We start from the raw sequence: 72,089 nt of genomic DNA, 5'->3' as shown, positions 1-72,089 counted from the left end.
CTTCACTTCTTAATGTCTAATCCCCTGTTACAAGTTAAACATTCTTTTTTGTTTTGTTTTGTTTCTTGTTTTTTCAAGACAGAGTCGGTGCTCTGTCGCCCAGGCTGGAGGGCACTGGTACAATCTTGGCTCACTGCAACCTCTGCCTCCCGGGTTCAAGCATTCTCCTGCTTCAGCCTCCTGAGTAGCTGGGACTACGGGCACCCGCCACCACGTCTGGCCAATTTTTGTATTTTTAGTAGAGACAGGGTTTCACCATGTTGGCCAGGCTGGTCTTGAACTCCTGACCTCAGGTGATCCGTCCGCCTCGGCCTCCCAAAGTGCTGGGATTACAGGCGTGAGCCACCATGCCCGGCCTAAGTTAAACATTCTTTATATTAAATTTTCTTTGTTCAAATTTCTGGTGTGGTTTCTGTCTTTTGATTGGACCCAAACTGATAGATTCTAGAGGATGAGAAGTGATTTATGCAGATGGTGAGTTTGGGGAGGAACTGGTCTTGCATGGTCCTGCTCTTTCCCTTCTGCTTTCTCCTGGAAGTTAGCCTGCCTGCTTGATTGCTGTTAGCATAGTTAAGCTCAGGGGCAAAGGCTCTGCTCCCGAGTGAGGTACCTATGGTGGTCCAGCCCAGTCCCAAGACTGGCCAGATAAGTCTATCTCCAACTCTGCCTTTCAGTCTGAGAAAGCCCACTCCCAGCAGATGAAAGCTACATCCTCCAACATCAGTTCTATCCATAATAAAGGTGTTATTTTGGACCTATCTGCTGACTGTGTTCATTGTGTTCAGAATCCAGGTAGGGAGAAGTCCTGCTTTTTATTGCCACTCCACTTTCCCCAACAATTTTCATATAAAATAACTATTTTAAAATAACTTGCCACCAGAAAAAGTGATTGATACACACGGCATGCTTAACCTTCGGCTTTAACTATACCCTGGCCCTCCACCATATCACTGGTTTTTATGCCACCACACATATAAAGCTTTTTTTTTTCTCTTAAAATGTTGATCTCATTGAGGAGTTATTCTACATCTCTCATTAGACACACTGTAATGATCACCTTCAAAGAACACACTTCCAAAGAATCCAGGTAAACAGTCCAGAATGTGATGATGGGAAAGCGTTTAGACAACATGATCTATTTGAAACACATCTCTTTAAAATTATGATTTTTTTAAAAAAATTATGCGTTTACAAATGTGTGTGAAAAGGAACAGGCTTGTGGTTTCCACTGTATGTGTGAAGGACCACCTAGGAAAAGGATCGTTAGCCAGCCCTGGGGCAAGCTCTACTTCTCTGACACATTGGACATTATCAGTTGGAACTGATGATATTGTCGAGTTCTTATTGAAGGAGGAAATTAAAGAACAGGTGTCAGTAAAGACCACATTGGCTCAGACAGCGAGCCACACACCCACTCGTCCCCTCCATCATCTCTAATGACATGGCACCTTCTATTGTCCTTGACTTTCTCCTGCACTCTTCACGCATGGCTGAATTGCTTATGTGTCCTGTGTGTTTGCATAAGGAGAGTACAGTAGAAGGAAAGGTACCCCAATGTGCTTTAGAGATAAAGAGAAAATGTGATTCATGCGTTTTGTGAACATTTAAGTTTTGAGGTAGTGGTCAAGGATTAATAGAGCTTAGTGACACCCCCCAACCTCTGCAAGTCATTACCACAGGCCTGGGGTAATAATACTTGACATGGGAAACATGTAATCTTCATATTCTGAGATGACCTTTGAAGCAGATTGGTGCTGGTATGTAGTAACTTTACATGTTAGGATGTATAGCCTAACATTGCAAATGGCATTATTTAAGGTATAGGACCAAACAGGTCATTAGGAATCAGAATCAAAAGAATCAACAAGGCCGGGTGTAGTGGTTCACGCCTGTAATTCCGGCACTGTGGGAGGCTGAGGAAGGCAGATCACAAGGTCAGGAGATCGAGACCATCCCGGCCAACATGGTAAAACCCCATCTCTACTAAAAATACAAAAATTAGCTGGATGTGGTGGCACATGCCTGTATTCCCAGCTACTCAGGAGGCTGAGGCAGGAGAATCGCTTGAACGCAGGAGGCGGAGATTGAAGTGAGCCGAGATCATGCCACTGCACTCCAGCCTGGGTGACAGAGCAAGACTCCTTCTCAACAAAAACAAAGAAGAATCAACAAGCTTGAAATTTAACTACAAGTCTTTGCTTTTCTCCTTACTACCTTTGGTAATTTCTTTAGTTACTGTAAAGTATCATTGTTACTAATCATAGATGCTTCCTTTCTTAGACAGTGGTGATCTAAGGCTGAGATGTGATTTAGGAGAATTTTGTCTTTGCTTTCTTCCAGGCATTTTCCCATCTAATGTTCTTCTTATACACCTCTTCTTCTCTTCCTTTTCCCTACTTTAAGGGATTGACCTGATTGGGAGGTGTCTTTGTGATGGATTTAGCACTTAGCATGGATAGGATATCTTTTCCAACCTGGACAAATCTTTCATGTTTAATGAGAGTATAATATGTAGCGTTGTGATACTGATTTCTGTTTCATTTAATATCATCTATTTTCTAATTATAAATGTCTCCAGCTATTTCTGTAATTTTTTCAAATGTTTTCTCTAGTGGAATTACTAGCATATGTATATATACTATAATACATATATAAAAACATGCATTTATATATGTACATATAAATACATATATATAACATAATATTATATACAATTACATTATATTTAATACATATATAGATATGTGTATTATAGTATATATACATATGCTAGTAATTCCACTAGAGATTATGTATTGTATGTATTACATATATATACTATAATACATATATATAATATATATATTTTTTCAAATATTTTCTCTAGTGGAATTACTAGCATATGTGTATATATATATATAAAATGTATAAATATATATATTTGAAAGACAGTCTCACTTTGTCACCCAGGCTGGAGTACAGTGGCTCCATCTTGGCTCACTGCAGCCTCAATCTCCCAGGTTCAGACGATCCTCCTGCCTCAGCCTCCCAAGTAGCTGATACTACAGGCACCTGCCACCATGCCTGGCTAAGTTTTGTATTTTTAGTAGAGACAGGGTTTCGTTGTGTTGCCCAGGCTGGTTTTGAACTCCTGAACTCAAGTGATCTGCCCGCCTCAGCCTCTCAAAGTGCTAGGATTACAGGCATGAGCCACCACATTGGCCACATATGTATATTTTGAATATATCTTCGTCTGTGTCACACATGCTGGGGTTATTACCTAGGGATACCCACTACTGGAACAAGGTAGCAGATTCTTGCAAGTGGAACCCAGCAATAGGGTTTGAAGTTTGTAGCTGCTGGAATCCATCAACTCAAGGTCACTATTTACAGTGTGTTCTATGGCATTCCAGTGTGTTCTATGGAGCACTATTAATAATCCTGTGGGATCATTTGCTGATTGCTTCTTCCTTGGCTGTAGCTCTGTTGCCCCCACTGCTGTGAAATTGCTCATTGAGCCACCCCCAGAAGATGCAGCAGTATATTCTCTCTTTGCATTTAATTTCTTGGAAGGATACTAAGTGTTCACTTGTCAGTGCTTTTGCCACCTAAGAAATATTTTAAAAGTTTGAAATCCCATATGACATGTGGCATATGTAAGCCATTTCAGCCTTCTTTCTAATAGTAACAAAAATAGAAACAACCTAAATGTTCACCAATACATGAATGGCTAAATATAGTTACCCATTTTGTGGAATGCCATTTAGGTATGAAAGTGATATGGATGAACTTTAATGGAAAAAATAAGTACCAGGATATTTATATGGTGTATAATCCCATTTCTATGCTTTCAACTATATTATAAAAATTAATTATAAAAATTAAGGCCAGGAGCAGTGGCTCATGCCTGTAATCCCAGCACTTTGGGAGGCCAAGACAGATCACCTGAGGTTAGGAGTTCAAGACCAGCCTGGCCAACATGGTGAAACGCTGTCTCTACAAAAATACAAAAATTAGCTGGGCATGATGGCAGGTGTCTATAATCCCAGCTACTTGGGAGGCTGAGATGGGAGAATCACTTGAACCTGAGAGGTAGAGGTTGCAGTGAGCCAAGATCACTCCATTGCACTCCAGCCTGGGCAAGTCAACAAGACTCTGTCTCAAAAAAAAAAAAATTAATATATCACCCAATTTATATTGTAACATATACTTACAGCACAGCACATATATATACAGCACATATAAATAAATATATAAAATATTTATAGCAGATACTACAAATGCATGTAATAAAAGGTCTAAAAGAATACAACCCATACTGATAATGGGGAGGAGACTTGTATTAGGAGTTATAATGAGGAGGAATTTTGCTTTTTATTCTCTACATTCCAGTATTGGGGATTTTTTTTTTTTTTTTTTTTTTTTTTGATGTAGTTTCACTCTCTCGCCAGGCTGGAGTAGAGTGGCGCCATCTTGGCTCACGGCAACCTCCACCTCCCAGGTTCCAGCGATTCTTCTGCCTCAGCCTCCCGAGTAGATGGGATTACAGGCTCAGGCCACCACACCTGGCTAATTTTTGTATTTTTCTTTTTTTTTTTTTTTTTTTTTTTTTAGTATGGATGGGGTTTCACTATGTTGGCCAGGCTGGTCTCGAACTCCTGACCTCAAGTGATCTGCCTGCCTTGGCCTCCCAAAGTACTGGGATTACAGGGGTGAGCCCCCGTACCTGGCCAGGGAATGTTTTTTACACTGAGATGAATCACGTATTACAATTAAATGTAAACTTTTTTAAATAATTGATTTTGAACAGGTAAGATGTGACTTAGGGAGAAAAGCAACTTTAGGAACAGTTGGGGCAAGATACTGAGAGAGACACTGAAAGAGACACAGACACATGACTATTCAACTTTATTAATGAAGTCTACCAATTGTAATCAGAATGGCAGCTCTGTTGCTGTAGTTAATACTATCAGGACAGTTAATTACACTCAAATGTCTTGCTTTTTTGCTTTTATGAGTAAGTAAATAGAATGTCTTTTTAAGACATTCCTAAGTGTTTAACTGGATGTTAACAATTGTTTCTTATTTATTATGCTTCCTTCTTTCTATCTTCCTCTGTTATTCCCCTTCTCCTCCAACACCCTCCTCCCCTAGTCAGCTGATTTATGTCCCCTCTGTGAACAGAGGTCCTGCTTTAAAATTCACAACTTTCAGGAAGCCTTTCTTAATTAACTCTGCCTCACTGAGAAATTTTTTACTCAGCGTCTCCTTGGTGAGTGTACTTTAATGTTTGAGGGCTTCATTTTGCACCTTCTTGAGGCATTGCTTGCTAATTGGTTTTCTGTCTTTTTTTTTTTTTTTTTTGCATATATGTTCTCTTAATTCATCTTCCAAACTAATGGACTCTTCATGAGATAAAATATGGGAAAGAGTGGGGCATATGGGCATTGGAGACAGAAATACCTGAATTTAAAACCTGGTTCTTCCAATTTTTGCTGAATGTTCTTGAGAAAATTTCTTCTTTTAACTTGCATTTTCTTCACTTGTGAAACTAGAAGAATTCCTATTGATAGGGTTGTTGCAACGTTTAGTTGACTTACATGTGAGGCACTTGACATGAAGCTTTGTAGTAGTAAGCACTCAACATATGATGGCTATTGGTGTTCATCTCCTTCTGTCTCTGACCCACTATGTATGTGTGTATAATGGTCGTGACATCAGCTATTGTCTACAGTGGGGTTTAAATTATGATTTTTTGCTCATTTTAGTTATATATATTCAGAGACCTGGAGACATTTGGGCTTCAAAAGCAGAGGAATGAGGCTTATATTGTCAAATCCAAATCAAGTTAATATTCCTTTATTCTTCAAATCTGCTTGCTGTGAATAATTTAGTTGGAATTTGCTCATATCCGAAAGAGCTGTTCCGTATTTGTCTAATTTTATGCTACTTTGAAGACCAAGTCATATTTTGTCTTATCACCATTTCTTGGCCTACATACAACATGTGTATGTTTGTATGCATTCATTCAAAACATTTACTGAGTAGTTCTGTGCTGGGCACTACAGATACACAAGAAACATGAGTAGGAGCTTGCCAGGTGGACAAATTAGGGAGAGCATTCTAAACTGGAGGTACATCATGTGCAGTCCCTGAGGCATGAAAGAATAGGACCTGTTTTGGAGCCACAAGTACTGTGCAGCACGGTGCTCGGCATCTGGCGAGCAAGTGGTTTAAGATGAAATCAAGTAGACAGGTAGGTGATAGGAAAGACCATTTGTATATATCATGCAAAGGGGTTGACATTTTATCATTCTGGCAGTGTGCATCTGCTGAAGAATTTTGAGCAAGGAAAAAACGAGGTCACATTTGTATGTTATAAAGAAATTCTAGCTACCAAGTACAAGATGGATAGAGGGGTGTGAGGTAGAGGGAAGGAGAAAAACAAGGAGTCTACTGGAGTAGTATGGGTATGAAATGATGAGTGACTGGACTAGGATGTGAAAGAGGGGACAGGTTATGAGTAAGGGATTTAGGAAGTAGAACTGAGAAGACTTGATATTTGATTGGTATGCTAGTTTTCTATTACTATCATAGCAAATCACCACAAACTTAGAGGCTGAAAACAACACAAATTTATTATCTTATGGTTCTTCAAGTTAGAAGTCTGCCGTAGGTCCCAGTGGGCTAACATCAAGGTGTCAGTAGGGCTGTACTTCTTTCTTAAGCATTAGGGGAAATTTATTTTCTGGCTCATTAAGGTTATTAGCAGAGTTCATTTCCTTGCTTCTATAGAATTGAGGTTCTCATTTCTTTGCTAGGTATCAGCTGAGGCCCATTTCCATCTTCCAGATGCTGCCTGCATTTCTTGGCTCATGGCCACTTCCTCCATTTTCAAAGGCAGCAATGATGGGTTAAGTCCCTTTCATACGTTGAATCTCTCCTGAGTCTTCTTTTTTCTTTCTGCCTCCCTCTTCCACTTTAAAAGACTCATGTGATTAAGTTGGGCCCATTCAGGTAATTCAAGACAACCTCCCCATCTCCAGGACCTTTACCTTAATTACATAAATAAAGTCTCTTTGCCATATAAAGTAGAATATTAATAGGTTCTGAGGATTAGAATGTGGACATCCTTGAGGAAGCCATTATTCTGCATGCTCTAATTGGATATGGGAGAATATAGAATCCAGGTTTCTGACTTCAACAACCAGGTGGAATGCAGCCTTAAGAAAGGAAGATGTTGTGGCCGGGCAGTGTCTCATGCCTATAATCCCAGCACTTTGGGAGGCCGAGGTGAGTGGATCACCTGAGGTCAGGAGGTTCGAGAGCAGCCTGACCAACATGGAGAAATCCTGTCTCTACTAAAAATACACATTAGCCAGGCATGGTGGCACATGCCTATAATCCCAGCTACTAGGGAGGCTGAGGCAGGAGAATCGCTTGAACCTGGGAGGCGGAGGTTGTGGTGGGCTGAGATCATGCCATTGCACTCCAGGCTGGGCAACAAGAGTGAAACTCCGTCTCAAAAAAAAAAAAAAAAAAAAAGGAAGATGTTTGATTTTGAACATGTTGACCTTAAGATGTCTCTGGGAAATTGGAAATTAAAATGCAACCATCTAGTAAGTAGTCAGATGCACCAGCTAAAAGGCAGACAAGAAATCAAGGCATGTTAGGAAGCTGTCAACATACAGTAAGCCCTCAGTGAATGTATGGAATGGGAAGAGAATAGGGAGAAGAACAGGATTCTGGGATCGATAATGTTCTTTTTTTTTTTTTTTTTTTTTTTTTTTTTTGAGACGGAGTCTCGCTCTGTCGCCTAGGCTGGAGTGCAGTGGCCGGATCTCAGCTCACTGCAAGCTCCGCCTCCCGGGTTTACGCCATTCTCCTGCCTCAGCCTCCCAAGTAGCTGGGACTACAGGCGCCCGCCAACACGCCCGGCTAGTTTTTTTTTTTTTTTTTGTATTTTTTAGTAGAGACGGGGTTTCACCGTGTTAGCCAGGATGGTCTCGATCTCCTGACCTCGTGATCCACCTGTCTCGGCCTCCCAAAGTGCTGGGATTACAGGCTTGAGCCACTGCGCCCGCCTGGGATCGATAATGTTCTAACTGCAAAAGAGGGAGAAACACTCACAAATGAAACAAGAATAACCTACATGGTTTCCCTTCACTGGTGTTCTTTCTGGGTTGTGAGAGAATTAGAATTTATATTGCCAGTCCAAACAAAGTACTGCAAAGTCTTCAAATTCATTTGGTTTTCATTATGTACAGATAATAATCTTTCACAAGATCTTGCTTTACTGAACCAAAGCAGGATGAATTCCAGGAAAGGCAGGACATTTACAGGATCAGATGAGGTTCTCTTAACCAACTTTCTATGATGCTGGGCTCCAAAGAAGATGTTTCCTTGTGTGATGGTTATGTGAAGCCATAGAGGGTTGGTGGTGACCTGGGTGAGTGGTGGTTGGCTGCCATTCTCCTCAGGCCAATAACTAAACAATACCCCCTGTGCATATTTCCTGTGGAGAAAGAGACTGAAAACAGGAAGGTACATTATTCTCTATATTAAAGTGGATATCCACCATCTATTTCTCATTGAACGCTTGCCAGGTCACTCTCTGCTTATGGAAGAGAGATGCCCCTTCCCTGCTGGGCTGGCCAGTGTTGAGCTTACTAGTGTCATTTCAGTCAAATCTGTTCAATCTGTCTACAAATGACTTAGTCACGGCGAACTGCTTTGGAGGTGAGTTAAGTCTATTAGACAGTAGATTGCTTAAGCAGCACTTCTCTGTGGGACTGACCTCAGTGAGAACAGAAGGATCAGGAAACCTGAGAAGATCAAGGGAAGTACAAATCCTGGAAAGTGCTGTAGAGATGATCTAGGATAACTGACTCACTGAAATATATAGCACCAAAGCTGCCCACAGAGGTGAGCTGGCAGGGCATGTGGATGTAAAACCTCAGATAGCCACAGGCAGTAAGAACTGCTGAGCCAAACTAGGATTGAAGCTGAAGTTATGTGATGGTACTAGGGAAAGATGAAGGCATATGTTGTTGAATGGAGTGAATGAGATAAAGAGGCAGCCTCCTCCTTTGTCTCTGATCCAGGAGAAGGGGGGAAAAAAATTAACTGCTATTCTTTCTGGGTCATACACAGATAATTTACTGGTTTTTGAATTATAAGATGTGAAGGGTAACTAAATTCATATGCAGAACAGATAAATTATCTCCTTCCTCTAATCATTCTTCCTCCTCACTTTATCCTTCCCTGCTGCTCTCTCTTCAGATCCAAAAGATCATATATAGTCTAGCCTCAAAGTTACTTTTTTTGGACTTACTATGCTTTTTTATGTCCCTATGTCTTGGCACATGTTGTTTTCTGAGCCTAAAATAGCTTCACTCTCCTTCTTTATGTTGAAAAATCCACTCTAATTTTCAGGAGCCAGCTCAAGTTTATCTTCTTTATAAAGTCTTTTGGGACTCCCTAGATGGAGTAAGCAGCACCTTAACTATTCTACCCACACACCATGCTTGTGCTTCTGGTATGTCACTTATCATATTATGTTCTCATCATATGGTAGGAAAATACTTGGAAAGGTTATCTCACTGAGGATTAGACTCAGCTGCATGTACTAGTGGCTTGAAGAAAACAGAAGACTATTTCTCTCTTTTAAAGGAAGATTAGGGGGAAGCAGAGTAGAGCTGGTATGGCAGCTTTGCAGTGTCATCATGAATCCAGTTTTCTATCTGTTTGCTTTGTCATACTCAGCTCATAGTTTTCATTTTCAAGTTCATCTGATGTCCTCAATGGCTGCTCAAGCTCCAGCCATCATACCCATGCTCTAAAAAGAAAGAAGGGGGAAGGGGAAGAATGTCATGTCTCCCCTCTTTTAAGGAGACTTTCTGGAAATACCATATAATAATTCTGTTTATAAATCATTGACTAGAACTCGGTCACAGAACCACATCTAGCCATAAGGAACTCAAGAAATTGTGATCTTTATTATGGCAGCAGTATGCTGAATTAAAAGTTGCGCCATAAGAAATGAGAAGATGATGTCGAGGGACAGCTGTGGTCACATTATCTGATATATATTTATTTCTGGTAATTCCTGCTGCTTTCCATTCCTCTGCCTATTGCATCTGAGCAATCCATGGCTTTAGGAAGCAGTTGGAATCCAGGTAAAAACAAGGATCACATGTGATTGCTTTAAAATTTACAGCCATAATTCAGGTGTGCAGAACTGTCACTTTCTTCATTTTCTGAACTTGAGTTGCCCACAAGCCCCTATTTCCATGTATTGCTAAAAAAAGTCTCATCAATTAAAGGTAATGTAGTCACTTCTGTTTTAAAATCAGATCTCTTTAGGGTATTCAATCAAATTCAGGGCTCTTCCCCCATCCCCCACCCCCCCCCTTTTTTTTGCCCTCTCACCAGGAGGTGGTCTGGTTATCTAACGTTCTTTTTGCCATTCTCTCATTCTCTTGGACCTCCAATTATTAGGTATGGTATATGTCTGTCTCCTTCTCTACCCAGGAACTTCACAGAGTCTGGGGCATTGTTTTGACTGTTTGACTTTCTCCAGTGCTTGTTGCAGAAGTTGATACATAGGAAATAGTTAAAAATGTGACTATGAATTTATGAGTATACTTTAAATGCATCACATAATTAATTCAAATGGTACCATAATGATCTGAAAATCCTGTACAATTAAAAGCCTATTTCACTAAAGCCTCTGGCACTATGTTTATAGCTTTCTTATAGCACTAATAATCCTCAGTTCTGTTATAGTAGTTTGTGCGCTTGCCTCACCCCTCATTAGTGTGTCTGCTTCTGGAAGAATGTTCCTGATCTTTGTAACTTTCACAGGTCCTGACAAGGCCAGGGACGTAGTAGGTCTTCAGTCAATGAAAATGAATGACTACAGGAATAGGGGTTGGCACTTTATAATCCACCACTAAAAAATGACTCTTATATGAGAACAAACAGATTTTATTAGAGCTATTTAGAATGATATCAATAAAAACAAGTTGATATTTTGCCTTTAATGAAACTCTTCTTTTTTAAGAAAAAATTGCTGTTGTTTTTTCAGAAATCCTCCACCGACTTTACTTCATCCAGAAAAATGGTGTGAAGAATTCAACCACTTTATTTCACAGTGAGTATTTCTTCCACTAAAAATTGCGTATCTAGCAAGGCCTTGATCAGTGATTGGAGAAATCCAGGCTGTGGAATTTACTTGGCACTAGAGGTTGTTATGCCTGTTAGCACATTATGACTCAGGGTTTGTTTTAGTAAATGATAGAATATCCCTTTGCAAGATGTGAAAGGTAAGGCATTCCATTTGACTCTCAGTTATAATAAGTCCTTCTTATCATATGGATCACATTTATCTGAGAACCTACTTTGTCCTAGGGCAAATATTGACAACTTGTCATGTTTAATGGGAAGAGATGAAACATCTAAAAATCCGATGCCCACACTGGGACTAAAGAGAAGGCAGAAGGTAGCAGCCTCCAACAGAGTTTTTGCAGTATGAAAGCTGGGCTTGCTCTAGGATCTGTGGCCTGGGAACAAGGGTCCAGTTTCCAAGATGACTGAGGGGCAAAGTAAAATCTCAGGCCTGGGGTACCAAGGTAAGGTATCCCAGCCAAGGCTGTGAAGGTATGAGGAACAAAATGAAGGCCAAGCTGATGGTGTGACATACCTGGTAGGAGCTATGTCACTAGGCAAGAATTACTGGGACTCAGACAGGAGTAGAATCAACAGTGAAACCAACAGTGGCTCAGTGTTGGGGTCATGAGCTTTTGGACCACACCAGTCCTAAATCTGAGAAAGATACTCAGACTACTGGAGGGGGTTACAAGACCCCAAGCTAGGGGTCTGGTGAATTGTGGGGACAGGAATCTAGACCAGGCATTACCAACCGTACCAAGGCACAGGAGCTTGGAAGAAGTACTGTGGGATCTAGCATATCAAACAAGGTGTTCAGAGGTCATGGGAGGAGAAAAGAAGTGACCAAAATGGCTGATAAACAAGAAGCGGGGAAGGGTCAACACAAATTTTTCTAATTTATGCCTCTGTGCAAACTTAGCTTTCACAAAGAAGCCAGGCAATAAAGCAAAGTGGGTCTTTTGATCATCTTCCTTAATAAATCACAATACAGATCAACAATCACTTATCCATAATTCCAAAATCCAAAGAGCTCCAAAAGATAAAAGTTATTTTGTAGTCGAGTCATTTAACAGCAAAACCTAACCTTACGTGAACTGATTTGGTTAACTGTGAGGCTATTTATAGTTGTTGTTTATCTTACTTAATGTGAATATTCATGTGTTTGGCGGCAGATATATTTGTTTGATTGTAGTGTGCTGCCCCAGATCCTGCTGGGGCTGTTACATAATATACAGTAAATGTACCAGTTTACCTTTCTAAAATTCGATAGAATTCTGAATTCCAAAATACATTTGACTCCATGGGGTTTGTGCAAACAGCTATGAACCTGTATTTCATTTTCATTTTTATTTTCATTTCAAATACAGTACAGTTGAGGGTCCCTGAATTCGTTTGCTTGTCCCACCCCTCCTGAACTTTTGTTCCTCAGGAAAGGGGAGTGGAAAAGAACTCAAAGAACCTTACTAAGAAAGACTGTGTTGGAACATGACCATGAAGTTGAAGGCCAGGGGTGGAGGGTATCTTGTTGCCCCTTCAGCCCCACATTGACATTTTTGCCCTGGCTGCAGAATGCACTAGGAGCAGCCACAAGTCAAAGGTGATGGTGTCAGGACCTGTTGAGAGGAAAAACAGATACTTGTAGGAGGAATGATGCTCACATAAGAGCAGTGGAAGAGCCACTTCCAGAGGTTTGGGACCTAAAAGACTAGGCAGAGAAAACTAAAGAGCTGAAGACACGCTGGTAGCTTGGGACCACATTTTGGACCACTCCAAGGAAAGAAATCTGGGAGCTAAGGTTCCAATGATTTTGCTGATAAAGGCTGGATCCAAAGATTTTTCCTTTTCATTTCATTGCTGCACAGAGATACTCTTGACTGACCTTGTCTAAGCTGTTGTCCTAGAAAAATCCATTACATATTCACTAATACAGCTTCCCATACCAAACTCTCCTGATGCCTCTAAAAATGTGATTAGACACAAAACTTTGGCTTATGTATTCTTTTTCAAGAGTATGTTTGTAATCCTAAACTAAGCACAGTATTCCTTGGATGGATTTGAGAATAGAGGTACATAATTGATGACAGGGATTGGACTACACACAATGCAGTTGACTCTTAAACAATGCAGGGGTTAGGGGTGCTGACTACCCCCCACCTTGTGAAGTCAAACATTGCCTATAACTTTTGACTCTCCAAAATCTTAACTACTGATAGCTTACTGTTGACTGGAAGCCGTGCTGATAACGTAAACTGTTGATTAATACATATTTTATATGTTATATGTTTTATATACTATATTCTTACAATAAAGTAAGCTAGAGAAAAGAAAATGTTATTAGGAAAGTCGTAAGGAAGAGAAATGCGTTTACTGTTCATTACTTGGAAGTGGATCATCATAAAGGTCTTCGTCCTCATCTTTTTCACATTGAATAGGCTGAGGAGGAGGAAGAAGAGGAGGGGTTGGTTCCACTGTCTCAGCGTTAGCAGAGGTGGAAGAAAATCCACGTGTAAGTGCATCCGTGCAGTTCAAATCCATGTTGTTCAAGGGTCAACTATGCAGAAATTCCTCCCTAACACTGATGGCTCCTTATGGCAAATCCTATTATACGCCAATTCAGATCTGCTATGTTTTTCCCAATTCTGAGAATTTCAGATGCACTCATTCTGAGTTGCAAAAGGTCCTGAGTACTAGAATGGAGGGCTAAACACAGAAAACAATGCCTTTGAATGTGCAAACTATCAGGAGCAAAGCAAAAAGTATCCTGTTGAAATTGCAGGGGAGGGAGAGTCTGGAAAGTTTATAATGAATCAGGAAGGCAATTAGAAATTAAGTGATTATGTGGTTTATTCCTAGTTTAAGATGGAAATATGTCATCAGTCTTCTTTTTGTTTAATGAGTTGTCTTTACAGTTTTTTATTACTGAAAAATTTTATATAGTAGGTGTTCATAGATTCCTTATTCACCTCAGCCCTCCAATCCTGCTTTCCCATAACATCTTAGGTTCTTCAACCATAAATTCTTCTGCAATATTTTTGGGAATATTTCTCAAAATTGGGGACTGATTATTATATTACATATCTTTAAATAGAAGCCTGCTCACCATTCCCAAATAATATACTTTCTTTTTTCTTTTTTTGAGACAGTCTCACTGTGTTGCTCAGGCTGGAGTGCAGTGGCATGATCTTGGCTCACTGCAACCTTGGCCTCCTGGGATCAAGTGATTCTTATGCCTCAGCTACCCATGTAGCTGGAATTACAGCTGTGTGCCACCAGGACCAGTTAGTTTTTGTATTTTTAGCAGAGACGGGGTTTCGCCATGTTGGCCAGGTTGGTCTCAAACTCCTGACCTCAAGTGATCTGCCCACCTCAGCCTCCCAAAGTGCTGGGATTATAGGTGTGAGCCACTGAGCCCAGCCCCAGATAATATCCTTTCATTTTGTAGGGGAGACTGCTGACACTAGGCTGCCGTTACTCAGCCTATCAAATGCAGTTTGACCAAATGCCATTCATTATATTTATTCAGATCTCTAATTCAATATAAATAATGATACTCACTGGTTTTGAAATGTCTGTTTAAAGAGAGAGGCTTAGTTTGTTTTTATACTTATCTTGCTTGTATTAGGAGGCAAGGGAAAGGAAGATGGAGGATTAAGACCTTCAGATTATAAGCTTTTCATTATTGGAGAGACTGGGCTGGAGAAGATGATTATCTGGTAATTTTAGGAAAAGTTTCTTTTAACCTGAATTAATACAGATAATTGCTTCAGTTCCCTTTGTAGACCAAGCCACAGTAGATCTGTTTCTCTTTAAAGAATAAATAGGACTAAAAGTTCCTTAATGGCTTTACGACCTTTAATACTTTGTCCTCATGTGACTGCTGAACCGTAACAGAGTCGATTCAATGCTCTAGGTCTTTTTTAGTCCATGCTGGTCACTACCCACCAAAAGATTTCGTATTGACTGCTGCAGGGATCTGAACAAGCTAGTCTGGCTGCAGCCTAGTGATTATAGCTATGTAGACAGGGGACGGGGTGTTTGTGTGTGCACGTGCATATGCGTGTAAGAGGGCGAGGGAGGTAGGAAAGCAGGAGCACTGGGGATGTGGGCTTAGTGTGTTTCAGATTTATTTCCAGCCTCCTTAATTTGGAGATAGTAGGAGAGATTTTTTAAAACATCTAAAAGTCTAAAATACTTTTAGTAAACCTGTTTGGGGGGTTTTAAAAGAAGCATCAGCCTGTTTGGTTCTGAACCTTTGGTTGTTAGTGATAATTGATTCATTTATATGTATTAGCTATGCATTTATCAAAGCATGATTCCTGACAGCTTAGTTATGATAAATTAAATGCAATGTTCACATAAATTCTGCAGTGCTTTTTATCCCTATGCTAGGACCCTGCTTGATGTGTTTTGTCACCTCTCTAATGTGTGGTTGGCTTTGTAGAGATTTCATTATCAGCCCTTTCCCCTACGACTAAAGCTATTTGCATAACAAGTTTATCTGGTTCAAGTACCAGCCAGACTTCTGCTTTGTCAGGAGGCTCCATTCAGAAGTAGCCTTTTGATAAGATAAAAATAATTTTCATTTTGTCAACTTCACCTTGTCAACTTCACCTAATGGATGCCACTTTTCTTTTTAAGTTCAAACTAATTTCAGGTCTTTGGAACAAACTACAAATATACTTTCCAAGTCATTAATCAGAAGGTATTTGTGAGCTATGCTTTCTCATTTTGCCTCTAAAACTTTAGGGATTTTATTAGGAATTAAATTTAGGACCTCATCATCAGTGGCCCTTGAGCCGATTATTGAGACAATCAAGATGGATTTCTCTTGGTCAAGGGCAGTTCCACCAACAGCATTATGGCTCCTCAGCTTTGGATTTAATAATGACTTGAACTATACGGTCACCTGCACATGAACTGTTCTTGGAGTGGTTCGCTTGGGTGGTATAAGGGAGAAAAAGTAGTATCTTCTCCTCACCTATTGTGAGGTTAATGGCTGACATTCCTATAACAAAAGACAGATTAACAAGAGAAAAGTGAAACAAATTTATTTAATGTAAGTTTTATGTGACACAGGAGCCTTCACTCAAAAACCAAGTGAAAACTACTTTTGTGGTTAGGTTTAATGAATGATGGACAGTTGTATAGAAGTATGATTGAACAAAAAAGGGGTATGATCTAATGATAATCAACTGGGGGAAACTTAGCAAGTGCTCAGATTCTTCTCAGCCTCTCTGTGTAACATTTCTTCCTTCTGATTATAGGGCAGGTCACCCCTCACATGAGGATCTTCAAGAGAGAGGGGCTGGGAGAAGGTCAGAGGGACCTTTCTGTTTTTGTGGTTTTCTTAATTGTCTTCTGCTTAAAATACTCAGTATGCTGAGGGGCCTTATTTTGGGGTAGTGTTTCCTGAACTGCATCAGCATCTAGCATACTGGAGTGTCTATTTCTCATTTCCCAGAGTGAGCATTGTGGCTGAGCCCTGCCATTTAGTCACAAATGTTGAAGCAGCCTTTCCTATCCCTCTAAATGACATTCAAATGGGTATAAGCAGTTGCACTGAATGTTAACAAGGTAAGATCACTCTGAGCCATAAAACTATGAAGACTAATGGTCATTTGCATATGCTTATTCTTTAAAAATTGAAACTCAGATCTGGAACATTTGCTTTCACTGTGGGCCTGAATGCTGATAAAGCTAACCATTTTGGGGTGGTTGTTTGCTTGACATGGATTGTATTTCCCTAAAGGCAACAATTCTCAGCTCTTAGCCTTTCTCCATTTTGTGTTTCAAGGCTGCTTAATTCCGCATGGCTTTATAGTGAACATGCGGAATTAAGCAGAACAACACACTTGCAATGATAAATATCGTAACTCAGTGATTAAGTTCCACAGACATTCTTGGCTATTTAAGTCTTGTTGGATTCTCAGGAGGCCATGCGAAGGGTTAATACTTCCTAGAGTAGAAGGATACAATAACCTTTATTTACATTACTTCACAAATTCGTAATTTTAATTAAAATGAGCAGTGGTATCTCTAGTGACAGACTCTCTCCATTTTAGATTTATTTAGCCAATCATTAGCTATTATGATTTCTTGAATTAATTAGCATCTCTTGAGCTACAGGGAATTAATGAATTAATAAAAACTCATGGAGAAGCTCAAAATTAACACAAAAAGTAAGTTAACCCCCCCAAAATTATCCACTCCTCACTTAACATATATTGATCAATATACTTAAAATGCAACTCAAATCCTTTCTTATTTTGAAATATTGGGATTTTGTTTTTCATGAGAAGAACAAATAAAGCTATGTGTGAATTTCAAGGTTATATCTCCCTGAAGAACATCTAATTTAGATTACCTAATAGATCATCTAAAGACACCAAGGGCCTGATTTGATCTCACTTATACCCTACTTATAAAGTCAGCTGATAAAATCTGATTTTCTCATAGTGTAAACCAGGAAGCAGTTCAGTGTGACTTGAAGTTTGAAACATGGTACCCACATATACCTGGAATATTCTAGGAATATATCCTGTCTTCTTAGGAACCATGGCAACGTGAGATAAATGAAGGTTTAGCCTCATACAAAATAAGAAAAAGGCATAGTAACGTGGGTAATCTAGATTGTTGTCAACATATCCTGTTTATTTCCTGACAGATGCTGGGTTTAGATCTTGTGAGAAACCAGATCTATAGCATATGTCATAGATTTTATGTGAGTGCTTGTGGTACATCATGTTAGCTGACTTTTGTAGCTGCTGTGGATTCATTAAATTATGTCTGTACCATTTTCTCCATACTGGCTTTTCTTTCTTCTTTTAAAAAAATTACACTTGATTTTCATACTGTAAATCGAAAAGACTCTATAATTGAAATAATAGAAAGTGAGGGTGAGCGCTGCATTGTCTGTGTGTGCTTGTGCCTGGTAGTGGTGGCTCACACATTCGCCTCTCCCCAGAGTGCCACCTGGATCATCACCAGGAAGAGGCAGCTGTGGAAGAGCAGTGCTATAGCATGTGTATCCAGCTGTGTCACCTACTGGCTGTGTAATCTTGGAAAAGATATTTAACTTGTCTGACTGCAGGTCCTCAGTTGTCATATTGGGGCTGAGAGTAGTATCACTGCGAGGATTACACAATGTATATGTAGTACTTGACAAATAAGAATAATTAACATACATAACTCTTTTTTTTGTTTTTTTGTTTTTTTGTTTTTTTTTGTTTTTTTTTTTTGAGACGGAGTCTCACTCTGTCGCCCGGGCTGGAGTGCAGTGGCCGGATCTCAGCTCACTGCAAGCTCCGCCTCCCGGGTTCACGCCATTCTCCTGCCTCAGCCTCCCCAGTAGCTGGGACTACAGGCACCCGCCACCTCGCCCGGCTAGTTTTTTTGTATTTTTTAGTAGAGACGGGGTTTCACAGTGTTAGCCAGGATGGTCTCGATCTCCTGATCTCGTGATCCACCCGTCTCGGCCTCCCAAAGTGCTGGGATTACAGGCTTGAGCCACCGCGCCCGGCCTCAACTCTTTTTTTTGTTTGTTTTTGAGATGGAGTCATGCTCTGCTGCCAGGATAGAGTGCAGTGAGGCGGTCTCGGCTCACTGCAACCTCCTGGGTTCAAGCGATTCTCTTGCTTCAGCCTCCCAAGTAGCTGGGATTACAGGCACGTGCCACCACGCCTGGCTAATTTTTGTATTTTTGGTAGAGATGGGGTTTCACCACATTGGCCAGACTGATCTTGAACTCCTGACCTCGTGATCCACCTGCCTTGGCCTCCCAAAGTGCTGGGATTATAGACGTGAGCCACCGCACCGGGCCTATATGTAACTCTTAGGCTAGGCACTGTTCTCTACGTGTTGTATAATTTACTTAATCCTCTTAATTCTATGAAGTAGTTCTAATATTATCCTTATTTTATGGAAATTAAGGTAAAAAGAGGCCAAGAGTCCCAAGACCACAGCTAGTAAGTGGTGGAGCTGGGATTTGAACCCCAGAAAATTTGTTCCAGAGTTCACACTCAACCAGCAGTAGAGATTATTTTTATTACCCTTTGCATTTGGTCTGTGCTGCTATTCTGAAACTGTGTTTTGAAAGTGGCAATGACTTTCTCTTCTTTGACACCAATATGCTGTTTCAATCCGTTGTCCACTATCTCTTTATTTAGACTTCAGCTCACTTACTTCCACAGTTCAGGCCTCTAATACACACACACACACCAACACACACACCCACACACCCCTCCGCCCCTTCTTAATGGCAACAGCTCCCTCAACCTGAGAGAACTGGCTGCAACAGGAGTCAAGCCAGATGTGGTGGCTTACGACTGAAATCCTAGCACTTTGTGGGGCTGAGGTGAGAGGATCGCTTGAGACCAGGAGTTTGAGCCTGAGCAACAAAGTGAGACCCTGTCTCCACAAAAAATTTAAAAATTAGCCAGGCGTGGTGGTGTGTGCCTATATAGTCCCAGCTACCAAGGAGATTGAAGCGGGAGGATCCCCTGAACCACAGGAGTCTGAGGTTATAGTGAGTGAATTATGCCATTGCACTCTAGCCTAAATGATGAAGAGAGACTTTGTTTCCAAAAAAAAAAAAAAAAAAAAGATATTCGACGCAGGCTCACCTTCACTTCTTTGCTCTGCAAACAACCCTACCTTCCCCACCTGGCCTGGGGAATACCTTCTCCAACTTGAGTATCTCTCTCTGCTGTCAGCCAGCCACAGTCTTCTCCATGGGGAAGGAACAGTGGGAAGGAAAATGGATGCCTGGACTCTGGGAGGCAGAATCCATAGTGCTTGGCAACTACCTATAGGAGGAGACAGGTACCACAGAGAGGGAAGAGTTAAACGTGACTCCAGTGTTTTCAGAATGGAAACAGGGCTTTTTTGAAAATATATGTTGGAGAGATTAAGAGCACAGGATCTAAAGTCAAATTGTATTCTAGCACTGCCTATTAGATTTTTGGCCTTGAACAAGTCACTTGACTTTTCTGAGCCTCAATTTCCTCATCTGCAAAATGAGAATAATAATACTTCTATAATAATAACAGTTGGCATTAAGATCAAGTCCGTCTGTGATAGAAAACCCAAAAAACAGTGGCTTTGAAGAATTAGCCTTTTATTTTTCTCTCACATGAAATCAGCTGGGAGTTAGGCCAAATATGTACTGCTGGTGTGGCAGGGCCACATGGCAGCCACCCGGGCTCCTGCCCTCAAGCTGCCCCACTCAATATGATTTCCATTCCTGTGGAACCTCATGGGCCAAGATGGCTGCTGGAGCTCTGACATTCACATATGTATTTTAGCTAGAAAGAGAGAAAAATGCAAGTCTCCTTACCTTAAGACTCTCTGGGCTGGGTGTGGTGGCTCACGCCTGTAATCTTAGCACTTTGGGAGACCAAGGCGGGCGGATCACAAGGTCAGGGGTTCAAGACCAGCCTGGCCAACATGTGAAACCCCGTCTCTACTAAAAATATAAAAATTAGCCAGATATGGTGGTGGGCACCTGTAATCCCAGCTACTCGGGAGGCTGAGGCAGGAAAATTGCTTGAATCCAGGAGGCAGAGGTTGCAGTGAGCTGAGATCACACCACTGCACTCTAGCCTGGGTGGCAGAGAAAGACTCCATCTCAGGGGCAGTGGTGGGGAGGCTCTCTGGCAGTTTCACACAATATATCGTTAGCTACAACTTTATCATATGGCCACACCTAGCTGCAAAGGAAGCTAAGAAATACAGTTCTCTGACTGGGCAGCAGTGGACCCAGGTCACTACTGGGGCTCTATCCCTAAGTAAAGGGGAGAGTGTATGGACAGGAAGCAGTCTGCATCATGCTACTTTATAAGGTGACTGAGAATTAATGAGATACAGAGTGAAAGCCCAGCAAATACTAGTGATGAGTATATTATTATCAAATGAATAGTATCAAATGACAGTGATGAATACTGTAACTCACGATAGTAATGCTATTCAAAGAAATGTAGGAGTCAGGGAGGGAAACTATAGGGCCCAGAGTGGGATGAATCACGGCAGAGAGGATCTTGAGGAGTAGCCGTCAGGATCCCTCTGAACCCCAGGGCTGATGTGTGGCCTGTGGGGAGCGATAAGGAAAGTAAGGACAAAGTGGGAGCAGTAGGGTGGCCATGTTGACACCTTTCCAGGTCTTCTCCTAGGAGCTGTGATGTCTTTCTGGTTCAGTGCAAAACTCCCAGCTTCCTGCCTGCTCTTCCATTCTCTGCTGCTTCTGTTATGGTGCTTCCACAGGCTCTGGTGCAGAAGGAAATCTGGCTCTGGGGCAGTTAGAATTTTAATTAAAAATGGAAATGCAGGCTCATGTCACCAGTACTACATTCTTTCAGCCCAGTGATGATTTCTGGCAGGGATAAAAATAACAGACATAGCCCTTTGGCACTAATGAAGAAAGGGGTGTATGTGTGGGTATGTTTTAATGAATTAAAAATTTATAACAGAAAATTTAGATACACAAAGTCATCATAGATTCTCTTGGTCTTATGTGCTTTTGGGCATATGTGCGGCTTCCACTGCCTTCTTAGTATTTTAATTCAGAACTTTCTAGGGTCATCAAATGCATAATATTTAGCTGTCATATCAGGTTAGTGAATGGAGGGGGAAATCTCATAATTTATTTTTAGTGTGAAGGGCTATTTAATGATTTTTTGAAAGAATAATTTTATTTAAAAGCCCATATTTTAGTGAATAATGAGAATTTTTGCCTTTAAAAGAGGCTCAAAGGTGGAACCCTGAGGCTCAAGCAGTGCTTCATACACATGTACAGAAAGCCTGGCTTCAATCCCCCATGTCATGGATCGAATTGTGTCCCCTCAAAATTCCTATGTTGAGGTTCTAATCCTCAGTATCTCAAATGGTGCCATTACAGATGTAACTAGTTAAGATGAGGTCATACTGGAGTAGGATAGGCCCTACTCTAGTATGACTGGCGTGTTTTAAAATGGGGCAATGTGTACACAGACACACAGATAAGATATGTGAAGACTGGAGTGATGCTGTCTTAGGCCAAGAACTGCCAGCAACTAGGAGAAAGACCCGGAACAGGTTCTTCCCTAGTACTTGCAGAGTAGGAGTAGCCCTGCCAACATCTTGATCTTGGAATTGTATCCCTCAGACTGGAGACAACCAATGTCTGTTGTTTAAGTCCCTCGATTTGTGATACTTGATTATAGCAGCCCTAGGAAATTAATACACTCCATGACTGGGTAGTTACAGGACCTTAAGGCATTTGATCTTCCAAGACTTTGTTTCCTAAGCTGTGGGATAGTAATATCCACCCATCTACCAGTGAGGATCACGTGTACCCTTGAATATTGTAGAGCAAGCTTGTCCAATCCTCAGCCCACGGTCCTCATGTGGCCCAGGATGGCTTTGAATGTGGCCCAACACAAATGTGTAAACTTTCTTAAAACATTATGAGATTTTGTTTTGTGATTTTTTAAAGCTCATTAGCTATTGTTAGTGTTCGTGTATTTTATGTGTGGTAGAAGACAATTCTTCTTCCAGTATGGTCCAGGGAAGGCAAAAGATTGGACACCCCTATTGTACAGCATCACTACAATGTCAAGTATTAATAGGACACCATAAAACCATCACTACAGTGTCAAGTATTAGTATGAAACCATAAAACCATAGTGTATTTTCTTCCCTCGCTACCTTCCTTTTTCTCTCTTTCATGTTATTTTTTGTTTAAATATGTATCATAAGGGTTATGTTAAATTCCTCCTCCTGAACCAACTGCACAGTAGTAAAAGTGGGGAATTTCTGTAATCGTCAATGATTTGCTGGCCTTCATAGAGGACTTCAGGAACTAAATATGTACTGTACATTATGATTTCTTGGTAACAAGTATCTCTCCATAAGGAACAAATTATAGAATGAGATGGCCAATTAGTGTCATCTTGCATCCCAGCACTGACCAACTGATCGCCTCCCTGCAATGCTGTGTTAAGGAGGATTCTGACACTGCATCTAGGATGGAGCATCATAATCACTTAGTGATATTTGCTATGGGTCTGAACTGGAGTAGTTGTAGCTCATACCTTTGTGGACCTACACTTTACATTTCTTTTTAATGATGACCAAGTTCTTTGTTATGTGAAAATGTTTATTCATGGCAAAATTCATTTAGCCAAAGAAAGCAAATTGGCATACATTCAATTAAATCAGCTGTAGCCTAAAAATACCTGAGAGCTAAAATAAAAGTAGTTGAATAAATTTGGAGTTGTCTGTGTGAGGAGTACAGATAATAATATTAACAGTAAGATTTATTTAAAGCTTACTGTCAGATGTTGTACATCTGACATGGTGAAATGCACTTTACTTGCATGATTTCAATGAATCCTCACTGCTGCCATATGAAGTAGGTTACTACTCACATGGGAAGCTGAGCCTCTTATAAATCAAGTGATGGGGGGCGGGCGCGGTGGCTCACGCCTGTAATCCCAGCACTTCGGGAGGCTGAGGCAAGTGGATCACTTGAGGTCAGGAGTTCCAGACCAGCCTGGCCAACACAGTGAAACCCTATCTCTACTGAAAATACAAAACTTAGCCAGATGTAGTGGCATGTGCCTGTAATTCTAGCTACTTGGGAGGCTGAGGCATGAGAATCGCTTGAACCCAGGAGGTGGAGGTTCCGCTGCATTCCAGCCTGGGTGATGGAGTGAGACTGTCTTGAAAAAAAAAAGCCGGGCGCGGTGGTTCAAGCCTATAATCCCAGCATTTTGGGAGGCCGAGACGGGTGGATCACGAGGTCAGGAGATCGAGACCATCCTGGCCAACACGGTGAAACCCCGTCTCTACTAAAAAATACAAAAAAACTAGCCAGGCGAGGTGGCGGGCGCCTGTAGTCCCAGCTACTGGGGAGGCTGAGGCAGGAGAATGGCGTGAACCCGGGAGGCGGAGCTTGCAGTGAGCTGAGATCCGGCCACTGCACTCCAGCCCAGGCGACAGAGCGAGACTCCATCTCAAAAAAATAAAAAGAAAAAGGAAATAAATCAAGTGATGGGTTTTAGGCCTCACAGCTGGCAGAGCTATCATTTAACACCAGGTCTGTGACATATTTCAATATCTGCTCTGACGCTCATGATGCTAGAGTGTGCATGCATGAATATGTGTGTTTGAGGTGAAATTCACATAAAATATTAACTGTCTTAAAGTGGACAATTCAGTGGTATTTAGTACATTCACAATGTGTGCAACCACCACTTTGATCTACTTCCAGAATGTTTTCATCATGCCACAAACAAATTCCACATCCATTAAACGGCTTTTCCTCATTTCCTTCTCCCCTCCAGCCCCTGACAAACAGCAATCTGCTAGATTTACCTATTTTGGATATTTCATATAAATGGAATCATACAGTAGGTGACTCCCTTTTCTTAGTGTAATGTTTTTGGCCGGGTGCAGTGGTGCACACCTAGCACTTTGGGAGGCCAAGGTGGGCGGATCATTTGAGCCCCAGAGTTTGAGACCAGCCTGGGCAACATAGCAAAACACTGTCTCTGTGAAAAAATTAAAATAAAGCAAAATATAATGTTTTTGAAGTTCATCCATGTATCACTATCATGTATCGTTATTTCATTCCTCTTTATGGCTAGATAATATTGTGGTGTTGTTGTTGTTTTGAGACAAAGTCTTGTATTGTTGTTGTTGTTTTGAGACAGAGTCTCACTCTGCCACCCAGGCCGGAGTGCAATGGCGCAATCTCGGCTCACTGCAACCTCTGCCTCCCGGGTTCAAGCAATTCTCCTGCCTCAGCCTCCTGAGTAGCAGCCTCCTGCTACTACACCCGGCTATTTTTTGTATGTTTAGTAGAGATGAGGTTTCACCATGTTGGCCAGACTGGTCTCGAACTGCTGACCTCAGGTGATCCTCCCACCTCGGCCTCCCAAAGTGCTGGGATTACAGGTGTGAGCCACCATACACAGCCCATATTGTGTATATTTTGAGGCAGAATATCAGCATCCTATGTACCTCCTTCACCTGGAAATGTGAAGAAAATCCAAGTCTGGCTACTCAGACACCTCCTCCATTTCCCCCTGTCATTCTCACATGGTGCCATAGATGACCAGACTGCTAAAATATCAGGTGCTGTCCCTCTCCCTGAACATGGAGTGTTTGGACGTGGTCTTCTGCCCGCCTGATGCAGGAGGCCAAAGCACCCACAGGCTCTAGATGTAGGAGAGCTGGCTATAGCTTAGCATATGTGCTTTCCCTAATCCACTTCTAGTAGTAGTTTTGTTATCTGGCTTTTTCTGGCTACCCAGAACATTCCATCTTATAGGGGCTGGGTGTTTCTGGGTGATGATTCAGATCTCTGCTCCAACTAGAGCAGCAGCTTTCGTAATACTCTCCCTGGATCTCACCACCATTTATCCTGCACAAAACAGTCAATGTGATCTTTCTGAATCCCTAAACCGATCAAGTCATGCCCTACTCATAATTATTCTGTGGCTTCCCAGTGCTTATAGGGTGCACTAAAACTCTTTAACACACAACGTCATAAAGGATCTGCCCCTTTCTATGCAATATCATTCTCTCCTCCAAACTCCCTGCACATTCTAGAAAAATTGAACAAGCGACGCTTCCCCTGACTGCCCCAGGAGGACTCAGAGGCCCCTTCCTTCACGCATTTATGTCAGCATTGTGCCTTTTACAGAACTTTATAATAATGAGGGGAGAGGGAGCATGTCAAGCCATACTGGAATTATTTGTTTCCACGTCTGTCTCCCCACTCAAACTGTAGATTCCTTGAGAGCACAGAATGTATCTTTACTGCTTCATATCCCCAATACCTAGCACAGTTCCTAGAACATGGCAGGAACTCAGTAAATATCCGTTCCTTCTGAAGAACCATGAATTCTTTAGAGGAAGTGATACTCTTAAAATTATACACCCCATGGCTGGGTGCGGTGGCTCACGCCTGTAATCTCAGCACTTTGGGAGGCTGAGGTGGGTAGATCACTTGATGTCAGGAGTTTTAGACCAGCTGGCCAACATGGTGAAACCCTGTCTTTACTGAAAATACAAAAATTAGCCGGGCATGGTAGTGGGTGCCTGTAATCCCAGCTACTTGGGAGGCTGAGGCAGGAGATCACTGGAACCCAGGAGGTGGAGTTGCAGTGAGCTGAGATTGTACCACTGCACTCCAGCCTGGGCAACAGAGTGAGACCCTGTCTCAAACAAAAAAAGAAAAAAAGAAAGAAAAAAATTATTCACATCATATAATGGACCTAGTTAGAAGTTGGATGTTAGAACTCATGATCTTTGGACAATCTCTTCTAATGATAAACACAATGCTAACGAAGAGAATAAGGGGTGGTAAAAGTGGTCAGGTACACCTTCCTCTCCCAATATATACACACTATCCCAGAACAAAACTGAACATTTTTTTTTCCTTTGAGACAGTGTCTCGCTCTGTTGCCCAGGCTGGAGTGCAGTGTGGCGATCTCGGCTCATTGCAGTCTCCACCTCCCAGGGTCAAGCAGTCTTCCTACCTCAGCCTCCCAAGTAGCTAGGATTGCAAGCACATGCACACCCAGCTAATTTTCTGTATTTTTAGTAGAGACTGGGTTTTGCCATGTTGCTCAGGCTGGTCTCCAACTTGTGGGCTCAAGTGATCCACCCGCCTTGACCTCCCAAAAACCAAAATTTTAACTGTAAGAAAAAACTTGATACGGATTGTTAAATTGATAGCTATGTGGTTAGCTGTGATTCTTTCTGATTGCATTGAATGCATGAAAATAATGTCAAAATGAATCTTCCTTGGCAATCTTAGTGGTTATTCCTCTCCAAAAACTTCTGCGCATTCCTCTTCATCTCTACCTTCCCTTATTTCCCACCACCAGCTCCTTCATCACGTGGTTTAGAATTCCACAGAAAGGTTGAAGAGAAGCCACTTCTGAACTCTGGTTTACAAGAAACATCACCATTTGAAGGCTGCCTTAGGGAAATATGCAGAGATGATGGATAAAACTCGAGATGTGGAAAAGTTCAAGGCCTATGAATACAACTTTACTTCCTCACTGTAAAATAAAATTAGGTTAAAATCAAGGTGTTGGCAGGGGAAAAAAGAATAGGGGCACATCTCACAGATGTTAATTTTGGTCATGTACGTTAATATCTTAATACCTTAATATGATACATATATTAATAGCTTAATGGCTTCACAATAATAGATCTCACTAAAGAAAAATGATTTAGGATGGTAGTAAGCAATAGAAATGATTGGATAAATTTGAGTTTGAAGGATTTTTGCCTTTAGATGTTTCCATGGAAGATATTTTCTGTAAAGGTGATGCCTTAAGTTTATACTTTTCCAAACACGTGATATTGATAGGCCACATATATAAAGAAAAGGCCAAAAACATATTATGAAGGAAGGAAAGGAGAAAAGAAAAAAGAGAGGAAAGAAGAAGGCAGGCAGGGAGGAAAGGAAGGCAGGGAGGGAGGGAGGAAGGAAGGAAGGAAGGAAGGCAGGCAGGCAGGCAGGCAGTTATATTCAGAATGTTCATTGTGATGGATGAGAATGGAACAAAAACATGAAGTTCTCAGCTGGGCTGAAGTCACAGGTCTGTAGGTGTCAAGAGCAGTGGTGGCTCCTGTGGGTAAAAAGACTAACAGGGCCCCAAACAAGACAGGATACAGAGTTGGGACTCCTACTGGAAACCAGTAAATGAGGTGGTTCATTTAGGCTGATAAAAAGTGTCTGGGAAAAAGAATGGGATAGGGGAGCGGTTATGTGATCCTGTGCTCTAACTATAGCAATTTCTTCCACATGTTCTCCATCATCTGGAGTGATGCTCACCATCACCCCCATCACCCAGGACCATGACTTTTAGCTACCTTCTGGCTGAGGCTGGTAGAAGGATATATAAGCAGCCAAGACCTGTGGCTGCCACAGTCATAGGCTCTTCCATATGCCTACTAAGACCATGGGACAGAAGCATAAAATGACATTCTAAAACCTGGCTCTGGGCTAGAGACCCAGAGAGTCAAGCAGACATAGCCATAACATTATTAGAATAGGAGGGTGAGCACAGGGGAAGTGAGAGGGAGAGAGAAAACAAAATCCTCTTCCTCCTCACCCTTTCAGTGAGCCTGACAACTGAAATTTCAAAACACATGAATAGATCTAAAGCTGAGGAAGACAACCCACCAAAACAATGAATGAAGCATAAATTCATTTGAAAAGAAATTAAATTCGTGGAATAGTCTGAAGGATTAATGTAGATAACTATTAACTTTAAGAAGGAAAACAATTTGGGATAAGATATGTAAAAACTAACTCTAATCATACAGTTGGGGCAGGGACAGCGTCCAGTGTGTGATTTAGGCATGCATAGGTTGTTTTTGTTTGTTTTTGTTGTTGCTGTTTTTGAGATGGAGTCTCACTCTGTTGCCCAGGCTAGAGTGCAGTGGCATGATCTCGGCTCACTGCAACCTCTGCCTCCCAGGTTCAAACGATCCTCCTGCCTCAGCCTCCTGTGTAGCTGGGATTACAGGGTGTGCCACAACACCTGGCTGATTTTTGCATTATTAGTAGAAGTGGGGTTTCACCATGTTGGCCAGGCTGGTCTTGAACTCCTGACCTCAGATGATCCACCCTCCTCGGTCTCTAATGTGTGGAGATTACAGGCGTGAGCCACCGTGCCCGGCCTAGGCGTGCATAGGTTTTTGTACTCAGAAAGGGGATAGAACTACTGGAAAATTTATAGTTAAGCAAACATGTTAAACTAATTTGTAGTTAAGCAAATATGTTAAAACTACATAAAAACAATGTCTAGTTTCTAAACCAAAAGAAGGAAGGAAAGGTCTACAGAAAATTTAATCAATCTAACAGAAAGCAGGACAAGAGGGAAAAAAGCATTGGAGGAAAAGAGTGGTAAAAAGAGATTTCTATCTATATGACAGTCTTTTTGAATTATCAGGCAGTCAGTTTTTCCCAAGATTTCCAATATACAGCAGTGGTGTGCTGATAAATGTTTAAACTAGATGGTTGGGGGTAGGGGTGGGAGTGGGGCTGATTTTCAGTGTTTACTCATTTTCATGGTGTAAATATTCCCACCATAGCCGATTTCAAGCTATCAATCTGATATCATCCAGTTCACAGAATTCCTGAAAATGTAACAATAATGTCTAGTAAGCTTATGCATGCTGGTTCTAGGATTCTATTGTTTACTCATTTGGGATAAACAGGATTTCCTCATAGTCTTCATACTGCATATAACTTTTGACAATAAAATAAAAAGATTCAACAATGAGATACCACTGCATACCTATTGGAGTGAACAAAATCTGGAACACTGACAATACCAAATACTGGCAAGGATGTGGAGCAAAAGAAACTCTCCTTCATTTTTGGTGGGAATGCAAATGATACAGCCACTTCGGAAGACAGTTTGCTAATTTCTTACAAAAGTAAACATATGCTTACCATAGGGTCTAGCCATCACCCTTCTTAATATTTACCTAAAGGAATTGAAAACTTATATACACGTAAAAATCTGCACATGAATGTTTATAACAGTTTTATTTACAATTGCTAAAACTTGGAAATCACCAAGATGTCCTTCAGTAGGTGAATGGATGAGTAAACTGTGGTATATCCAGACAATGGAACATTATTCACTGCTAAAAAGAAATGGGCTATCAAGCCGTGAAAAGACATGGAGGAATCTTAAATTCATATTACTATGTGAAAGAACCAACCTGAAGGATCTACATACTGTAGGATTCCAATTAAATGACATTCTGGAAAAGGCAAAACCACGGAGACAGTATGGAGATCAGTGGTTGTCAGGAGTTGCAGGCAGGGTGGGAGGGGAAGAATAGGTGGAACCCAGAGGATTTTTTGGGCAGTGAAAATATTCTGTATGATACTGTAAGGATGGATTACATGTCATTATAAATTTGTCAAAACCCATAGAATGTACAACACTGAGAGTGAACTTTAATGTAAACCATGGGCTCTGGGTAATTACGGTGTGTCAGTGTGGGTTCCTCAATTGTAACAAATGTACAAGTGGATGATGTTGAGAGTGGGGAGGCTGTGCATGTTGCAGGGGTGGGGTATAAGTGAAATCTCTGTACCTTTCTCTCAATTTTGCTGTGAACCTAAATCTGTTGTAAAAATAAAGTCTTTGATAAAATAAAACAAATTCTCTGCATGCTACTTTTCTAACTGAAATCATAAGGGAATTTATTATGAAAACAGGACTAGGTGGCATTCTGTTATTAGAGTATTCATCATATAGTTATAGAAGGCTAGTAATTTATGATCCTTGCTAGCAAAGCCAGATCAATACAGAGATAAATGTCCTCAGCACAATAGAATTTATATCATCCACATGATAATTGACCACTATGTCATATATTCAATCATTCATCGCAGTATCTGATATAACTAGCAGGAAGGGTAATATGTCTATGATTTATTATTAATGCATACTAGTATGAAATTCATGATCCATCTAACCTGTTACCTGTCCTTGGCAACATAGTGTGTACAGTTGTCTACCTCCAGTAATAGGATCCCACAGAAAGAATCAGACAACCCTGTTTAATGCTAGGCATTGCCTGTTGAATTAGATCCAAGAAGTGCCTGAGCTAGTGTTACTCCCTCTCTTTTCTCTTCTCTTCCCTTTCTCCTTGTCATGAGTTCTGGTTCCTTTTTTGTTTTGTTTTGTTTTTCTTTCCCCAGAGCACAGTGGCCTGTCTAGAGCAGAGATGAGTGGGTAAGTCATCCTAAAAGAGCCTTTCATGTCACTGATTTGCTGCTATGAGTATATTTTGTGACAGTCATTCTATATCACCTATATATGCCTGTCAGTGAATTACAGTGGCTTCAAGCTCAGGACACACGGTAATACCAGGGCAGGGAAGCAGCATGTCTCCTGGGGAGACAGAATGGAGAAAATTAGAAAGGAAAGCAGAAAGATAACCATTTAGAAACCCGTGCATAGAGTTAACTCCCTATCAATAGGAGTCAAAACTATTCCAAACTGTCTCTCCCTCCCCCTTCTTTCCCAACCTCTTGGGAACACATGTTGGTTGCCTGCAACGTCTGTGCTTTACTTTGCAAGGGTTAATCAGATGGCCTATTATTCAGCAAATTAAAGGCTTGGTTGCCTGAGTTCCTTTCAGAAAGGATTAGGGTCTCTGATGAAGCTTTGATGTAATGGATGGAGCTGTTCTGCTCCATCTTGTTAATGGAGGAGTTTTAAGGACTCCCCAGACTCTCTTTGGCAGTGTCTTTATTCATTCCCTTGCCTAAAAAAGAAAAAATATTTTATCTTGCAAAAATTTAATGCTTGAACAAGGCACTGGATTGACATCCTGGGGGTGGGGCGGAGGGTGAAGCGTTCATTTCTTGTCTAAAATCATACAGAAGCAGCACTTCCTGGCTTCCTTGGGTGGCCACTTCCTCTGCAAAAACCGTCTCTCCAAAAAAGCAGCAGAAGCAGTAATTTGGGCCTTGTGGTTCATTGTCCTTTGAGGCTTTTTTGCTGAGAAGTTAGGCAGGAGAGATGGCAGGTGACAGACATGGTGGTGGTTTGTGTCCTCAGAAACATGAACCAAGAAGTGCCAATAACTGTGCAAAATCCTAACTTGCATAAAACATGTGCAACTACATATTATCTGACAAGATTTTTTTCCAGACTTTTTAGTGTGGTTAAATTGTTATGAAAATCTGGCTTAGTTCATTTTCTCCAATTTGATGTTCACATAATTGGCAATCAGCCAGAGAAGTGTTTGGTCAATTTTAGTCTTTACCAAAAGAACACATATTAAGGGAAGGATACAAAATGTGGGTAGACACAATGCCAGTATGACTATTGCAGCTCTAGGTCATTATCCTGCCTCTTTATCTAATCTCCTAGCCCCACTGTGTATTATGGCCTGACATTTTAGCTGGAGTAATTATTGTCATCATTTAGGGAGCAAACCGGCTGTCCTTTTGTTGCCAGCTCCCACTTGTGTGATGCTCCAGTCTTATTCCTGCCCTTCCCCAACTCACACTGTTGGGACTGAATCGCTTCCTCCTTTGCGTTGCTTTTGATTCATGGGCTCAACATTTTCAGCAATCTTCTTTTCATTCTTTGCAATGAATAGCACATGGTAGCTTGGCATCCATCTTTTCTTTCCTTAATCGATGCCAGCATCCAGACATTCAACATGTCAGGAATCAAGGGGCCTGACCCTATAAAAATTCACCAAGTTGCTGATAGATTTAGCAATGAATTAAGACAGATAGCTCCTTGTCTCTGTGTTGGCTACCCAGGGAGATATTTTTTTTTTTTACTAGATGATATAAGGTATCAGTTTAGATCGAAGACTGTCATAAGAAACAGCCCTATGAAACCCATAGCTGCATTTACTAGAGGGTGATAATATTCATTACATAGCATACAATCACTTTTTTTTCTTTTTCTTTTTTTTTTTTTTTGAGACAGATTTTCATTCTTTTTGCCCAGCCGGGAGTACAATAGCATGATCTCGGCTCACTGCAACCTCTGCCTCCTGGGTTCAAGCAATTCTCTTGCCTCAGCCTCCCAAGTGGCTGGAATTACAGGTGTCCGTCATCACGCCTGGCTAATTTTGTATTTTTAGTAGAGATGGGGTTTCACCATGTTGGCCAGGCTGGTCTCGAACTCCTGACCTCAGGTGATCCACCCACCTCGGCCTCCCAAAGTGCTGGGATTACAAGTGTGAGCTACCACACCTGGCTGTATGGAGCCATTTCTATGAAAACCCTGGAAAGCTATATCTTTAGTCTTGTTACCTGTCATTACATCATAGTTCTCCAAATTGCTGGTCTGTTTTATTTATTTATTTATTTATTTTAATTTAAATTTTTTTTTTTTTTGAGACAGAGTCTCGCTCTGTCGCCCAGGCTGGAGTGCAGTGGCCGGATCTCAGTTCACTGCAAGCTCTGCCTCCCAGGTTCACGCCATTCTCCTGCCTCAGCCTCCTGAGCAGCTGGGACAACAGGCGCCCACCACCACGCCTGGCTAGTTTTTTGTATTTTTTAGTAGAGACGGGGTTTCACCATGTTAGCCAGGATGGTCTCGATCTCCTGACCTCGTGATCCACCCGTCTCGGCCTCCCAAAGTGCTGGGATTACAGGCTTGAGCCACCGCGCCCGGCCTAAAAAATGTTTTAAGACAAGGTCTCACCCTCTGGCCCAGGCTGGAGTGCAGTGTTACAATCATGGCTCACTGCAGCCTCAACCTCCTGGGCTCAAGCAGTCCTCCCACCTCAGCCTCCCAAGATGGCTGGGACCACAGGTGTGCACCACCATGCCCCCCCGATTTAAAAACAATATTTTTTGTAGAGACAGGGTCTCCCTGTGTTGTTCAGGCTTGTCTCTAACTCCTGAGCTCAAGCAATACTCCTGGCTCAGCCTCCCAAAGTGCTGGGATCACAGACAGGTGTGAGACACTGTGCCTGGCCTAGTCTGTTTCTATATCTTGGATTTTAAGAAATATAGAACAGAATCCCCATCTCCACTAAAAATACAAAAATTAGCCAGGCATAGTGGCAGGCGCTTGTAATCCCGGCTACTCAGGAAGCTGAGGCAGGAGAATCCCTTGAACCTGGGAGGCAGAGGTTGTAGTGAGCCAAGATCGTGCCTTGAACTCCAGCCTGGGCAAAAGAGAGAGACTCCATCTCAAAAAAAAAAAAAAAATACACACACACACACACACCACACACACACACACACACACATATGTATAATATATATAAAACAGACTACATTTTTTCCTTCACATTGTCTGATGTAAAGCCCAGAGCCCCATTTGTGGACACCTCTAACAGTCTTTTATTTGGTATTTCTATTAGATTCCTATTAGATTCCCGGGAGTACTTTCTTCTCTAATTTCCACTTTGCTTCATTTTTCTCTTTGGTTTATAATTTTTTTCTGTCTTTCCTTATCATACATACCTTCATTTAAGCACCTATTGTTGTAAGATGTCTTAAGTTATTTCTGGAACAAGATGGAATATTTTGAAATTTGAATATATGGGTAGGAATGTAAAATGATGTTATGATTTTGGAAAACAGCCTGGTAGTTCCTCAAGAAGACAAACATAAAGTTACCATAACCAGCAATTCAGGGGAAATGAAAACATGTGTCCCATAAAAACTTGTACAGAAATGTTCGTAGTAGCAATAATTCATAATAGTTTAAAAGTAGAAACAACCGGCTGGGTGCAGTGGGTCATGCCTGTAATCCAGGACTTTGAAAGGCTGAGGTGGGTGGATCACCTGAGGTCGAGAGTTCGAGATCAATCTGACTAACATGGAGAAACCCTGTCTCTACTAAAAATACAAAAGTAGGCCGCGCGGTGGCTCAAGCCTGTAATCCCAGCACTTTGTGAGGCCGAGACGGGCGGATCACAAGGTCAGGAGATCGAGACCATCCTGGCTAATACGGTGAAACCCCGTCTCTACTAAAGAATACAAAAAACTAGCCGGGCGATGAGGCGGGCGCCTGTAGTCCCAGCTACTTGGGAGGCGGAGGCAGGAGAATGGCGTAAACCCGGGAGGCGGGGCTTGCAGTGAGCTGAGATCCGGCCACCGCACTCCAGCCCGGGCGACAGAGCGAGACTCCGTCTCAAAAAAAAACAAAAAACAAAAAACAAAAAACAAAAAACAAAAGTAGCCAGGCGTGGTGGAGAGTGCCTGTAATCCCAGCTACTTCGGAGGCTGAGGCAGGAGAATCACTTGAACCCGGGAGGCGGAGGTTGCAGTGAGCTGAGATCACACCATTGCACTCTAGCCTGGGCAATAAGAGCGAAATTCCTTCTCAAAAAAAAAAAAAGGTAGAAACAACCTAAGTGTCTATCAGCTGATAGATGGATCAACAAAATGTGGTATATCCATATAATGGAACATTATTTACAATAAAAATGAATGAAATATTAATATACGCTATGATATGAATGAATCTTGAAAACATGTGAAATGAGGCCGGGCGCGGTGGCTCAAGCCTGTAATCCCAGCACTTTGGGAGGCCGAGACGGGCGGATCACGAGGTCAGGAGATCGAGACCATCCTGGTTAACACGGTGAAACCTCGTCTCTACTAAAAAATACAAAAAAACTAGCCAGGCGAGGTGGCGGGCGCCTGTAGTCCCAGCTACTCGGGAGGCTGAGGCAGGAGAATGGCATAAACCTGGGAGGTGGAGCTTGCAGTGAGCTGAGATCCGGCCACTGCACTCCGGCCCCGGCGACAGAGCGAGACTCCGTCTCAAAAAAAAAAGAAAGAAAACATGTGAAATGAAAGGAGCTAGTCACAAAAGACCATACATGTTACATGAAATGTCCAGATTAGACAAATCTATAGAGACAGCAAGTAGATTAGTGGTTGCCTGGGACTGAGGAGGTAGAGGGAGTATAGGGCGTGAATGCTAATGGATACAAAGTTTCTTTTTTGGGGTGATGAAAATGTTCTAAAATTGATTGTGGTAATGGTTGCACAACTGTGTGAATATACTACAAATCATGGAATTGCACATTTTTAATGGATGAACTATATAGTATGTGAATTATATCTCATTAAAGCTATTATAAGAAATATTGGCAATAATTGTAAATTTTATTGCGTAATTTTTGCTGATTTTCTTACATTTAAAATTTTTACTTAATGCCAGCTATGCACATTAGAGTTGCACCCACTCATTTTCGCAGAATCTACAGACTTGTTTGGGATTGTGGGTCTCCAAGAATAGGGGTGGCCTTCTCCATAGTATGCAAATTCCCTCTATATTACTTAATTTATACATTTGAGCTACTGGACAAAGACAGTAGTTATTCAGGAGCAAGTTCTAAGCCTGTGCGCATAAAAGCTGTCAGTTCTATTTTCACTTCTCCTTGTCTTTGCATACCCTATCTCCTCTGCCCTTGTCATGTTATTCCACCTGATAGTGAAAATAAATGAGCAAGAGTGATCAGAAAAGTAAAAGAATAACTCGGAGATGTAGCATCACTACAGGCAATGAAACAGAATGTTTCAAGAAACCAGGGTAATAGTGGTCATTAGTGACCTCTTGAACAGAGAGGTTGAATTCAATGAGAACTAAAAAGGGAACACAGGATCGGCAACTTAATGGCCTTTAGGGTCCTTTGAGAGAGGTTTTAGTTGGGTAGTGAAGATAAGAGATTTTTATGTTCACAGAGATTTAGCTACAGGCCCGTCTATTAAATTTAAGTTTACCTAAGATTCTGTTGGTAACCTCTTCTCTTTTCTTTCAACACTCTTGACTTGTCTTCAAGTTCCAGGGCTACAGTCATCATCTTTCCCTTTCCACTTCATTACTTCAGACTGTATTCTTCCTAAATGAAATCACTCCCTCCCTCTAATCTATAATGTGGTGTCAGTTTATTTTCTAAAGCAAAGATCTAATTGTGTTATATCCTTGTTCATGAACCTTAGTTTAATGTGGCTGAGAAAGCCCAAACTTACCAGCAAGACCTTCTAGGTTCTGAAAAGATGTTCCAGGCAGACTCTCACCCCATCTCTATTATAACTGCATTGTTCTGTTCTACTCATATCCCTAGAGGAGCCTTGCATTTTATACCAATGAACTTCCTCAAAAGGCTACTGCATCCTCCACTTGGAATGCCTCTTCCCTGCATTTCCTGTCAATACCCCTTTTGTTCTTTAAGACCCAAGGATCATCTCTCATGTGAAACTCTTGCTCCTAATTAGAATTATTTACTTTGTCTGAGCTATTCTAGTGCTTATACTTTTCAGCCTTAAATTATTATTATTTATGTCCATGTCTATTCTACTACTTCTTTCTAAATCCCATGAAAGCAAATGTCTCATTCCGGGCATTGTTTTCCCCAAGCATTTGCTGTAGCACCATTCACAGTAAATACCTAGCAAATTTTTGAATTAATCAATGAAATCAATCTCAACTGATTCTCTAAATCTTTCATATGTGTAAGTGTGGTATTACACCAGAAGCTGATAAGTTTCTTGTGGATGAATATAATGTCTTTTGTTTGATTTGCACTCTCTTAGCCCCAACCCCAGTTCTGGTATAGTCCTGAGCGTGTAATGATCATGCACTGTGGAACGGATTGTTCATTTCTGTTAGAGGATGGCTGGGTGCTATCTATTCTTTCTTCTTGTAGGGAGAAGAATGCATACAAATGAGAACTGTAGATTTAATTCAGGGAAGGGTGGCAAGTAGGATCACGGGAAGAAATACAATTCATGTGTCCCTGGGCATTTAAGCCTGGACTAAGAAGCAGACCATGACTGTTTGTCAAAATGGAAATTGATTTTTGAATCAAAGAAATGAGCCAGACATTAAAAAAATTACCCAAAGGCATGAACTTGAAAATGCCAAAGTTCTTTGCTTTTGCTGAATTGCCAGACCCCAGAAATTCCCTTCCACTCAGAACTTTGAAAGTTCTGATCGGGACATCTGCTATCAAACAGAAATTTGTCCTCAGTGGTAGGAATCACACTGAGAGAAAGCAGCTAACTAATGAGCACAATATGTTCAAATCCAACTCAAGGAGCCACTGCATGTTAACATTTCCTTGTTGCTGTGGTTTGAATGTGTCTCCTCCAAAATTCAGGTGTTGCCTTTGTGATAGTATTAAGAGGTGGGTTCTTTAAGAGGTCGTTAGGTCATGAGAGCCTCTCCATGATGAATGAGATTAAGGATTAAGTACCTGATAAACAGGCTTGAAGAGGAGGCACTTAGTATCTTCTTGCCTTTTGGCCTTCCACTCTGTGAAGACACAGCATTCCTCCCCTCTGAAGGAGGCATCTTGGAAGTAGAGAGCAGCCCTCACCGGACAACTGAACCTGCTGGAGGCTTGATCTTGGAATTCTCAGCCATCAGAACTGTGAGAAACTACGTATCTATTCTTTATGAAGTCTTAGGTCATCTGACAGAGCAGTGCAAAATGGAGTAAGACACTTATGTAGCACGCATACTGCTAATTATCAATAGGTGTACCACAGCTGTCTTCCTCCAGTGGACTGACTGACTGTATACCCAGCAACTAGTACAGTGTCTGACCCAGGTAGCTGGCATTTATCAAGTGTTCACTATGTACCAAACACTAGACATGAATTATCTCATTTATTCCCCACAATAACCTTTCTGACCATTTTAGGTGTGATCTCCCAGGGACCACACCTTTTCCAGCTCTTTGAACTAAAGGGTGGCATTTGAACATAGACTAACAATCTGATAAGCTAGTTGCTAGGGCTGTGCGATGAAGTAATGGCTCATGTTTATCTGTTCCCTGACTGTGTCACATGGGTGGAGTTGCCTGGAGAAATATCTGGTTAATTGCAAGGTGCTTTTTATAAAGACTCAACCAAATAAAAAGAAAGCCAGGAGGAGGGAGAAGGTGATGACTCGGGGCCACCAGTTAACAATCCTTAAGACTGCCTTTTAGTTCTCGGACACAAAATTGACATCTTCTTGGCTGCCACCATGTCCAGCAGAGGGCTTCCTTATCCCCATTCTTTGTCAAATGCCGTATGACAGTTTGAAAGTGTAGCTTAAACACAAGAAGGAGGTGCCAATAACATGAATAAAACAGCCACCTCAGTCAGTGTGCCTTCAGTGACTTTTTCTTGGAGATACCTCTCTTTACCTTGAACCTGTGCCCTATCCTGACCTGCTGCTTGGCTCTGGCCTGGTTCACTTGGCCCTTCTAACTTCATCTCATTTGTTTAGCACTTTTACATCTCTCTCCTTTTCCCCCTGCCAGACTGATTCTGCCTGTTGTCTATAGTATAGTCTCCTTTCCTCTGTTCCTCCTCAGTGTGGCTCTCCACTTGTCCCCAGACAAGCAGGGCTTGAGGATGTAGAATTTTTGTTGCCACATCTCCTTCCCTAAGAACATAGTCAGTCAGTCTGGGCTTTTCTAACTATTTCGTATTGACCAAGGGATTAGAGATAGAGGGTAAAGAGGTTCCTGGTTGACAGGTTTCACTCAGGCTGCAACCCTGGGGCATCACAGGGTTACACAGTGCAGCTCTCTGCCTTAGTGGGGGTCTCTGATCCCGGGCCTTGTTTTTGCATAGGGACTCTCTCCAGCCACACTGGTGCGTACTTCTTAACTCTAGAGGTAGATTCTGTCCCATTTGCTCAGAGATTTGATATTTTGACTTCAAACCACCCTATATGTTTTCTTTCGTCACCTTCTTTACTTTCTTTGAATCTTCTCTGGGTAAGAAAAGTAGATGTTCTTTATCCCCAAGTTTCTGGCCCAGTCTCAGGCTTCAGGAAATGCAGGGTTCTTTCCTTTCCATTTCCATCCTATATTCACTTGAGCTCACTCTGGACCTTTGGTGCTGACAGCTTTGTCTAAAGATCAGGCTGACTTGCTTATCTTTCAAACCTTGCCCCAGGATCTCTGGCAACATGGCAGCTGCCCTGTTGTCCAGTAGCCCTGTGGTCTCTGGTTTTTTACACAGACTCTGTTCCCATTACTCATTTCAAAGGGAGACTCAGCTTCCTGTTCTAAAACTCTCCATCCTACATTCTCGGGGTTTTTTGTCTTTTAGCAAATACAGACTGTTCTCCTTTGATTGACAACCATAGACCTGCGTAACTGAGTAATGCACTCCCAGTTCTCATTTACCTGTTTCAGGGGAGGACCCCACTTCCCCACCCCAAGTGTGAAGTTAGCATGCAATTTCAGTTTTCACCAGTGAAACTTTAAAATAGCATCAAATGTGATATTCAGACTTCAGGAAAACTGAAATGCAGTTAAATATTCCACCAAACAGGGGGGTGATGTTTCACAGAAATACCATGCACAACATCAAGTTTCTGATTCTGCCTTCTTTTGAGGCATTAGTCATTTTGGGAAAATGTCTGTTTGTCATAGTCTTGTCTTGCAGAATGGAAATTTTCTTCCGAGACAGAGTACTGTGGGCTCTGATATTTAACCTATAATTAGTGTATCCTCTGGAGGATTTTCTCCCCTTGATGTAGAGGCCTCTTTGTCAGTCAGCCTTCTGTTTGACGATGATAGCAACCACAGGGCAGCACAGTGAATCACAGGGCAGGGAAATGCTTGCTCAGATCCAAAATGTTTAGATCTTCTGTAGCAACGGGAACACGTAACAATTCAAGTAGCAGGCTTACCAAAAAAATAGCAGGCAGTATAAAAGACAGAATATTTATAAAGAATGAGAAGAGACATAAATCCTGAGTTTTGATCTAGTTTTGCCCCAGTGTATGGAATAAAATTGCTCACCCTCATGCTTTTCTTAGCCAGTTCACTAGTATTTTTAGTTTTTGCCTTTTCAGCTGCTCTCTATCAAGTGTTTTATTCATTGGCAAACAACAGTCAGAGGCTCTTGACAAAAAGCTCCCCCTTACAGGCACCGGGTTTTTGGTTAGGAAATGGCAGTTTACAGGCACAGAGTAGCTGTATCACGACAGCACTATTGTCTGGGAGCAGAGAGTGCACAGACACCACCAGCTCGAGAGCCCGACCTTGCTTCTTGCTAAGAAATGTCTCCTTTTTGCCTGTTTTTGGCAGAAGCCAGACTGGGAGATTGCTGCAAATGGCTGCAACAACCTGTGTTTAATGTGGTGACACTAATAGATTCTGAGAATTAATCTTCAGCCAAGAAAGCATGATGGAAGGTACTAGAATTTCAAATTAGGTAGTGGATTGATTTCCTTCAAGGCTGAAATTTGCTTCCTTTATCTTCTGGTGGACTTTTCTATCATGTTCAAACCACCCACCATAGCCTTATTTCAGAGTCTCTTGTCTATATCTCATGGTATAAATAAATTGTTATTCTGTTGTTTTGTCTTTTAGCACACAGAAAGCATATCTAAATACAAATTAAAAAAAAAAAGATTAAAAAATCCAGGAATGAATGAAAGAATTGCTTATGATTTGGGGGAAAAGTAGTTTATCTCTTGCTACTTTTTTTCTAGAATAAAGGACTCTGGAAAGAACTGAGCTCAGGAAAATGTCTCCCCAGGTTGAAACACTGTCTTTTGCAGAAACGATAGCCCACCAGAGTGTCTCAGATGTGGCAATAATTAAGGGTTCTTCCAGTCTCCTCTCAGTCCACTGAGCTCAGTGGAGCTCAGTCCATTCTAAAATCATGCGACTAATTGCTTACAACAGAACTTCCAAGGATATCATTTGTGGGGCCCAAATAAAAAGCAAAGGTCTCTGTGGCTAAGTTTGGAAACGTGGGCTCAAACAGAATTAAACTATTTTTTACCCCAGCTCTTGTAAGAACCTTTAATAGGCTTGTGTGCATTATGAAACTCCAAACTTACTTGGTTTAGAGAATCACCAAAGTTTTCCAACCTCTTTTGACTAGGAAACTAGTTTCTTTTTTTGATGGAATGCTTTGTGTGTCTAGTGCTTCCCCTAATTCACCTCACATTGGCTGGTCCCCAATCCCATACAGAGTTTAACATTGTATGCATCCTTTCGTAAAAACTGTTCAGTCCCTGGCTGGGGGAAGACTGTCTTCATTTGGAATTTGCAATTCCTGGTTTAATAAGCAATGCCTGAAATGAACAAGTATATTAAAACTCCTTAATTTTACTTGTTTGTTCTCCAAATCACGTTAAAGGATTCTCTCTTGCTTTATAAAAGGACATGGAAGCTATCAGGAGTTTTAGGAATCCCAGCTGTCAGTTTCATTTTCATCCACTAAATCTCTGTTGACCAGGGATAGAAATGACAAGCCGACAAACTTAAACAGTAAGAATTTTGGTCAACAAACTACAAAGTCTTAAGCGATAACAATTATACCCTAGTTAAAGTTGGTGAAGGGACTAAAGGCAATAATTGTTCTTAGACATTCAAAGGAAGCAGCTTAGGAGGTGAAGGTCACTGTTCTGGGAGCCTCCTGACTTACTGGCTTTGCAGCTTGCCTAGTCTTGCTTCTTGCATTGCGGATCTGTCCGCAGTATGACTTCTGCCTTTGCTCCCCCGGTTTAGTTCAATTTCGTTCTAAAACTTCTCCCAAGACTTACCTAGCTCCGTTCACACCAGCTCCAGGAAGTCTTCCCTGACTACAGTTCTTCCCTCTGGCCCCGAAGTATTGTTTTGTACATTGTACCTTTGTCATTTTTAACAACACGGAGCAGAGCAGGAAGGGTCCTCCTGTGGGAGTTGAGGAATTGACCTCATCACTATCAGGACTTGATCCCGTTTCCTTACCTCTTAAAAGAGGGGCTAGAATCAAAAAATCTCAGTCTCTGAAGCCCTATGCTTTTGTGTTATTATTTCTTATCCTAAAGATACAAGCAAACATAATGGCTTTTGCTGTTTCATGTGTTTCTCTTGTCCTTCCACCCTCCAATTAGATTGTAGATCCTTGAGGAAAAGGGTCATAGTTTTTAATTAATTTATATATTTTGGCTAATTCTGGTGCTGTGTAATAAACGTTTGCTGAGTAAATGATATGATGCTATGCCCTGATATCTAGTAACACAGGACTTTCTATCTGTTCTTAAGGAATAACTTTCCTCTATTTATCTGTAAAATAATAATTCCATTTCAGACTGGCTCTTTGCTCCCCATGAGAAAAAAATATATAGAGGAGTATTTTAGAATAAAGCTATACCTTCAAGTTCTTCATGCCCTTTCCCTAAAAATCCTCCAATGCAATTGCAGAGTCACAACTCTGCTTAGCATTCTTCCTCTTTACACTCAGATTCAGTTTTGCTGATCCTGTGGTATGATGGTGTATGGTAGACACACCCTACAGCAATAATTTAACTTGAGAATATCCTGAGGATGACCCTGTATGGCAGTTGCACCTGAATATGTGTTTGGAGTTCAGAGCATGCCCAACCCAGAGATCAATTCCTTGTCTGTGAGGAATATCTGAGCTCTGGGCTCTTCCTGTGGGACATCATCATACAGGGGAGTGAGGCTCTTTGTTTCAGGTTAAATGAAGGTTGCCAGTTGGAGGTTGTTAGGAGGAGGGAGTGAAGGGAAAATGCTATATAAACTGCATGCTTTTTGCATGCAGTGGTGGTTCTTCTGTCAACACACGGCTACTGCATCATCCCTGTATATCCTCCTAATAAAACCCTATGTCTCATTCGTTGGTTTTGGGTCTCTCCTTCAGCCTCTTGAACCTGGTGCCATCCCTACTGAAGTTAATAGGGCTTTATCATGATAGACATTCAACCCACTTCAGTCTTTCTTACTTGGAGAACTAACAAAGCCTTTTTTTTTTTTTTTGGAGACAGGGTCTCACTCTGTTGCCAGGCTGGAGTGTAGTGGTGTGATCAGAGCTCACTGCAATCTCAAACTCCTTGGCTCAAGTGATCCTCCTGCCTCAGCCTCCTGAGTAGCTGGGACTACAGGTGTGCTCCGCTAACTTTTAAGTTCTTTTTAGTAGAGATGAGGTCTCACTATGTTGCTCTGACTTGTCTTGAACTCCTGGGCTCAAGCAATCCTCCTACCTTGGGTTCCCAAACTGTTGGGATTATGGGCATGAGCCACCATGCCTGGACAACAGATCCTCTTGATCATTGCTTCCAGAAAGTAGAATGCTTACTATCTTCATTTTTTGGATCTTCAAGCAATAACAGATTTACTTGCTAGTTTCTTTGTCTAATTCTCTGACTTCATTGTTCACTTATTTCTTTTTCTTTTTTTTTTTTTTTTTTTAGACAGAGTCTCGCTCTTTCGCCCAGGCTGGAGTGCAGTGGCCGGATCTCAGCTCACTGCAAGCTCCACCTCCCAGGTTTACACCATTCTCCTGCCTCAGCCTCCCGAGTAACTGGGACTACAGGCGCCCGCCACCTCGCCCGGCTAGCTTTTTGTATTTTTTAGTAGAGACGGGGTTTCACCGTGTTAGCCAGGATGGTCTCGATCTCCTGACCTCATGATCCACCCGTCTCGGCCTCCCAAAGTGCTGGGATTACAGGTCACTCATTTCTTTTATTCCTCCGTAATCTAGAGAGGGACCCTCTCCAACATATCAAATGATCTTGCGACCTTGTTGGAAGCCTTGCTTCTCCAGTGGATGCTAACATTGTGAAACAAGCTATACTACCTTTCATTGCATCCCTAGACACCAGTGGAGACATATTTTCATAAGGCTGGATGGAGTATGGGTTTCCCAGTCTTTCTCAATCCCTGTTCAAGGAGCTTTACTTACTGAAGCACCCAAAGGACCTTGTTTTCAGGCCTCACCTGGAACACTGTGCTGAGGTACTTATCTTAAGGAGGAAGGTAGAGGCAGCTCCAGCTCACTTTCCCCTTCACGTGCTATGAATTTTTTATTAATTTCCTCCTCCCACCTTCAGCCTCTGCCCCTGTGTTTACTAATTTGAAGTGTTGCCACCAGTCAACAGGCTATTGAGGGACCCCTGTTCCTTTTGTTCATTCTTTCTTTTCAACGAGCATTCCCTAGTAGTCAGATGATGCTTCAACAATTAATGCAGGAAGAAAGCAAAAAAAAAAAAAAAATGTGGGGGACGGGTGGTGGGGTGAATATTATGTGAGGAAATAGGAAATTTCTCTCCCCATGTTTGGGAAATACTTCAATACTGATATGTCTATTTGGTGATGAGAAACAGACATGATGTGACTTACTAAAAAATCACTGAGCAGGCTTAGCTTCAGATCCAGCAGTTCCCGCACTCCCATCCTACCTGTCCCCTCTGAGGTTCCTGGGGGTATGCAAAACTACCAGGTGCATCTTCAGTAGGAACTCTCAGAGGACATAGGAGCTAAGTTTACCTTAGGAGTTTTTATACACTATTCCTAATGCTAGGAGGACTGGGCCATGCACCTATGTTACTGACAGTATAACTACCTCTTGGATTCCCTCTTTTTTCAGGAAACATGGTTATTAGCATTTTTGCATAATATCAAAGCATATTAACTTTGATAGTTACATATAGAGATGAATATACAAGGAATCAAGGGAAGATTGCTGATGTAAAGGCATGAACACAGTCTTTTTAAAGCATATGCACTGCTTTTTTATTTTTCACAGAAAAATAATAGATTATACCAAAGGCCCTGAACCTATAAAAGTCAAATGATGTATTTCTTCCCATGGCAAGGCAGAGGTGGTATTTATAGTCCTGCAAGCAGCCGAATGGAGATAATTTAGGTTCTGTTGGCTTTTCTGGCCGAAAGCTCCAGTTCCAATAGATAGGGAATCCCCTGAATCAATTCTAAAACAGACTGACTGGGAAATTTACCGAACATCTTTTCAGTACTAGAAGGTAAGGGATATGAAAGTGTTTTGAACTGAAAACTGCAAAGGCTAAAGCTTTTTTTGTAAATTTAACTGTTGAGGATTGTTTCAAGAACTCTGCTTAAATGTTCTGAAAAGATGTTCAAGGTGAGGCTGAACTTTTTTTACCATTTGTCAGTGAATTTCATTAAAAATATGTTATATGTTAGATGTTGCTAGCATGCCACTATTGAGTAAACTAAAGACGTTCATTTCATGGAGTGGGCAGAATGGCATCCATTTATCCTAAGCCTCCAATGTGGGCTAAAGACTGATAGCTTAAAAGGGTGGATGTTAAAATTTCTTCCTCTTGCCAAGGGCAGCTACGCAGAATAGAAATGTGATGGCAATTGGAGGGGTATTTGTCAGATTCAATTTCACTAGAAATTTCCCTGTATCAAAATCAACTTGAATAACACAGAAGGTACAGCAAAATGTACTAAATCATTGTTTGCTTTGAAAAGGCTTTTGAATCTAAAACAGAAAGTAGTTATGCCGGTATGATTTTAACCAATTAACCACGGAAGAGTTTAAGTGCAACCCAATTTTTACCATTTTGAATGGACTTTTTGTTCCCTGTTTGTATAATTCTATCCCAATTCATCTGAATTATATTGTAGTCACTTCCTGTTCTGTGGTTTTTCTGGTTCTTCAGAAGACATTAGAAATCAAGCACCAAACTTTCTGTGAAGGTTTCTTTATGATTAGTTTCTCTCCTTTTAAGTCCTAAATGCCTTTTCCCTACCATTAAACAAGCGACATTTCATATATTAGGATTTAATTGAGGTGATAGTATTTAATTCTACATATTTCTAAAATAAAGTGTGTGTATATATATATATATATACACAAATCACCTTGACTCCACTGAAAATATTTTTCTGTAATGAAAATGCAGGTAGAAATTTGTCTGAGCAGTCTATATTTTCAGTGTTTTGAGTACTTCAAATTCATGGTAAAATTGTATTTTCAACTTTGCTTAAAACAAACTAAGACAGATTTCTGATGTTTTAATTAATTCAACTAATAGAGAATTACTATTTTTCTTATTTTCTGGTACATATTAATAAAGAAAGAGCTGTGTATCATTAACCAATGATCAGGTTTTAGCTTTTACCTTCTCTCTCTCTCCCATATTCATAGGTGAACGGGGTGTCTAAGATTGTACTTTGGATTGTTTGTTGGTTTTTGCAAACAGGTGTCTTATTAAGGATTTTGAAAGGCGACCTTCCGTCACACATCTCCTTGACCACCCATTTATTAAAGGAGTACATGGAAAGGTTTTGTTTCTGCAAAAACAGCTGGCCAAGGTTCTCCAAGACCAGAAGCATCTAAATCCTGTTACCAAAACCAGGTACTGTACTCTCTTTCTTCTTTCTCCCTGTGGTTGTTTATAAAAATGTCATGTAATGTGTTTTGATTTGCCCAGCATTATTACTGGTAATTAGCACATCCCTGCATTTTTAAGAGTTTTATTTACATGATATTAAGTACTCCATGCCCAGTGGATGAGAGCAGGAGAGCTTCAGAAACAAACTGCCTATTTGTGCTCTTATGGTCAATTTCTCTCAAGTGGCTGAAATCTTACGCTGCCCTGGTGTTCAGTTAGCTCTAGTTAAAAAATCAAATATATATATTTACATTTAACAGAAATTTAGATTTTTTTTTTTTTTTTTTTAACCAATAAGGGTAACTGTAGGAAAGCAACCATGGCTGACATTGTGTGAAACACCTTTACTTGGCTGTTGTAGACTGAAGAGCAGTCATGTAGGCTGTAAAGTGATTTTTGGAAAGATTCTGAGCTAAACACTGGAGGCTGTTTCTCTAATGTGCTCTGAGACCATTTTCTCTTTAGTTTCAAACTCCTTAGAGTCGATTTAGTATTTTTAAGTAAGATTTTTCAGGTATTGTTTATTCTATCTAAAGCAGCCGTGATTCCTACCCTACCTCATCCTCCATTTTTTTTTTTTTTAAGAAGGTAGATTTTTATAAAAATGTTTATTTTCTGGGGCAAGTGCTTTAAACAGTATTTCTTGGTGAATCGCTAAGAAATAGATCTTTGATTTCTGTCCAGAGGGTGGCAGAATTTCTCTTTAAAAAAATTAAATGTAAATAAACCTGCTTCCTATGCTCAGCAATTATTTGGTTTTATGAAACCATCCAAGATGTAGATCAGCTCCAGTCAATTATTATTAAAAGAACATTCAAAGTACTGGAGGTGAAGAAAATAAAATATCATGAGTTGCAAGTTCCGGAAATATTCAAGTATTCTGCAGAAAGCTGTTTAGTAATCAGAAAGCCAAACACTGGCCTCAGAACTCTTGGAGCTGGAGGCGTAGTTTCAAGGTGACTATATTTTGCTGATTTTTCTTCCCTTTTGGATAGCTCAGTGTGGATTTCTTTTCCTACTTGTTTCCTTTTTCCACTGCCATTTCTGTTACTATGGCCTCCCTGCAGAGTAGAGAAATGCAGAGAAATTCTTGTGACTTGGGGTCTTTTTGAAGCAGTAGGAACTTGTGTTTAAACCCCAGGGAGCTGAAATCTCTTTTCTTCCTTGTTTTGGTTCCTTTACAGCAGCCACCACCCCTACCAGCCACCTACACACACACACAGCACCAGCACCACCAAAAATGAAGACGAAGTAAAAGAAAATACAAACTAAGCAGAAAACAAACCCAACATTTAAAGGGTATGAGTCAAATCCAACATCTCCTCCTTGTCTCCCTGTTCTGGGATTTGCCACGGAATGATTTCTAAGACTTCATTTGCCAAATTATCTGGGTTTTCACATTTGCCTGACTTAGCCTGTCCAGATCTATGCTCTCTCTCTCTTTTATTCTTTTTGAAGAAAAAAGGTGTGTGGTGGCTCATGCCTGTCATCCCAGCGCTTTGGGAGGCTGAGGTGGGCGAATCACGAGGTCAGGAGTTTGAGATCAGCCTGACCAACATGGTGAAACCCTGTCTCTACTAAAAATACAAAAAATTATCTGGGCATAGTGGTGGGGGCCTGTAATACCAGCTACTCGGGAGGCTGAGGCAGGAGAATAATCATTTGAACCCGAGAGGCGGAGCTTGCAGTGAGCTGGATTACGCCACTGCACTCCAGCCTGGGTGACAGAGTGAGACTCTATCTCAAAAAAAAAGAAAAAAAGAAAAGAAAAAAACCAAAATCTTTCTCCTTTTACCATAGAAAATCGTAACACCAGCCTCTCTCATCCCCCTTCTCTAATTTCTCTCTATCTTTGTTAACTCCTTTGATGTCAGAAGTCTCATGTAGTGGCAAAGGCTTCTCACAGGGTCTTTGTAATCTCGAGTTTCACTCAGTGGTTTGTGTTTCTTTGAACTACCATAAAAAAAAAAATACAACCTCACAAATAGGTATCAACACTTTAAACAATCACTTCCTTAGGATGTAGGAAAATTAATTCCAAAGGAAACACAGCGCACGTAATTGACATGTAACCTGCCACCTCTCTTGTACTATTGCTTCCTCTTGCAACCGGCAAAGAGCTGGCTACATAGATGTTTTTCAGCCCACCAGGAAAAACCCTCAAATATCATTCCATGCTGATAAATCAATATATTTAAAGCTGTGATTTTTCAAGTTAAAGCAGACAAAACACACACACACACACACACACACACACACAGAAAAATTGAGGTGAGTATATAGATGATTGAGGCCAAATTACCCACTCATCATTTTTCTACACAGTTATGGCCACCTGGCAGGCAGTGCAATGTGGTGGTTAAAACCTCTGGCTTGGCAGGGTGTGGTGGCTCACACCTGTAATCCCAGCACTTTGGGAGGCTGAGGTAGGAGGATCACTTGAACCTAGGAGTTTGAGACCAGGCTGGTCACTGTAGCAAGACCTCATCTCTACTAAAAAGTTAAATAAATAATAAAAAGTAAAAGAAAAATCAGCCGTGTATGGTGGCACATGCCTGTAGTCCCAGGAGGCTGACGTGGGAGGATCACTTGAGCCCAGGAGTGTGACACTGTAGCAAACTGTGATTGCACCACTGCACTCCAGACTGGGCAACAGATAAAGACCCTGTCTGAAAGAAAGGAAAGGTAAGGAAAGGAAAGGGAAAAGGAAAGGGAAAAGGGAAAAGGAAAGGGAAAGGGGGGAGGGAGGGAAGGAAGGAAGGAAAGAAGGAAGGAAGGAAGGAAGAAAGGAAGGAAAATAAAGAACCTATTGCTCTACCAGGTTTGGATCTCAGGCCAGCCACTAACTGGATATGTTTTCAATCTTTCTCTTCCAAAGTTTCTTCTATAAAATGGGGATTATTTTGAGGGTTAAGTGAGTCAATACATGTAAAATGCTTAGAATAGTGCACCTTCCATAAATGTTAGTAGTAGAAGTAGTGTACAAGGCCTATTTAATTCTGAGTCTTTCATTTCTTTTTAACACTAACTACCTCTTGCCCATAATGTGTGCAAATTCATCTTTTTACTTACTGTAAAAGATCACGAAAATAAATAGTACTGAGGTACTGAATGTTAAAAAATATCCCATTTTATCTCTTATTCAATATCTAATTTATTCATTCAAGAGGCATTTATACCTGTGTATGTGTCAGGCCCTGTGCTGAACAGAGGGATTACAAAGGCAAATCAGATGCAGTTCCTGATAAAGAGCTAATAGTCTGGTATGTGATAGAGACAAGAATCAGGTGAGAACAGTTCAACATGAAAAGTACCTAGATAAAGGAATGCCTGGGATACCTCCCAGAGCACCTGGGAAAGACACCTAAGTCAGTCTGGGGTTGGGATGGTGGGGGAAGATGCCCCGGAGCTTCTGGGAAGATGATCCTTGAACCGTCCTGAAGAACAAATTGAAGATAGTCAAGGAAAGGGGGTTATTTGGGGTAGAGGGGAAAGAATGAGCAGTGAGCAAAGGGCAAGGCACAAGAGCTGGAGAGAGCTTGGGGCATCTGGTGAACAATTAGTTGACATGGCTGGAGCTTGGTGTGGGGTAGGTGGGAGGGAGAGACAAGGTAGACAGGAGCCAGGTCATAATGGGCCTAAGGAGCTTGAATTTGTTTCTTAGGCCCTGGGGAGCTATTGATGAGTTCTAGAAAGTTGTTCTGATTGCAGTATGGAGAATGAAGCAGGGCAAGGCTGCAACTAAGGAGACTAGTGAGCAGATCATAGTAATTACAAATGGCAGAAGATATTAAAATAATGGTATTGTCGGGACTTAGTGATGGACTGATTGAGGGAGATTAGGGAAAGAGAGAAGTGTGATGGGGCCTCCCCAAACTGGGCTGCCTCCCTGGCCTGGTTCACGATACAATCACATAGAAATTGCAAGACACGTCTTCATAGTCTATCAAATGCAATGCTGAGTACTTCCAGATATTACACAAGGCTTCCAGCTTTCTGCCTGAAAGAGAGTTCTTCAATGATCTAAGCAGTCCCGGGCCCTCCAGCTAGAGTAACTCTTTTGGATTTGAGAGCTGATACAGAGTAATGAAACATAACCTACAGGGAACACTTGCTTACTATTCCTGCAAAGGTAAGGAATATTCTGTCCACTTTAGTACTTTTCCCAGGGGAGAGAGAAGTTGGTAGTTTCAGCGGGGCTGCAGGGAAGAATGCCAGTTCTTAAAGGATTGGGGAACACTTGGACAGGTGAAGGGGAAGGATATAGAGAGAGAGGGAGACATTGAAGACAGAAGAGAGAGGAAACAATGGAGGAAGCAACAGGGAGTGGGTCAGGGGCCTAAAAGGAAAGTTCACCTTAGAAAGAGAGAAACTCTAAGTTGGGAAAGACACAGAAAGGTTAGATAAAAGTACTCAGAAAACTTAAGGGAGGAGAGGAGGTATTGTGAGGAAATTCATGTTGAATGGCCTTTATCTTTCAAAAAAAAAAAAAAAAAACTTAGCAAGGTTTCAGAGTTGGGAGTGGAATGGGTACTCCAGGGGAGTGTTAAATCTTTGAGATAGTCACTATGAGGAATATGATAAAGGGTCAATTAAAGATAGACATCATGATTGCTTAATAGCATAGAAAACCCAGGTGGAACGTAACTGAACAGCATCCTATTGTAGTGAAGTTAATCCGTCTCTAAGATAATGCACGTAGAGCATTCAGGACAGTATTTGGCACTAGGAACTCTCAGAAAATGTACCATCACCACTACCGCCTTTCTCATCTGTCATCTCGATTAACTCTTAGCAGCAAGGAGTTAGGAGTAGAGAAAGCAGACATTATGGTCTTCTTCAGGCTGGAGACTGACTTCAGTGGACGTGATGAGTGGGTAAGGAAGCAAGGGAATCAAGGTTAGTAGAAGAGTGGCCTTGGGATCTTTGGGGGTAGGGAAGAAAGTGACACCAGACTGGCTTATTGACTTTGAGACTGATCTAGTTCGGGGACTCGCTATTACAACAAAGATGAAGAGCAGGTTCAGTGAGGGGATGATGAGGAAAGGGATTGTAAAACTGAGATCCTAGGAACTTTTGATAGATAATTAGGGACTAGGGATAGCTGAACTTGTGGGCAACTTCAGTGGAATAGAAAGAAATGTTTTTTAAGTGTTGACAAGTTGAGGAACTCTTAGATCAGAATGTGGGAAGAGTTAACAAAGTGATTGGTGGGACATGGGGAAACCAAAGACTGATATCAGGGGAAGGGGTAGAGAGAAAGGAAAATTGGGGGTCACTTGCCAAAAAGGATGATATCAGAGTGTGATGTGAACTTTTAAAAGGGAAGAGATTGGTTAGGGAGAGCAATGGTTGGGAAAAGACAGAGGGGAGCAGGGAGAATACACAATTTCGCTCCTCTGTCACAGTGAGGGGGTAGAAGGTAGTGCTGGGAGAAGAGTGTTACAGGGAAGTGGTCCATCTCAGTTATGGCACATATTCAAGAGTATTCAAGAGCAAGGCTAAGAATCATGGAGGGCTTGTTCACATAGAGCAGAAGCTGCACTGGGCATGGAGAGCTTGAGTTTGTTAGGCCCCTGTCTCACCTTTCCTGGTGTAACCATTCAGGCTTTTCTGAGTGCTTTTTGGAAAGCCAGGATGTGATTCATCCCTATTTCACTATGTATACATACATACATACATACATACATATACATATATATACACACGCACACATACATACACATACACCCCCCCACACACACACACACACTACAGCTATAGATACAGGACAGCAGAGGCACCTGTGGAGAAGTGACATTGTACTATTTGAGATTTGATAGATACCATTACCTGATGCTGATTATAGTGTATGTATGACACCACTGGAATTTAAGTTTTTCCAGTAAATTATAATTGTGCCAACACATATATTTGATTCAGGTACAATAGAGCAGTTATGAATCCAAGTCTTACTCTTTTAAAGGAGGTTAAGTAGCCCTAAAACTATGTGAACAATGAGTTGAGGGTACATTGTTACTTAATCTGTTGGGGGTGTTTTTAAACTATTTGGTCATTTCCTTTATATCAGCACCTATTTCCTTGATCTGCAAAAAGGCTTCTTCCCCAAACCAGTTTTACAATTTCCTGAATTCATTAGTATCATCTGGTATGTCATCATACTGTTAAAGTTCAGAGAAGTAGATTGAAAACATGCTTTTTATCACTTTACAAGGGTTATCGGGAGAAGAGCGAAAGCACTCTGGAATGTGAATGGAGGCAGGGAAAGGACTCGGTTGTCTCTGCCAGGACCATGAACTCAACCGTGAACCTCAGTAAAATTACAAGATCCAGCCTGCGGTGCCCCTGCAGGTGGTTTGGTACTAGCTGAAACCACAGATGTTAAACCCTAAATGCCACGGGTCTGTTCTAGGTATTACTTGGTAGAAGAATTGAGTTGCTGGGGTTTTTTTTTTTTTTTTTTTTTTTCCTGCTCGGTTTAATGGATTGTAATTCTGCCCTTGCAATTTGCCTGAGGCTGATTAAAACAATGACTTCAGCTTTTGATTTCTTTTCAACCTGCAGCAATGACCTTTAAAAACCGATTTCTCACTATTTAACTGCCCGAGTTTTCCCCAGTAATCCTTGCTCACTCTCTCCCTCTTCTACCTTCAAATGTGTGCATGCATGCACTCACATACACACACACACACACACAACACTCCATATTATATACATTAATGGGTTCTTGGGTTCTTATGTAAATGAATAACTCCAGAAAGATTACTTCATAAGGTGCTGAAGAAGCTTGACACATAGGAGGTTAAAGATCCTTTTACTTTCCTAACAGAAGAAATAAATCTACACCTTGCTATAATTAGTATCTGCTATCTATGTATACCTATATCTGTCTATCTACAAATGAGCAAATAAGTTCGTTAATATTAATTTTATGCTGGTGTTACTGATTCTTGCTGCTTAGAGAAGTTGGGTATATCAAATACTGTTTAATATGATGAATGATAAGATGCTGATTTATTGGGATTCTGGCCAAAACTGTGCTTAGATGAAAAATGGACAGATACTAGAGTAAGTTCCACCCAAACAATTATCCTATTTTAAAATCTATGCATGGTATTGTTTGATAGATATAGCCTTAAGTTCAGGGACAAGATACAGCTCACGTAGTTAAGGGTATCCAGCTGGTAGAATAACGTTACTCCTCAATGGTGTGCTACTGTTTTTCTCATTCTAGGTCCATTATTATAGAGTTATCATAAAATAAAAGTTTCTCTTTCATTGTCTCTGTTATCAAAGGGTGTATTGAACGGAAATAAAGATTTAGAAGAAGTAGTCAACATCGCTGACCTTGGTGTAGTAACAGTACTCCGTTCTCAGTTTTGAGTAATGTTTTCATTCTTTTATGGAATCCATTGAATGTAGTGATAAGGGAGTGATCCCTGGGTTCTCTCTCTGGCCATAGAGGCTTTTGTCCTAGATTCTTGAGGAAAGACATCTTCAAGTCTGCACCTTTTCTTCCTCATAGTTGGTGAGTGAAGGGAAGAACATATCCTGTCTCACCTACATGAAGTTCTTGCAGCCCTGTTTGTACCTACTTACGTGGAAGCCTCCAATTCCACAGGCATAACTGGCAGACAGAAACAGGCTAATTGATTCATGAGTCACTTTGGGGCAAAATATGTTTGTCAATATAGTTCACAGGACTAGCAGCTCAAACAAAGAAGCTAGCAGGCCCAGTGATGGGATATTAGAGAGCATTGACACAGAAATGGTTTTAACCATAATGCAGATATAGAGATTAAACTAGAGTGAAAGCTGCAACACTTTAGGAGTTTATTTCATGAGAATAATTCCTCTAGTATTTGAACCAGTTTGGTGCCCTCTGAAGCTCCTTTCCTACTCACTGGCTGGGCCAAAGATTTGAACAAAGACCCTCATCCTCTACCTCATCGATGCTCACTGTTGTCTTAGGGGAACTCCCAGCCTCTACCTCTGGCTCTGTCTTTCCTGGTCTTCCGATTCTATTCTTACGCTGCACCCATTTCCTTGGACTTGATGGTACAGACTTGCCCTCATTCCCACCCTGCTTGATCCGTGGATTCAGGCACCAGTTTCCCCTTTACCTGATCCCTGAAACCTAAGACCAGTCCTGCTCTCCACATTCTCCCGCTCCACTGCCTCACCAAAAGCAAACTCCAGGAACCAGTCCAAACCAAGACTTTCCCTCTAAGCTCCAACTCGCAAACTCTGTTTGTCTGAGAAGCCAGCCTTGGCAGCCAACATACTTACAGACTCATAAAAACAAGTAGGAAATCTAGGAAAAGCAATATAAACTTTACTGGAATTTGAAAACATCTTCTGAGCCATTAAAACAACAGTGCCTTATCACATACTTTTGATTTAGTAGAATGTTTTTTGCTATCTATCCATTCATTTATCTATGTCTGCATTCCTCTGAGCTTTGGAATACTCAATCCAAGTAGCTTTTAGTTGGAGATCTGTAATTTTCACATTAAACGAGGAATTCTTCAGCAAAAATTGATAATAGATGCTATTCTCAAGTGGCACACTAGGTGGAGCGTGTGAATTTAAAGGAGATTAAGATCTATAGTTACTAATGACACAATCACTTAATAAAATTGAAAATAAATAAACCAAATTTATTTTTATTAATTTCAACTAAAAATAGAGAAATATAAAACAATGTAACACTTTTTATAAGCTTATGTAAAATCTAAGATAATGTTTTTAAAGGAGATAAAAATTGAAATAAATAATGCTTTTTCTCTACAACAGACCCTCCAGACCCCATAGCCAGAGGAGGAAAGTTAAGCAGCCAGCAGTTTCCAAATAACACTAGCTGGGGAAAGCAGAAATAGTGTTACACATACATATTTTTTTTTTTTTCTGGTTGAGAAAATGAAGTGGTCTTTATCAGAGTAGAGAAGTCTTGCATCTACCTCCACTTCTAGATTGCCTGTTTCACTTTTAGGAGCAAGTATTTCTAAAGAATATGATCGCCTGTAAGCAAGGAAAGAGGCAGTTAAAATTTTTTAAAAGTTATTTTTTGTTAATACAATATTATTGGAGAAGTTTTTTTTACAGGAGTCAAGCTCAGATTTACAGACAACATCTGCATGATTCTTGGAAGTTCTATCTGTGAGACAGATTGGCATAGCATACAGTCTGCTTCAGGCTCAGAAGATACCAATTTTGATCCTAGTGATATTGCATTGTGTATATTCACACTGAAAATGAAAACTTTCTACTAGACTGCATCTGTTTGTGAGATTGCAAGTAAGGTTTTGTCCATGCTTCCATTTTTAGTTGGCTATAAAAATGTCATCCAATGTGAAGCTTGGGACTCCTGAAGGAGCTCAGGCTGCCATGAAGTCCAGGTCAGGAGTTACTGAAGGAAAAAAAAACCTGGAAAACTCACCACTGGTTCAGTGGTATTTTGAATTCTGACTTCCTTCCCCAATCTGCCTGTTAAAATTTACTTCTCAGAGTCTTAAGATAGCTACTCCATGCATTCCGTCCAGGGTATTTGGTTGTCTTCAGTGAGAGACAAGAGTGGAGAGTGCTTACTCCATCTTGACCAGAATCAGATCTGAGGTAATTTTTTAATTATTGATTTTCTTTTTTTTTTTTTTGAGACGAAGTCTTGCTCTGTCACACAGGCTGGAGTGCATTGGCGCGATCTCGGCTCACTGCAAGCTCCGCCTCCCGGGTTCACGCCGTTCTCCTGCCTCAGCCTCCTGAGTAGCTGGGACTACAGGCACCCACCACCGCGCCTGGCCGATTTTTTTGTATTTTTTAGTAGAGACGGGGTTTCACTGTGTTAGCCAGGATGGTGTCCATCTCCTGACCTCGTGATCCACCCACCTCGGCCTCCCAAAGTGCTGGGATTACAGGCGTGAGCCACCGCGCCCGGCCTAATTGTTGATTTTCTTTGTCAAATGATGTGCAGAATAAACTCTGACTTAGCTTATTTTGTGCAATTATGAGATGTAAATGTAGGAAGGTGACAAACTAGCTGAATTTAATATGGTAATTTAATTATTTCATGAAAATGTGGTATAATTTTTTTTTTTTTTTTTGAGATGGAGTCTTGCTCTGTTGCCAGGCTGGCATGCAGTGCCTTGATCTCGGCTCACTGCAACATCCGTCTCCCGGGTTCAAGCAATTCTCCTGCCTCAGCCTCCTGAGTAGCTGGGGCTACAGGCACAAGCCACCATGCCCAGCTAATTTTTGTACTTTTAGTAGAGACGGGGTTTCACCATGTTGGCCAGGCTGATCTCAATCTCTTGACTTTGCGATCCGCCCGCCTCGGCCTCCCAAAGTGCTGGGATTACAGGCGTGAACCGCCACACCCGGCCAATATTTTGTTTTTTGAGTAACTTCAAGCAAAATTATTCTTAGGTTTTATGTGAAGGGGATTTTGATCAGAAATATGTATCCTCCTGCTGTTTTATTTAACAAAATGGCTAGCTAGAGGCAGGCAGCAGCTCTGAGTTTTAGTAAAAATCTGTATTACAAACCAATTTGATTTTTCTTTGCCATCAACAATATGTAAAGACACAGATAAATAATTATGTTTAATAATTTTAAAATGTTTAGGTTATAAATTTGATTTGATTAAATAAAAACTAAGCTTCATTCTACTTTGGACCTTTATATAAATTAGCAGCAAAACTGGTTCTAGGACTGGAGATGACTAATAGCATGCTTCAAATATCCCTTTTCAAATTTATCAGTGGTGGATATTGAAAAGTAAGATTTAATATAATAGGCTAGAAAGAGAGAAATCAGTTTTATCTGGCCATTTCTATTTCATTATTAAACTCAAGACTCAATATGAAGAGCTGATAAATTTGCTTCTTCCTCTTTACCTACTTCTGTGAAATGCATACCAAAGGGTGGCTGTGCATCAAGATTCCATGACTTCTAGCTGGTACTTACCATAAAACTTTCAGTCAACCCCAGCTTCTAGGATCTAGCTAGATGGTGGGTGATATCCTCATAAGCTGTGATGATGATGGGCATAAAAGTGACAGAGAAGAACCAAGAAGTTATGCTTCTGGGCTAGTGAATTTACAGTATGTAGGAGGACAGTTTATGTATGATTGTGTTTAGTCAGTGATATTCGGAGTAATGTGTGTAGTTATGCAAATTGATTCCAAATTTTAACAGGGATGTAAGAAGAATAATTAGCACATGTTTTCAACTTTATTGCATTTTTATATCCATGACTATATGTGCTTTCATAGCTACCTGGGAGATAGACGGATCAGTCATGAGTAATTCTATTTACAGATGAAGAAAACTGATATAGTGGCTGTTAAGGGATTTGCTGAGTGTCTCATACCACAGTGCTCGCAACTCTGAAACTAGGGTCCAGAGCTCTTCTAGCCAATGTGATCCCCCTCATAGGACTGAGTAAATAAATAGGTACATATTTATAAAGCATAATACTACCCAGTGATTAAAGTGACTGAACTAGGTAGGTAGGTAAGTGGGTAAGGTAGATAGGTAGATAGACAGATAAATAGACTTTACAAATCATCATGTTTAATGAAAAAATTAAGCTTACATTATAAAATCTAAGTATTATATCATTTTTATAACTAAACATACAGAACCTGTATTTTGCTTATGGGTACGTATATGCATCTGACCAATATTTGAAAATAGACTGGAAGGAAATCCATCAGATAGTGGTCACCTCATGAGAGAGGGGTGGGATGGGACAAGGGTCACAAAGGGATTTCAAATAAATAAGAAAAATCATAAACAATGATCAATTATTTGTTGTTTACTATATGAATCTCTGGAAGTGTTATGTAGGTTAAAAGCTATCACAAAAGTTGGGGGTGGTACTGGTAGATAGAGCAGGGGGACCTCAAGGCAAGTAAGGCATTTAAGGCTATACCCCAGTGAGAACCATGTGCCTGACACTGAGCAGAAATCAGAGGTGTTTATTCTGGAAGTGCTACCTTTGGCGTTTAAGAAAAGCAAATATGTGTATTAGGTGGGCCCATTTGGTAACACTCCTCACTCTGGCAGAAAGTAGACTTGAACTATGGAGATCACTTTATCCCAACAGTTCTACAGTGGCAGGAGAAGCTTGGGGACCTGGACCGGACTTCCTGTCCCTGTCTCTGACGTCTCTGAACATATCATGTGATAAGATTGTGAATGAGCCATCCTTGCTGCCCACTTTCTGCTGCATTATTTGCTGTCTTAATGCTTAAACTCTATTGATAAATTTCTAGGCATGAGAGGATGCATACCAGAAGACCTTATCGTGTGGAAGACGTTGAAAAATACTGCCTTGAGGATGATTTGGTCAACCTAGAGGTTCTGGATGAGGTACTAAATATTTAGTAGACAATTCTCATTGAAGACATTTGTTTCATGTGGTCTGACCTTTCTGTTGTAGAGCACGTCTTCCTCGGGTCATTTGAAAATGTAATTGTTTGTGTAGCCATGGGATGAAGCTCAGGGAGCATTCAGTCACTGTGACTATGATCCTGTGCTGTGTTTATTTAGATAGCCCCTAGAATCATGAAGAGAAAAGGAGTTGGATTTTTCCAAAAAAGCTCTTTATATTGTAGCCTTAATGGTGGATTAGATCAGCTGAAACTATTTTATTTGATAAAATTTGACAAAAATATTTCAATTAACCCTTAAGAAGTTGTTTGTTCTTCATAAGAAAGAGCTTCATTTAGGGAAATCATGAAGTTAATATAGCTTGAATTCTAAATTTGAAGTCTCTGATAATCGCTACTTAAAATATGCATGTTTAATAGTGCTGTTAATTGCACAGGACCTGTTTATGCTGAGTCTAACTCTGGGGATTGTTACTTTCAATGTCTAAATCACTAAAGTGTAATAAAAAGTTTAATTCTGTATTTATGCCACCTAGGTTTTAAGTGCAGTGCTTTGAGAAATTAACTTACCGTTTTGTCTGTGCTCTATCAGTAGGAACAGCCTATTAAATAAAATTTTAAATACAACATTTTGACTGGTTGAGATGAGTTCTTTTCACAATAACAAGTAACATCTTTCTTGGATAGCTCAGTGTCTTTTAGCAAGTCCTAAGTAGGCCTAATTCTTTCAATGTATTCCTATTTTTTCTTTCAAGGCAAATATTGGCATTGTTTTAATGAATTAGGATCGTTAGGGTCATTGTATGATTTAAAGGAACTACTTTCATCTTTTAAAGAAAGATGTTCTTGGAAGAATAAATTTGTTGTCATTTTTAGAATCTATCCCTTGATTGGAAATAATATTTACTCTCAATACCATTTATCCTCTTCTTAGGATACAATTATCCATCAGTTGCAGAAACGTTATGCAGACTTGCTAATTTACACATATGTTGGAGACATCTTAATTGCCTTAAACCCCTTCCAGAATCTAAGCATATACTCTCCACAGGTAAGGGATGGTTTAAGAGCTTACTGCTCCTTAATAGGAAATTAAAACTCACAAGGGCAAATGAAAAGAAAAAAAAAGTAAGAATAAAATTATGCTACCCTAGATGTATATACTCCAAACTGCAGATAGTAATGTAATACAAATGGAATTTTTACATCTTGAGGATACCTTTTTAAAGCAAACTATAACAATAATAGTTAACCTTTATTGAGTGCTTACTGCATGTTGGACACTGGGTTACCTCACTTTTCACACCCTGTGGGACAGGTACTGTTGTTAAACCTAGTTGGCAGACGAGGAGACTTAGCATACAGTGGCTCCCTCTTACTAGCTGACGAAGCCAGTTAAGTACAGAAGTGAAATTTGAACTCAGGCCTGCAGGCTCCAGAACCTGTACCCTACAGTCTTCCTAATGCAACAAGTCCCCTAATAAGTGACGGAGTCTTGGTTTCATGGGCAATAGGTAGTGGAGTATTAGATGGTCCAGCGGAGAGTTTCCTTTAATTATCTTTCCTTCAGTTTTCCAGACTTTATCATGGGGTGAAACGTGCCTCTAATCCCCCCCACATATTTGCATCAGCAGATGCTGCTTACCAGTGCATGGTTACTCTCAGCAAAGACCAGGTAAGAACTCACCTTCCTTTCCTACGGAGTCACACAGTTAAGACATGTTCTGTCTTCCTCGTCAGCTCCTAAGTCTTCCTGAAAGCTTTCCATTCTGGTTGCTGGTGCCGACCCAAAGAGACAGGAGACGAAATGGCAGCTCTGTGGAACTTGTGCATAGATAAGGCCATAGCATCAGGAGAACGTGAAAATGCTTCTCAAGAAACATAAAGCATTCACATCAAGAGCACTCATTTTCTCTGATAAGATACAATAAAAATGTTTCTAATATGAATATGATGAGAACAGTGCGAACACAACGTGATTACACGGCAATGATTGTAATAAAAATAGCATATAGAATGGCATAAGTGAAATTCTTTCCTATCAAGGTCTTAGAATTTTCATGATTCTGTCTTTTTTGTATGAAATATTGCACAGAGGTTGACAGCGACCATGCACCACACCATTTAGCTGCTGAAAAATTGTGATAGATTGGGTAGAGAATGAACAAACCTAAACTCAATGCTAAACACAGACTCATCCATTTTACCTTTCTAGGCTTCTAATTCACAGTGCTGATATATCTAACCTTTCATCCCTCCTTTACTTTCAATAGGTATATTTTTCTTTGTTTCTTTATTCTGTTTGAAATAGAAGTAGTCTAATTTGGCAAGCAAATTTTCTGAGAGTATCACTGTAAGGATTTCCTAAGACCTGGGAAGTCCCAGCTTTGGGGTTTGTTGAGTAATAGATGACATTATAAGAGTGTAGATTATAAAATGGAATACATGGATTCACTGTATCTTAGAAACTTAGCTCCTCCAAATTCTTGTTGTTCCATTATACAGATGTACCATAATCTATTTAATCAGTCCAAGATTTACAAGTCCCAGAGACTTGTAAAATGTCCATAGATTTCATAGGGAGGAAGTAAATGGAGAGAAAAATATATTGTTTTTAAGTTAAGAAGTCACCTCACTGCATTGTCTTTTTTGACATCATTTCTGACACCAAATGTTGTATTTTTTCCAACACCAACCAATTCTCCAACCCCAGCTGGGTGCCCAACGATTCAGTTCAATTCTGACACTACCTGGAGTTAGCACAGACTCCACAGATTAAGCGATTAGTGCTACAAGAATGTTCCCACTTTAGATGCCAGCTGCAAATGGAGTACTTAGGCTTCTCACACTTCTGCCTGGCTGAATACCAGTCCAGGGGTTCTTGTGACTCTCTTTAGGTTTGATGATTCACTAGGAGTGACTCAAGGAACTGAGGAAAACACTTTACTTACATTTACCAGTTTATTATGAAGGGTATAACTAAGGAACAGCCAAATAAAAGAGACATATGGGGCAAGGGTATATGGGGGGAGGAAGGGGATGTGGCACACAGAGCTTCCATGCCTTTTCTGGGCACATCCCCCTCCCAGCACCTCAATGTGTTCACCAACTCAGAAGCTCTCTGAATCTCGTTGTTCAAGAATTTGTATAACTTAATCTTAAATTCCCCTCTTCTTTCTAGAAGTTGGGAGGTAGGGCTGAAAGTTCCCACACTCTAATCACATGTTTGGTCTTTCTAATGACCGATCTGAAGCTATCTAGAGGCCTCACCTTGAACCACCTTGTTAGGAATAAACTGAGGTATGGTTGAAAGGGGCTCCTTGTGAATAACAAAAGATACTCCTACCACTGCTGGAAATTCCAAAGGTTTTAGGAGCTCGGTGCCAGGAACCAGGAACAATGCCCAATATATAATTTTTGTTATACCACATCCACTAATTTCCTTTATACATAAAGAGTTCCCTGAAATGAATGATAAAAATATCAACAATACAATAAAAAATGGGCAAACAATATGGACAGGTCACTTAAAAGAGAAGCCTCTTAAGCATGTGGAAGGAGGCCTCATTTGTAATTTTTAAAATGCAGAATAAAGCCGCACGGAGATACCATTTTTTAACCCTATTAGATTGTCAAAAATCTAACATCCTGTTGGTGAGGCTACAGGAGAGCTGGCACTTTCATATATTGGAATAGTCCCTAGGAAAGCAATTTGGTAATATGTATCAAATTTACAAATGTATTTACCTTTTGATCCAACATCCCCATTTCTAGGAATTTCTCCTGCAGATGAACCTGCATAAAAATATGACTTATGTATAAGGTTGTTCATTGTAATATTGTTTATAATTATAAGGAAAAAACTCAAATATCCCAATATGGACTGATTAAACAGATTATGGTACATCTGTACAATGGAACAAGAAGTAGCTATACAAAAGGTTGAAGAAGATCTCTTAAATAGGAAGATTCCTAAGATCTGTTTCTCAGTGAAAAATTAAGGTGTACAGTAGTGGATGTTATATGAAGCACGCAAGTTGCTTCTGTGCTATAAATTCTTCACTTGACGGTCCATTTTCTGTGCCAGTGCATTGTCATCAGCGGAGAGAGTGGCTCTGGGAAGACAGAAAGTGCTCACCTGATTGTTCAGCATTTGACTTTCTTGGGAAAGGTATGGACTAATCTGCTTTATGTATTATGGTGAAAAGTTCCTACAGAGTAACTGCATATTTTATAAATGATGGAAGTACTGCTTTTTTTTTCTTTTGTTGAGGCTTGCATAAATACATTCCATCTTTGTTATGTTTGCCTCCTGATAGCAAGGCCTCTTAAGATGTCAGCATGCTATCCTTCTTTCACACTGGGAGGAGAATAATGCCAGCGCAAATTTACTGGATTATTGGCAATTAATTTTCATGTTTTCAATGTAATAGAAACATTCAACCATTAAGTAGTAAGAGTGGTTAAGCACTAGGAACAGGATCAGGGAAAGCCACTATAGTGATTAAAAGGATGGAAAATAGAAGCCTTTGAGCAAAAGTTGAGGGAAATGAAAATTTTCAGCTTGGTGAAATCGATATTGAAAGAATGACTTCAAAAATAGTCTAGTAGTTACTTACACTCTGAATTAGTGTACTAGGTGACTAAGAATGTATGGAATTTTTATAGATAAGGTTTATAGACTATTATGATAAATGCCAGAAAAGTTCCGGGATCTATTTAAAAATCTTTCTAAACTTGTTAGGCATTTTATCTGTCAAGGGTTTTAAATGAAATATGGCTGGATTTTAAAAACTGCTGTCCTAATCTAGCCAAATCTGATTCATATGCAGATCCAGGGAGTTGCTCATATGAGAAAATGATGCTGGTGGTTGATACTAACGTCTCTTTGTAAAAGGGCAATGTGGATTTGGGTGGGCAAGGGATGGGTGCCCGGCAACTTTGCTGGAGTAATGTTTCTGGAGTCTCTTCTTGACTGTTCTCTGTTTGGCACAGGCCAATAATCAGACCTTGAGAGAGAAAATTCTACAAGTCAACTCCCTAGTGGAAGCCTTTGGGAACGCATGCACTGCCATCAATGAAAACTCCAGCCGTTTTGGAAAATATCTGGAAATGATGTTCACACCAACTGGAGTTGTGATGGGGGCAAGAATCTCTGAATATCTCCTTGAAAAATCCAGAGTGATAAAACAGGCAGTGTAGGTGCACTACTTTGTCACTGTGTTTTTGCCCTGCAGTAAAAACGGGGGGGCTTTGGGAATTTTAATAGTTAAGTTTTCATCCTTGTTCTTAACATTCCCCTACCCTCCCAAGGGCAAAGAATGATTTAAGCAAAGGATCAGTGGTAGATTTTAACCTAAAAGAAATTAATGGAAAGAGTACAAAGGGCTGGGGTGGGTGTGCTTTGGGGATGGGTATGCTTGTTTCTCCTGAGCTGGTTGTGTCAGGTAGAATTTAGCAGCATTGCAGACATTTTTTAAGATCCTGAGGCCCATTAAAATTGAACTTGTTTGTTAAAAAAAAAAAAAAAAGACACCAAGAATATTTCACACGTTAATTTTTTCCTTAGATTGAGGCAGAGAAAACAATTATTCTATTTTTAAGGAAAGCGTTTGGTAATAGAAATCAATAGCACAGACTTTGATCTGGGTTCAAATGCAGGTTCTGATACTCACTGTGTGACTTTGGGCATTTCACTAACCTTCTCTGTGCCTCATCTGTGAAATGGAAATGCTACTAGTGCTGACCTCATGGGTTTGTTGTGAGGATTAACATGTTCATTTATATAAAATTACTTAAAAGAATGCCTAGTGTGGTACATCCTATCAGAGTATTAGCTACTCTTCCTATTATAGTAATATAACCACTAGTGTGGTACATGCTGTCAGAGTGTTAGCTACTCTTCCTATTATAATAATAACTCTTCCTGGGGAACATCACACACTGAGGCCTGTCGTGGGGTGGGGGGTTGGGGATGGGGCGAGGGATAGCATTAGGAGATATACCTAATGTAAATGACGAGTTAATGGGTGCGGCACACCAACATGGCACATGTATATATATGTAACAAACCTGCATGTTGTGCACACGTACCCTAGAACATAAAGTATAATAAAAAATAATAATATCTTCCTATAATAGTAGCTATTATAATTATTAATATTAGTAGCTATTATTATTATTGTAGGACACCAGAGCTTCTCAGGAGCGTGGTTCCGCACTTCCAGATTAATGCATTATTAAATCCCTGCTGTTTGCCAGTGCTGTGCTTTGTGTTGGCTTGTAAGAGTAAACTAAATACAAAAGATTCTTGTATTCACGGGGCTTGGAGTATGTGGTATACAAGGAAGCAGTAGGGGGGAATCACAGGCATTAAACAAGTAAACTTAAATGTAGAACAATTGTAATAAGCACCAGAAAGCAAAATAGGTGCTACTAAGGTGAAATGAGAGAAGGGAAGGACACATAACCTAGTCTAGGGAGAAAGAAGGTCTCCCTGTATGTGAGATCACAGGATCACTAGGAGTTAGGCAACGAGGTGGGGACCAGAGTAAGGAGGAAAAGTGGCAAAGATAAGACTGAGACCAAAACATGCAGAGCTTTGGAACCAGGATGAGGATTTCAAACTTTTTTCTAACGGCGATAGGAAGCCACTGAACGTTTTCAAGCAGGGGAGTCACCAAACCCAACTTGCATTTTGAAATGATCACACTAGCTTCAATGGGGAATGGATTGGAGGAGATGCAAGGATTGTGTTGATGTGATTAGGATGCTGTTGCCAAATTCATGTGAGAGAGAATGCTGGCCTAGACTAAGGTGGTGGCAGTGGAGATGGAGAGAAGTTGAGGAGTCTGAGAGATACTGTGCAAGTAGAATTTACAGGAATTATTCTGGGTTGAGAACCCAAGCATCTTCCTCTATCATGTACTTGCAGTTTCCTCACGCAGTAGGGACTGGCATGAACATTAAACAAATGAAAGATAGAGTCAGAGTCATTTACGCTTCCCTGTGGCTTTTTGATTAATTTTTATGAGGTCCCCTGCTTCTGTCTCCCCAGCTTAAGATCGTTTTAAAATTTAGGGAGCTACCTCTGACAGAATGGAAAGCATAGTGTTCTGTGTTCAAATGTAAAGTGGTCTTTTACCAAGATAATGTGAGGAGAGTTCTCGGTCACTTAATGTGACATGTTACTTGTTAATGTAAATATTCATATACCTTACTTTCCTTATATGCAACATGGGCATAATAATGGCAACCTTACAGGGCTCTTACAAGAATTAAGTGAGATGAAGAGAAGATGGGGCCTGTGCCAGTCCTGTTCATCCAACTATTGGGGTTCACCCCCTTCTAGGCACACTGTAGGGTTCCTGTGTGGCTGGGTGTGGTCACATAACTGGTTCTGGCAAGTGGGCATGTAATGACAACCCTCCAGAGTCTGGCAAAGTGTAAGATGGGGACTGCTGTGCCAGCCACAGCTCATGAGTGACTGCAGTGAGCACAGCCCCACTGCTGACCTGCCATGGACAGGTACTCTGAGCAAGAACTAAACCTTTGTTGAGTTAAGCTACTAAGATCTTGGGGTGTTTATTACTATAACAAAACCTAGCCAATCTTGACAGATAAAGGGATGGAAATCAAACTGAATTGATGCTAGCGATGGATATCAGCAGGAAAAGCTTGGAAGAATTGAGAACTAGATGGATCTGTAGAAAAACTGTAGGAAGGTAAGAGTGAGAGAGGTCAGCCAAAGCCTGCACATGTAACAGAGGTTAAAGAACAAGTGACATTCATCTCAGGCCTTTCGGTTTCTGTCTCAGTGAAGGGTGCCACCATCACTAGATGCTCCAGCTAGAAATCTAGGAGGCAGACTCTAGGTTTCTTTCCGTCACCATCCTCATTCAGTCTATTAGGATGTTCTTTTGGTTGTTTCTCCAGAATATATATAATATTTAAGCTTACTCTTATTTTCCATCACCACTACCATTACCCTATCCGAGCTATTATGCTTTCTCACTGGGACCCCCTCACTGGTTTCCCTGTAGCCATCTTGGCTTCTTATAATGACACTCAGAGAACATGAATCCTTTTAGTCCTGTATCCCTGGTACCTGGCACAGTGCCTACCATGACTGGCAATTAAGATGTTTATTCATTGAATAGTCACATTTTTCTATTTATATGTATATCCTATAACATCATGTTGTACATCTTAAATATACACAATAAAATTTATTTTAAAAAAATAAAAATGGGGGTGGGCACAGTGGCTCATGTCTGTAATCCCAGCACTTTGGGAGGCCAAGGCAGCCTGGGCAACATAGTGAGACTCTGTCTCTACAAACACAAAAACATTAGCGGGGAATGGTGGTGTATACCTATAGTCATGGCCACTTGGGAGGCTGAGGTGCAAGAATTGCTTGAGCTCAGAAATTTGAGGCTGCAGTGAGCTATGATCACACCACTGCACTCCAGCCTGGACAACAGAGTGAGACCCTGTCTCTTAACTAAATTTATTAGTTAAGTGAACAAGTGAGTGAGAAATGGCAAGTAGAGGCATCTAGAATACAGGGCAGGGATAAAGAATGTCACAGAAGAGCTTTGACAGGATAAACAAATCAAAGGAAGATGATAAACAATCAAAGGAAGATGAGGATACCCAGGAGAGGCTGAACAGAATGAGGGCCATGCCACAAAGGGGGATAAGGGGAAAAGAAAGACAAGATTTCAGGGCCGGGCGCAGTGGCTCAAGCCTGTAATCCCAGCACTTTGGGAGGCCGAGACGGGCGGATCACGAGGTCAGGAGATCGAGACCATCCTGGCTAACACGGTGAAACCCCGTCTCTACTAAAAATACAAAAAACTAGCCGGGCTAGCTGGGCGAGGAGACGCCTGTAGTCCCAGCTACTCGGGAGGCTGAGGCAGGAGAATGGTGTAAACCCGGGAGGCGGAGCTTGCAGTGAGCTGAGATCAGGCCACTGTACTCCAGCCTGGGAGACAGAGCCAGACTCCGTCTCAAAAAAAAAAAAAAAAAAAAAGAAAGACAAGATTTCTTTCCATGGAGCTAGGTTGACCAAAGAAAAGATTTGCCCCACCAAGGGTATCTGCAGAAGAGACTGTCCTCCTCCAGAGGAAAGAAGGGGATATGGAGCAGTGCTTTTCAAACTCTCTGTGCTAAAGGATCAGTTTTGTTTTGTTTTGTTTTTTGTTTTTGTTTGTTTTTGTTTGTTTTTTTAAATATCCAACCCATTTTGAACTAATACCTTTGTAAAATGCAATAAAAATTAATTATCAGAAAAATTATCATGCTCTTGGATGTCATGGCAATGTCACTTGCTATAAAATGTCAAGGCATGTACTTTCCAGTTCCTTCTCTTGCTATAAACTGACAGCTGTCCACAGACTATGCTCAGAGTAGCACCTATCTGAAAGGACCCCCTGGCCAGGGTAGCCTAAAAGAGGTGGATGGCAGGAGACCAGACTAATGAATGACATTTTGAGTAGTAGTTTTTTTTTTTTTTTTTGAGACGGAGTCTTGCTCTGCCGCCCAGGCTGGAGTGCAGTGGCCGGATCTCAGCTCACTGCAAGCTCCGCCTCCCGGGTTCACGCCATTCTCCTGTCTCAGCCTCCCGAGTAGCTGGGACTACAGGCGCCCGGCTAGTTTTTTGTATTTTTTAGTAGAGACGGGGTTTCACCGTATTAGCCAGAATGGTCTCGATCTCCTGACCTCGTGATCCGCCCGTCTCGGCCTCCCAAAGTGCTGGGATTACAGGCTTGAGCCACCGCGCCCGGCCTTTGAGTAGTATTTTTAAGAATACCAGCGTGGGAGAGTGAAGACCTCAGTTCTGGACCAATCCTGCTCCCTAAGCTGCTGTGAGACTTGCAGGCCACTTCCTGTCTAGGGCTCCAGTAAAGTAGAGGATTTGGCTGATGTCTCTAAGGTGGACCTCACCATCTCTGAAGCAACATGTGGTACAAACAGAAGGCAGTAGGCATTTGGGCTGCAACAGAAAGATTTCAACATACGCAACCTGAGCTGTTTCCTGTAAATGTCCCATTCTCTGAAACCTTTTGCTTGTAGTAAAGTGTGTTTAATAATGCAACATTATGACAATTACTATACTAATCCTATCACTGTTCTGTAAGTGGGATTTATAATATTTAATTGCCTGAAAATACAAATTTGCCATGGGATAATTTTTTGCACAGAAAGAAAATGGTGTAAAATACTTGGGATGGGGAAGCCAGAATACATTATTACTAAAGTCTCTTTTTTTTTTTCAGGGGAGAGAAAAATTTTCACATATTTTACTATATTTATGCTGGTCTTCATCACCAAAAGAAGCTTTCTGACTTCAGACTTCCTGAGGAAAAACCTCCTAGGTAAGTGTCAGGGGGGTTGGTTGGTAATTTTTGATGAATGTCCAATTAGCAGTTGACAAACTTGGAAGTAAATGGAGCTGTTTTCCTAACTGGAAACTCACAGTGTATTTGACTAAAGTGCCCAGGATGAGGTGGCAGGAACTATCTCACCATTTTCATTGTCTAGAAAGTTCAAAAACTCAACTGCACATGGTTTATTTTTTCTCAGCCATTTGCATCATTTGGCAAGCTGAAGTGGGAGGATCACTTGAAGCCTGGAGTTTGAGACCAGCCAGGGCAACATAGCAAGACCCTGTCTCACTGTAGTTTTTTTTTTTTTTTAAGTAGCTACTCAGGAGGCTGAGGTGGGAGGACTGCTTGAGCCTGGGAGATCGAGGCTGCAGTGAGCCAAGTTTGTGCCACTGCACTCCAGCCTGGGTGACAGAGCAAGACCCTGTCTAAAACAAACAAATAAAATAAAATAAAATAAAATTAGCTGGGTGTGGTGGCATACACCTGTAGTCGAAGCTACTGAGGAGGCTGAGGCAGGAGGATCACTAGAGCCCAGGAGTTTGAGGCTGCAGTGAGCTATGATCACACCAGTGTACTTCAGGCTGGGCAACAGAGTGAGATCCCATCTTTAAACAAACAACAGACAAAAAATGGAAATGCCTGCACCACTTTCCAAGTCAATGCTCATTCTGTTTGGTCATGCTCCCCTTCATTTAGGTACATAGCTGAAGAAACTGGAAGGGTGATGCATGACATAACTTCCAAGGAGTCTTACAGAAGACAATTCGAAGCAATTCAGCATTGCTTCAGGATTATAGGGTTCATGGACAAAGTAAGTGATCAAGAGAGAAACTCAAGTGGCAATATTCTTATATGAATGTGAGTAAAGATGTGGATATTTCTCACTTGGGACAGGACACTTGCTTTCAAATGCCATGTTGGTCGTGTTATAAGGTCTTGCTACTCAAAGTGTGATCCCAGGACCAGAAACATTGTTATCACCTGAGAGCTTCTTAGAAATGCAGACCCTGAGGTCTATCCAGGGATGACTGAATCAGAATATAACCATTTTAACAAGAAGCCCAGAGGAACATCAAACTAGGAGAGCACTGTTGTGAGGACCATGTGTTGATAAATTGTTATCATTGTCATCAATTCATTACACGTGTAATAACAAACACCAAAACAATACTGTGGTTTGTTTTTGTTTTTGTTTTCTGATTTAGGGTTGTTCCAACCATTAAAGTGAATGGGGGGTAGGAGTACAGGAATATGTAGATTACGTCCAAGTCACAGAAATATATTTATGCAAGTAGCTCCTTAGATAACAAGACAAATTAATTAAAATCCTTTCAACTTTCTTGCAGTTACTTCCTTCTCCATGGTACACAGTTGCACATTATTAACTATAGCTCTAAGTACTGTACTACTTTTTTTTTTTTTTTTTTTTTTTTTTTTTTTTTGAGACAGAATGTTGCTCTGTCGCCCAGGCTGGAGTACAGTGGCGGGATCTCAGCCCACTGCAACCTCTGCCTCCTGGGTTCAAGTGATTCTCCTGTTTTAGCCTCCTGAGTAGCTGGGATTACAGGTGCGTGCCACCACACTCGGCTAATTTTTGTATTTTTAGTAGAGACAGAGTTTCACCATGTTGGCCAAGCTGGTCTTAAACTCCTGACCTCAAGTGATTCTCCCGCCTCGGCCTCCCAAAGTGCTGGGATTACAGGCATGAGCCACCATGTCCGGCCAATACTGTACTACGTTTATCATCCTAGATACAGGCTGTTTGTATTAAATATATGCTAGGGGTGACAGACAATATTTATAACCCTGGGCTCAAATATTATTCTGTGATACATTATGTCATAGTTTCTGGGCTTCATGCCATCAATTTTGCAAAATATATAGATTCTTTTGCTTTTCCAACAAAGGGGGTGAATGATTAGGAGGTAGGTGAGAGTGTTAAATCTTAAGGGATTAGATTAAAAGACACTCCAGTTACCCTGGGATGGCCACTCCAGATAAAGGATTACTTCTGTGTAATGCAGTATGATGGCTAGCCCTTCCCTCCCCTGCATGGTTGATTTTAGTCATAATAGCACCTTTTTTTTTTCTGTCTAGCCAGCTGTTAATTTTCTCTGTCAGCCTCCCACAGACCTTAAACTGACAGACAGTGGAAAATCCCAAAGGTCAGATAAAAATATAAATATATCTTCCTTGGCTCCATAGAGGGGAGCAATTAAACAGGTTCTAGCATGGTTAAAGGACCTTTGTGGTTATTAACTTATAGAACAGGCTTTTTTAAAATCAAAGATGCATCCCCGGAAGAGTGAAAGCATGGTAGAAATGGCAGTGGAGCAATTTAAAGTCACCTGTGTCATGCCAAAGTATGCAGGGTCACATGTCCTTAAAAGGGTACAGGAACTGTAGAGAAGTCAAGGTTAATAATCATTAATAGAGTTAATGTTTTGTTTTCTTTGAGTACAAATATAGAATACCATGAAGAGATTGATCCTAGCTGAACC

General features: G+C 40.9%; 1 protein-coding gene across 1 annotated transcript; it reads left to right on the top strand.

The window, feature by feature from the left end:
* Positions 1-37,534: 37,534 nt before the first annotated feature.
* Positions 37,535-64,477, top strand: LOC117094203 (myosin-IIIb-like). The gene is made up of 8 exons (XM_033229409.1): positions 37,535-37,649; positions 39,728-39,770; positions 46,614-46,769; positions 59,081-59,177; positions 60,132-60,248; positions 60,768-60,872; positions 63,285-63,368; positions 64,193-64,477. The coding sequence occupies exons 1-8, from the start codon at positions 37,535-37,537 to the stop codon at positions 64,397-64,399; spliced, it is 924 nt and encodes a 307-aa protein (XP_033085300.1). The 3' UTR covers positions 64,400-64,477.
* Positions 64,478-72,089: the final 7,612 nt, after the last annotated feature.

The sequence above is a fragment of the Trachypithecus francoisi genome, unplaced genomic scaffold, assembly GCF_009764315.1.
Source record: "Trachypithecus francoisi isolate TF-2019V2 unplaced genomic scaffold, Tfra_2.0 Lachesis_group13, whole genome shotgun sequence".
Taxonomy (NCBI): domain Eukaryota; kingdom Metazoa; phylum Chordata; class Mammalia; order Primates; family Cercopithecidae; genus Trachypithecus; species Trachypithecus francoisi.
This window is presented reverse-complemented; position numbering and strand designations above follow the sequence as displayed.

Excerpts from the sequence above, each read along its gene's own strand:
- LOC117094203 (XM_033229409.1), top strand. The coding sequence starts at position 37,535 with ATGCCAAAGTTCTTTGCTTTTGCTGAATTGCCAGACCCCAGAAATTCC. Across the intron at positions 39,771-46,613 it reads ATTGACAACCATAGACCTGC|GTGTCTTATTAAGGATTTTG; the intron begins GTAACTGAGTAA and ends TTTTGCAAACAG. Across the intron at positions 59,178-60,131 it reads ACCTAGAGGTTCTGGATGAG|GATACAATTATCCATCAGTT; the intron begins GTACTAAATATT and ends TCCTCTTCTTAG.